The sequence below is a fragment of the Excalfactoria chinensis genome, chromosome 2 (genome assembly GCF_039878825.1).
Source record: "Excalfactoria chinensis isolate bCotChi1 chromosome 2, bCotChi1.hap2, whole genome shotgun sequence".
NCBI lineage: Eukaryota > Metazoa > Chordata > Aves > Galliformes > Phasianidae > Excalfactoria > Excalfactoria chinensis.
Window position 1 is genome coordinate 104,410,829 of NC_092826.1, and position 72,089 is coordinate 104,482,917.

Consider the following 72,089-nt stretch of genomic DNA (forward strand, 5'->3'; position numbering starts at 1 on the left):
CATCCCTTCATGACATTGGACAGTTGCTCATCATTTCTTTCTCAAATGATGCTTCCAGATCAACAAATTTATCCTACTCTGGATAAGTCATTTCTCTCCAGTCATTTCCTAAGTCTTCCCTTTCAGAATGCAACCCATTTTCTGTCTGTTTTATGACAACCAGTAACACTCTGTGCTCCAGCTCTGCATTAATCTTCTGAGAATGTTATTTATTTTACAGTATTGGCACAGCAGGAGACTTTCCTCTCATTCTGACGAGGGCCCCTGGAGACAGCTAAAACACTGCAAGGAAAGTGCCAAAATAGTATTGTTGGATGCTCAGTCTAAATTAGCAGAAAACACTAAGATAATGCAATTCCTTTTTCTTCCAATACTTATAAGACTGATATGTTACAAAGATCAAGATAAACATTTTATTCTCCTGTTCAGATCCCTTACCCATAACCTTCTGTTTTACCATTAGGCCTCGCGTAGAGCTTCTGCTATTCCCCATCTTGGCCTTGCTGCACAGTGCTTTAAATCACACCACATAAATTGCACAGACAAACCAAGAACTTACTTTATTTGTCACTTAAACAATATTTTAGTACTGATCTCACAAATGGCCTCTTAACTGAACTAGTGGGCATACTATTCTCCTTTTAATTAGAGTGCAAAGGTTTTCCAAATATAAACTGTGTCAATGAAGAAGAAGGGAAAAAATATTTTGGATTAAATTTTCTACCTTAGAACAAACACTACTGATTTGCTGGTACTAAAAACTATTCACACAATAAACTGATTTTCTTTTTTATTTTCTCACAAAGAAAGGCATAAAAAAGTCTGCAGTCTCTCACTGGTGTTATTAATTGAAGAGACTTTATGCAAGTTGTCCAAGAAAGGGACAGCAACAATCAGTATGTATAGGAGTGGAGACCTTTGTCACTGAGAACCTTTTGTTGTTGTTGTTGTTGTTGTTGGTTTTTTTTATAAGAGACTTTGTAAGTGCTCCAGTGGCACAGCAGTATCAGAAAGTTATGATCTGAAGCAAAAACGTCTCAACTTACCAAGAACTTCCCTTAACCGAACACCAGTTCACCGAAGTTCCGAGCTCTTCAGATGAGAAATGTGGTGAAAAACCCCTACAGGAAAAGCAATACTCCACCGTGTGGCACTGCATGATAACTGAACAGAGCTCTCTTGGAAGCCAGACTTTTCAGTACTGCACTGATTTGACATATAAAGTGTAAACTCACAGTGGATCTGCGTAGATTTTTATGGAATTCTAACCTGACCAAACAAACAATCAAACAAATAAAAAGAATAAAATAAAATAAATCAGTCCGTGTCACCAGTATCTGAATTTGGAAGGAAAACGCCTTTTGGTTCCTTATCTAACACTCTAATCAAGATGCTTAGAATGGAACACAAATTTTCTACCTGAAATGACTCCTTGTAATCCTTAGCAGTTTTCTGTTAAATTTACCACATTACATCATTTTCCAAAGCATGGTCCAATTAAATAATAATAATAATAAAAATTCTAAACATAAATAACAGCATTTGTATAAAAAAAAGTCCGAAGCATCAGTCCCATCATTTTCTAACCACCCCCTCCCTGAGAGCTCTTGCTAGGCTTGCGGTAGGTTGCAGTTCTAAACACTCTTGGGTTGTAATGAAGCAAGGCACTTGAATGTCACTCTCAAGGGACTGCAGATATAAGCAGAGCTTCTTCGTATTATAAATATGACATGAAAAATTGGTGAAGGATTATTTCTCACAGTGTTTTTCTACTGAACACTTCTAATTGTGTAGCGAGAAAGTTAATCATAGTTAATCATATATTTTTATTTCCTGTAGAACTTTCAGTTTAGTGATGACCTACGTACGTATGACATTTTGCTTTGCATCCAGAGTTACTATTTGGTTAAAAATTATCAACCTTTTTCTTCTTTTCTCACAAAATATTCCTCTTTCTTTCATTGCTTTTATTTACATTTGAATTTAATGGAGTTGGTAAATACCTTTCAACTATCCTTGCTCTCGAGGATAATTCAGATATTTAAATGACTGTCTCGCAAATTTAGTAGTTATGCCTGTATTTCTAACACTTGTTCATAAAAAGAGAAAACAGTCTTTAGGGATTTTGTTTTGTTAAAGAAGAGGAGACATTTGATGTACTTAATTAACAGGAAGATAAAAAGTAATTTGCAACAGCTTGTCCTCACATTTGCCATCATAATGCTGTATAACCACAGATTTATTGAATACAAACCAGGAATGAATAAGATGATTCTGAGCTCTATTTTGGGATCATGTCTGACAATGTTTTTTCAAACTAGGCATTGATGTGTGATGTAAATAACCACAATACAAAATAGTACAGAACCAGTCTACTGACATCTGCATATTTTGGTAAGTACTTTATAAAGACTAGCTGGGTAAATGCACTTGAATCTTAGACACACACACACACAATTTTTGCTACTTTGGAAACCTTACAACTATTCGTAACATTCACTTTGCCTAAGGAAGACAGGAGTTGAGTTTAAATAATGCCTGTTCTAAATGAAAAGACCAATTGTGAAATTACACATATGAAACAGGAATCATCCTCTTTCCCCCAAACCTAGTAAAACATGAGATTTGGCAACAACACATCTACAAGTAATCATATTCTAAATTCAGTTTAATATAGAGAATATCATATTAAAACACGTTACCCGCATATCCTATTTATCAACAGTGCAGATGGCTCTGTGTATTTACTTTTTGTCGTCACGTATGGAACTTCTTTGAAAGGCAAAGGTCCTCATCTATTTTCCTTCTGCACAGAGAACACCAGAAGCAAACCCCCCAATTCACAAAGTCACTACATATCATTAACAGGCTTAATAAAGAAACAGTAAATGTCTACACAGTCTCTGTGCACTTCTGGTGATTTTTGTTTTGTTTCGTTTTTATTTTGCTCCCCTCCAACTCCCCTTTTTTTGCTTTCCCAGTAGGGAAATAAATGGTTGTTCTGAATACTTTCAGGAAAGTGTTTGAGTTCATAGAGAACTGGCCAAATCATTAGCAAAAAAAGATCCTTCAAGCACATAAACTGGCACTATTCTGAAAGATGATCAGATATCAGTGATTTTTACATCTGAAATAAAAAAAAGTAGCTGACAACAACGTAACAGTGTTCCAAAATCATGCCTGATTGCTACTAAAGGTGTTTGTAATTATTACAGATGCAGCATAAGTTTGGTCTGTCTTTTTAACCTGGCTTTTAAATGCAGGTTTGACAGATCCGTGGAGAATTTTTAATTTATCCACACATTCACACTTCAGTTTAGAAAAAACAAAAGCACAGGTTGTGTCTTTGTACAATAGCTTACAAGCCAAACCAGTTGACTTTCCCAAGACCCGTTGTAGTTCAAGCCTCTCTGGAAGCAAGGTGACTGTGACTTCAGCCATGAAATGGTAGGAGTTATTTTACAATAGTTTTGACAAAATATTTCAGTGAACTCCAAGATCATACTGGTACCATCTATCTTGCTTATGTTCCTGAGTCTTCGTGTGTGCTGTGCACATATATGTATCACAAAGAACTCATGCCCACTGCATGGCTCTGCAGACAGAACTGCGATAGTATTTCCAAATGCAATCTTATTTGCAACTCAAAGATCTGACAAATATTTGCTTCTTTTAGCATCCAAAATTCCAGTGGCCACACATGCCAAACAGGAGCTTCTAAACAACAGTCACTGAAAGCCTGCCTCCTGCAGAAATCCTAGCCTTGCATGAGACCAAGTTTCAGATGTAGTAAGACTATTCCTAGACAATTCCTCATCCACCAGTGAAAGAAAGCACAAAGAAAGAAACAGCAGGGGCGATAAGGGGGACGAAAACTTCCCTGCAACTGTTCCTCAAACACTTAAGACACTGTGCAGTCACCTCCACATGGACTACATGGCTTCAGAGAGCAAAGAGCACATCTTAGACCTCTAGTCATACAAAAGTCACTAAAATTACCCTTAGAAAAGGAAGGTATTGACAAAGAGACTTATACCAAAACTGTTACATCTATTCATAAGGTTTCTTGGCTGTGTACGAAGAACTGTTGCAGTTCAGTTCATTAACCACCTTGCAAAAAGTTAATTTTAGCCGTTTCTGTATATTGATTTCTCAAAAAAGTCTTTATAGGGTTGAACTGTGTCTTTGGCCAAACTAAAAGCATTTCTACAACAGCAGTTGTATCATTCTGGGAGATGGCAGGAGACCACCTATTCATTTAAGTCCTTCAAAAGACATGCAAAGTGGGTAAACTAGAGCTCATTGCTTCTTACCTATCTACACTCTTTATCTGGGACAGATGGCTTCAAGAAATCTTGAAGTCCCTGCCAGGCTGCAGTCATTCCCAATTACTTAACAACAGGGCAATTCAGTGGCTTCCTACTGGACTTGCAGTTAAAGTTAACCTAGCTCTAATGGAGTTATACATAAAGTCAAGATGAAAGACACAAAAATTATGACTCATGTCAATAAATAACTACTTACTGATGACATTGAGAGAACAAAGCTTGATTTTCTGAGTCTTATTTACCTAGAAGACAAAGCATCTTCTTGTAAACAGTCGACTGAATACTGAAGTCCTTCAGGCTTTATCAAAATTATAGAATTTCTGTAATCTAAATAGCAGAATAGAATCAACATTATGGAAAGAGAAATATGCCTTCAGGAGCTTAAGCATGAAATTATTCTGGTCCCTTCCTAGCCAAGACTAATCATCCTGAGAGCAACAGATCATACAACCTCTCTTTCCTTCAATATATGGAAAAAATACAACTCCAACAATTTGGTATGTAAAAAGCATGGGGGTTTCTACAGCAAAAGGTTGCATGTCTGAGGGCTGTCAAAGGCTGGGATGCTTCCAAAGGCAAACTGCTTATGCAGAGACAGATTTGATCAAGGCTCATGTTTTCCAAAAGGCAGCTAGCTTACTTTGGCCCTTTTCAAAATCCTTTCACAAGAGCTCCTCCACTCTGCTGTTTCTGCTGCATATTTTAAGAAAAAGAAAACCTAGCCTAGCCAAAAGCACAGAACTTGTTTCTAGGAGGGAAGAGGAGAAAAGCAAAAGTTAACAATGCAGTTCACTGAAAGCTTCAGAGAATACAAAGCAATTATTTTAAAGACTGCTAAAAATACTTTCTTCTATGAGTGTTTCCTCTTCTGTCCAACACACGCAATACACTGAGGAATCTTAAGTCTTCAGAATGAAATATTTGTAATAGTATGAAGAAGCATACCCAGCTTCAGAGATCTTTGTTATAGCAGGTTAAGTTGGAACTGCATTTTGCATAATACAGACAAAAGATGATCAACCACAGACAGAAGTGAATATTGGTTTCTATGCCAATTTACAAACAAAACATAGAAAAAAAAAAGGCGACACATACACCAATATTTCAGGTGATCTGGAGAAAAAGTAACTGCAAATAAGTGTCGTTACAGGACAAAATACAGTTTTGCCATCTAATCTTCTCCTTGATATGTGCCAGAAGTGAATTATATGAGAATGCACCCTGGGGAAAATAATAAAAAGTGAACAGAAGACCGTACAAACAACCACAAAGTCACCTGCCTGCACTGGAAACCTTGCAAATGTTTACTCGCTATAATAAAAAATTTTGGCTCAATTCAAAATTCATTATAACTCTTCACTCACCCTCCAGGGGAACACAGAAAGCTGAACATTTGTCATGATCAGACCTTAATGGAAAGTGTCTTAAATTTGGTTTCTTAATTTCAAGTATTGGAAAATCTTGCCTTTCTAACAGGAATAAAAAAAAAAATAAAATAAAAAAATAAAATAAAATAAAATAAAAAGACCTTTAATTCATGAAAAGAGTGACAATTCACTTCTGAAAATCCTTTTCTTGCCATATTTAGCTAAACTGAAACAGTGTCCACAGCAACATCAACAGCGCAGCTGCAAGGCTGCCAGTACTGGCTCCAACTGGGAAAAGCTTTTGTTATGTTTTCAAGTTGTTCTTTTTTTTTTTTTTTTCTTCCCTTTTTCTTTCCAAAGACAAAAGAGATCAATTGTTTCATGTAAGTGTCAGGAAAAAGAATCTACAATTTTCTTCCACTGCACAGTTATTATTTGCATACGAACCTAGCAAGAAATTAATGTGACCATTAGGATATGTGCAATACCAGAGCAACTTTTTCAACAATCATGAATTGTCAACTCCAGCACTTAATTTATTTGTCATTGTCCACTTCTACAGTAAGCCAAGAACGAAAAACAAAAAAAGTCGATACAAAAGAAAGCAGGTCCCACATACGTGACAAAAAATAAAATATTAAGAATTAATTTTAAAAAGATTGGCTTTAAATAAGGCCCCAAACTGAGACACATTATATTAGACTTTCAGAAAAGCTGCTTAATACACTCAAAAAAAAAACCAAACAAACCTCACTTTGCACAGTTTGTTAAACAACAGTAGGCAATTTTCTTTCACTAAGAGAATATTAAGACAGCAGTAGCGGATAATTCAAAATGCTGAAAGCATTTATATTATATCTGTTACTTGTTTCATTAGTTGCAATGTCTGCTCCTGCCCTGAACATCTTCCATCTGTTTGCACTGATGACAAGCTGGAACAAAGCAAGACAATCTCTTGGTGCTGCAAGATGCTTCTACAAACTGGCTTGGCTTGATTCATGCCTCACTTAACAACAGCTTGTCTAATGGAGATGCCTCCCTTCTCTAAAATGGAAAGTGAGCTGTAAGGATTATTAAGGACTAACAGATGAACTTGCATGTCTCTGTCTTTAATGCATTTGCAGTAGTAACTGCTTCCAACTTTCCTTTTCCTTCCCAGAGGCATTAGCAAATATTCCTCACTTGCCACTCTCCTCTCCTCCCTGATACAGACTCTATACCTACTTATATAACTTATCTAACAGATAGTAGCACCAAGGTAATCATCGCTTCCTACCTCAGCTAAAAAAAAACTAATGTCACATTGTAGCTCTCTCCAAAACTCCTCACAGGAGAAAAGAGCCGTAATGAAAAGTATCAATACTCAAAACGTTATAATGCATCTACACTAATGTACTTAATAGAAGTACATTAATGAGCATTTGACTGTCATTCTCAATTGTCACTGCTTTATTAAACAGTCTGGGAAATACTGATAATATGCACCTACTGATATAGGGATCAGCATTTTAAAGTTACAGCAGGTACAAAAGGTTAAAGCTGTCTTGTTTTTAATGAAAACTGTTGCAAGTTTAATGTATAAAGAACTTTCTCAGAACTTTCTCATGTCACATATGCAGCAGCTTTAATCAGCCTATATGTTGGTATTAGATTCTAACCAGTGGGCACATGCTATTTCACTACATCAGACTGCAACCATTTTCTCTATTCCCTGCTCACTCTTATTGAAGTTATCTGACTGTTGGTCTTTTTTGTATCTTTCTTTCCAAAACAGAGCACTGCAAAAGCTTTGTTCTGAAAGCACCAAGACAGTGGCAGTTTTGTTTTTTTAACCTTTCAGATAGGCCGCAGGTTTTCATTCAAAAGGTATTCATGGCCCATCACTACCCCCCTATCCTCCAACGATTAAAAGATAAAACACCTTTGCTCAGATCCCAGGAATTCAGCAATGTCTCCCAGAACACAGGCAGTAAGATTCCTCTCAAACAAAGCAAAGATCATAACTGGCTGCCTCTTACTGCACTGAACTGGGAAGCAAACGAAAGAAATGATACAAGCAATCCTGGCATTACATTCCACTGATCTTTGCCACTGATCTTGGCGCCACTTCCCGGTCAAAGAAATGCATGTACAGCCACCACTGTTTCTTGCAATGCTTTAAAAACTATTGGTGCACACAACACGCAAACACAATCCCACCTAACAGTACACACTGCTTAGCAAAAAATATACACGTATATTTTGAAAATAGGGTTTTATTGGAAGTTTATGAAAAAAGTCTGAAATCATCATTAAGAAAGGCACATCCGACTTCAGTTCTTTTTCTTTTTTGCTTTAGGTTCTTGCGACAGCTCTGGCACTTCACTTTCTTCAACTTCACAATGCTTTCTTTTCTTTTTCTTTGACTTTTTAAGGTCACTTTGGTAACCACTAGAGTCACTGGCAGGCAATACATGTTCCTGTTCTTCCTGCTTATGTTTTTTCTTTTTCTTCTTCTTCTTTTTATCATCACATATTTCATTCACAGCATCAGTACTTTGTTCTTCTGTTTCCCCCCTCACAATGTTATCTGCCTCACCTGGAGGATCTTCTGTGACATTACCTCCTCCAGAGTCATTTAAGCCATTTTTCTCATTATCACAGTCTTGAATTTGCTCTCCATTTGTGGCATCAGTCACTGCATCAGTAACCGTCTCAGACTGCTTGCGCTTCATACTGTAAGGAAACATAAGAGATAAGTCGAAGCAGAAACATCTAAAGACACAAAGTGAAATGTTAAAATTTGCTAAAACACAATATTTACAAGAAGATAAATATAAGCATTTTTTTATAAACTCTAGATACAGGAAAATATAAACCCAGCTTAATCTATACTGCCTGACTAGCTTCTTGCTTCCATGGAATCAATGTTCTCCCTCAAACCTTAGCCAAAATTTCTTCTCTAAAATCCCATACACACCATTAGGTATTGCATTTTCTCTTTCATTCCTTCATCCATAATTACCCACTGTGCAGTGGACCTTTTTAGGTTCATTAGTTATTTGCAAACGCGGTGTTCTGTTAAATAATACCAACCATTTGTCATACTGAAATCTGTACAGTTAAACAAAGATGATTCCAGAGGAACTGAAATAGAAGCAAACTCACAACAGTCCAACAAAAAACACACACAGTCAACCAATGAAAAAACTCACTAAAGATAAAAACCTAGTAGGTACCACACTGCAAATGTGGAGAAAACATCTAAGACAATTCATATTGAAAGAATGCAGTTAAAATTATGGAGGAGTAGATGGCACTAAGAATAGAGCAGTTAATTCTGAATGCATGAAAACAATCTGGAATACTCTTCCAGATTAAACAGGCCTCCAAAAACACTGTCATCAACAGTATCTACAGCATGCATTTTAAAATAAGTAATTAATCACATTGGTAGAAAAAAAATTGCTGAGCATTAAGAAAAAACACCTCTGAACACACTTTTTAAAAGATATCACCATTAAGACCTTTTAGCATGCTGCTGTGAAACTCTACAGAGGCACAAGGATGAACGCCACGCGTTTTCTCATGTCATCTTGAACTCAAGCTTATTGTTATGCTTCAGCAAGCATCTAAGTAATCTGCATTTTAATTATTTATGATTGTGTAACTGCTGGTAAGTGCAGGTGTGTGCAGAAATACCAGCAGAAACACTGTTCAGAAACTGGAATGTTTTTAATTGAAGAACCTGAATACATTCATAGAATCATAGAATCATAGAATTACTCAGGTTGGAAAAGACCTTGAAGATCATCACGTCCAACCGCAGCCTAACCAGTAGCCTATCTCTTAAAAAACAACCACGAAACAACACCGCAACAACAAACCTCTACTAAATCATATCCCTGAGTACCACATCCAAACGGCTATTAAATACATCCAGGGATGGCAATTCAACCACCTCCTTGGGGAGCCTATTCCAGTACCTAACCACCCTTTCTGTAAAGAAGTTCTTCCTAATATCCAACCTGAACTTGCCCTGGTGCAACTTGAGGCCATTTCCCCTCGTCCTGTCACATGTCACTAGTGAGAAGAGACCTGCCCCACTCTCACTGTAAGAACCTTTCAGGTACTGGAAGACGGCAATAAGGTCTCCCCTCAGCCTCCTCTTCCTCAGACTAAAAATCCACTCTAGATAGCTGGTATGTTATTTTGAACACGCACTATTTGCCCAACCAATAGTTCAAGAGTGAGAACACAAACTTTTTAAGCCCAAGAAAACTATTTTATTCACTATTTTAATAATTAATTTTATTAACTATTTCTATTAACACCAAAAAGGTTAGTTTGACTAACACAAATCATTTTTATACAAAGGTTTGTGTGAAAACAAGGAAGCTTAAGGAGTAAGATATTCAATCAAATGATTCACCTCCTAACTAATCCATTTAAAATGTAAAGAAAACCATTTTCTCCTATGGCACAGTACCTGGTTTTAGTCAGTTGTCCTCGAATGAAGAACACTCCTGCTGCATCAGAATCTAAGTGCACTGCTTGAAATTTCAGTTCATCTCCAATTTTAAATCCCAACTCTTGCCACTCTGCAGCTGACATGTGTTCAGGTTTAGGGATAGAAGCATTGAAGCACCCGTGTATCAGACAGCCAATATGACTGGGGGCCACTTTGTTAATTACACCCTAAAAAACAGAAGGAATGTCATATGGAATTCAATTAAAGACAAACTCTTTAAGTGCGGACAGAATGTATATTTAGTTTCTTATACTGACACTCTTGGACAAAACTTTGCATGCAAAGGTTACAAAGTCAGTTCATCTAGCAAATAAACAGACTATTCCATACTACAATAGAAACGACTTCTAAATACTTTTGATAAAGGTCTACCACAAATAGAATCGAAGCTGTATCTGCAAAAAAGGACAAAGTCAAAGCATGGAATGCATCAAATTGTTACTTTTCCTCACAGCACTGCCATCAACTGTGTTTTACAGCCACATTAAGCCCTATGGCACTTTTCTATCCAAGCTTTTATGCTGGCACAAAACCATTTTGCAGCTAAAGACAGATGACACACAAAAAAAGCTTCAAACACTCCATTCCATAGGTTTCTGACACACGTGCACTTCACCTCATCCACTTTTGCACTTCTTGGTGATGAATGAAAGACACAGTGCAGGTGCTTCTATCTCCTTTCTACTAAGGGAACATATTCACTTCTTAAAATGTATAGAGAGGCACAAACTATGCTGCAAAAGCGTGGCACAACAATGCACATAGGAAAACTGAACTGAGAGTTGGCAAACATGTACCAACAAAAAGGTTCCTTCTGTCATGTATTTTCTTTTACTGAAACACAGGTTTAAACTTGATGCACTGCCTTTGTACTTCATGAAAAGAAACTCATCAGTGCATCCTGACACGAGCATACAAATACATTCACTTAAGAATCATTTACTCTCTAGAAAGCTTTGCTATTTAGCAAATTTTGAGGCAGATGCATGAAAATGTAGAAAAATAATATAAATGCTGTGAAGAATTACTCATATAAACTAGAATACGATTCCACTCAAGCCCCAACAGGTTTTTGACAGCGATGAGCCAAGCTGTGTTAAGTTACTGCTGATGCATCTACATACCACCATCTTCTTCCCTTTCTTTGGACTGAAGACGACGAAGTCTGCCTCCACGTCCAGGTGGATGAAGCCCTGATCGTCGTGGATGTCCCCGAGCTCTCCCACCACCTTGACGTTGTCGTAGGCCAGCGGCACGCCCTGCAGGCTGGGGAGAAGCACAGTTAGCTGCGGGACTACCCCCACCACGACGAACCGAGGGCTGCCGGACCCGAGGGCCTCACCTCTCCGAGTAGCGCAGCAGCTCAGCATCCAGCTGAGCGCGGATGCCCGTCCGCTTGCGGCCCAGGAAGCGCGGCGGCAGCGCGACGTGCCTGCGGTGCGGCGCCACCACCAGACACGAGTAGCGCCGCCACACCAGCGCGCAGGCCGCGGCGAAGGACGGCAGCTCGGCAACGGGCAGCGGGCGAACGGCGGCCGCCGGTAGCTCCCCCGCCACGGCCATGCTGCGGGACCACGCCGCGGCGCGGCAGAATCGCGTCACTCACCGCTGCGGAAAGTGACGGAGTTCCGGGTGTGATGCACCCGATCCACGAGGTGGACGGCTCTCCTGCTGCATGCAGTGGGAGGTGTGGCTCCTTGGTGAAAGCAAGTTCCGTCCGTAAAAGTTGTTCAGACTTTATAAAAGCACGGGGTTGCACAGTATTGTAGATGAAGACACTGTTATTTTTCACAGTTAAAACATATGGTACTTTACTTTGCTGCAAGTAAAGTTGGATTAGTGTGAACGAACTGACATAAAAATGGCTTTCAGATCACTGAAACTGCAGGACTGACAATATCTTGAATTACCATAATCTGTGTCCCCTTGTGGCTTTAATCCTTCGGAGCATTTAATGTAGATTAAAATCAATTGTAAGTTATGATCTCAGCTTTCTGGAGAAATATCTTTATGTCTTCCTATATTCAGGTCATGTTTAATCCTTGCAATGTGTTTTCAATCTCAGTAAAAGACCTTATATGATAATGGCATACACTTTTATTCCTAAATGAAATATACATTTTATAACTCGTGTTTATGAGAGCATTAACTTTGCAATGAGGAATATAACCCTGTAAGCTCTATACTTAGTTTTATCCCAGATAATAAAAAGTTAGCTCGGCTCAAGAAGTGAAAACTCTGAATAAGATGTGAAGACAACATGAATAAAAACTATGGTCCCTATAGGCCACTTGGACAAGTGGGTACCAGGAGGGCTCCCTCCTTCTCTGCATTCTGGAGGAAGCTGCAGGGTCCCTGTCCTCAGAAAACTTATTGTCACCGGCCATGCCCCAAGCATGAAGCACAGACCATTTCTGTCAGGCCTCAAAATATATTTTGCTGTATTTCATACATTGTAAACTGAAAACCTACAACAAAATAATGTCTTCAGGCCTATACATATTGTGTGGGGCCTACAGAGGGATAGGCTAAGCCTAAACAACACGGACAAGGCTTTTGAAGGGTTCTCTTTTAGCTGTGCAGTCACTTGATCTTCTCCCCAAGGCAGATGAACATAGCAGTGGTGGTGTGGCCAAGGAGAGGTATTTTAGTTCAGATCAGGTCTGCACTTTCTAATCAAAGCTCTATTTATAATTGCTAATGTGCTTTGGTTTAGATTGCAAAGTCCTTTGTAACTTCCAGAATTCCTTTCACTTTAAAGTAATCTGACACATTAAATCCTAACTGTCATTAAGTCTACAGTTGGCTAGTTCAGAATAGCCTCCTTTAAACTCTTGTAGTGTAGATATCTACTCCCAGCACCGTTTTACTCTTCGAGTCCACAGTCAAGTCACACTTCTTGCAACATAACCTATCTAGACCAAAAGCAGGGCCATTTTGCTGTCCTTTAGGGACTACGGAGTTATCACAGGACTTGGGTTTTCATTACTTGGTTCTGAAAGATGTCCTGACCAAATGGTAGACCATTTGGTAAGACCAAATCTTAGTGGTACTTCCATCTTCTCCAGTCACAGTTCAGTTCTGAAAACCACTGAGACAATAATGCGTTTTTATTCTTTTTTCTTCTCCTTCTTCTTTTTCTTCCATTGTTGTCTGTCTTCTTTTCACTCCTTAATGTTAGCTTTCAGTTTAAAAACAGAATATCTTAGCTAACCATTTTTGCTGCAGTGAGCCTGTGTCCAAAAAGGCAGCAAAAATAGATGTCTTAAACAGTGCAGTGCTGGTATATTTGCCAAGTCTCACAGTGGCTGCTAAAACTCTGCTGAACCTGTTTTTCTCTAGCAGTGAGGTTGCCAGTAACAATCAGGACCCAAACCAAAAGCTGTGTTTTCAATCACTGCTGTTCTTTTCCTTTCTTTTTTATCTGTGTTAGTCTAGTTTTCTTTCTATGGAAACATGGCTAGCCTCCAGCAAGAACATTAATTATCAACCGCATATCTAGCACCTCTCATCTGGCCTTTTCTTTTATTCCAAAATAGTATTGTTATCTTCAGTCCAGCATCATGATTAAAATCATGTGTTGGTTTGGAGGCTCTTATAACTGCCCATTCATGTTCTTTTGTGGCAACTGCAGCTCATTCATTTGGCAGACAGCCTTCATCCAGCACTGAAATCCTGGAAGTCTCATTTGTGACTGAATATACTGCATCTTGTGCAGAATGGAAGAATACCTGTGGCACTGTGCTGGAGAAGAACATATATTTCCTCTTAGGCCACACACTCAAAGGACCCTTTATGTTCTGAAACTAAATCCATCCCAGGTTCCTCTTCAAACAACTTGTGCTCTATAAAAAAGAGAAATGAAGAAATGATTTACAGTTATAAGGCCATAAAAATGTGGTAGAAAACTCATGCTCATAATTTATTTTCAAATATTTTAGCTGGTTTTGCATTTTTTCCTGTGGTATCACAAAAATGCATGCTATTTTTTGTGAGTTGTTACTTGGTATGTAATGGGCTGAAGAGTGTGTGTTCAAACTCACAGTTTTATTTGAAGTTGTATGGCAACAGATTTGTTTCAGAATCTTTGATCATCGTCCCCCGTAGAGACTGATTAGAGCAAGTCAGACACTGAAGGATGTGGTAGAGTGATGGGACTTGATAGGTTAGATTGATGGCTGAACTTGATGATGACAGAATCACAGAATTGTAAGGGTTGGAAGGGAGGTCTGGCGATCATTCTCCCTTCCCTCCTAGAACAAGTTCCCTACAAGTTGGATGCACAAGAAAGCATCCAGACAGGTTTTGAATATCTCAGGAGGAGAAGACTCCAGAACCTCTCTGGGCAGCTTGTTCCAGTGGTCTGCCACGTTTAATGTAAAGTTTTTTTTTTCTCACGTTCACGTGGAAACTCCTGTGTTCCAGTTTGTGCCCATTGCCTCTTGTCCTGTTTCTGGGCACCACCAAAAATAGCCTGGCCACAACCACTTGACACCCACCCTTCAGGTATTTGTAAGCATTTATTAGATTCCTTCTCAGTCTTCTCATCTTCAGGCATGATTGTGAAGATTTTTTACAACCTAATTGATTCTGATTCTATGATCCTATTCTATAATTGTATGTGTAGTCAGTGAGAATTAGGCATTTAAATGGCTTTGAGGGAGTCAATATTTGGAGCTGTCTTAGGCTGGTTCTCTGGACTCCTTTGTTGAGAGAGACACAATTTCTTTACATATCAAATTTATCAGTGTAAGAAGGTACAAAAACTCACAACTGGAAATGTGAGTAGAATTAAGCTTGGGAGAAAATGTCACCTCTACAGAAATAAAACAAAGAAGAAAAAAAAAAAAAAAAAAAAAAAAAAGAGTGTAGTTCTTCTATTATCCCATTTGTTCTTGAAAACATAATTTGAGCAAAATCCACCAGATGGCACACTAAAGCCTTGATACCAAAGACTTCAGTCATCCAGAAGAATTATAGCAACTGCACAGCAGGCTAAAAATTTAATCTGTAATACAATACGTAGACTGTGCTTTGTTTTGTCAGTGATTACTATGTCAAAATTTAATAGGAAAGAAATGACTTAGAGAAACATTAAGGAAAAGAAATGGGATAAGACAGCAATTATGTTAATTTATTTCAGTTAATAATTTGTCTTAATTTGTAATGATGTTTATGATGTCTGAGATGGACGTTTCCTAACAGCTGGGTCTGGCTAGATTTGCCTTTGGTTCTTGATTGTCCAGGCAGGGTGTTGTATGCCAGGAAATGGTTGATGTAGCTGGCCCTGAGTATTGCCTAAACTGCAAAAACATCTTGTCTCTAAGTATCTTGCTGAAAGATCTGTACCCAAGTACTTGCCTATCCTTTTATCTGTGGAAAGAAGAAAATCCACATTGGAAGAGGTGGTCACTGTGGTGCTCCTCTCCAGCTCTGCTGGTATTTGAAGGCAATGTTTTTCAGGGCATATTTTCAGTGATACAGTGACATTGTGATCTGTGGAGACCTAGCTGTTGATGTGATGCTGAATCTCTCTTCCATCTTTCTCCATCTTTCTCGGGCAGCATTTGCTACTTCAGGAACCCTTTGATGTCATTGATTTTCTTAGATGAGCTAAGAGCTTTTCTGCTTTTGACTATCAATAACAGCATTATATATCTTCAGACAAATAAAGGATAGGGGTCATTATTATGAATTAATGCTGGGGAGCTTCATGTAACCATTTTCATTTGAGCACAGTATCTTTAGGCACTGAAGCAAATGTACCTGCTGTAGTTTAAGCAATCTCCAATGCACTGTGGCTATTTCAGCTCTTATCTAGTGAATTATTTGAGTATTGCTGCCTCCGGGTGGTTCAGTGCGAGGTAGCAATTCATACCTGAATGATATCTCTGAGTGACAAGTAATAAGAACAGCATAAGTTTTAGGCAGTTGCCAGGTTGTCCTTAGTTTAATGGAAAAAAGACTGTTCTCCCTTAGCTTTCTGCAGAATTTGTGGTTTAGTTTGGCAGTGCACAGGGTTCTCACTGACCTGGCTCAGCCTTTTACCATCACATCCATCCACCCACATGAAAAAATCCCAAGATAATAGAAGTCATAGTTATAGTAAAAACAAAAACAAAACAATATATACATATACATGAAATTGCAACAACAGTAACAGAAAAACAGCAACCAAATCAAAACAAACAAGAGAAGCAGGCAAAAGTAGAAATGTTCTCTGGATTGGTGAAAGTATTAAAAAATATAAATACACTCTGGGCAAAATCTTGCTCTCATTATAGATTCTCTTTTATTTACCCAAACCCCTTAAGAGCACAAGTGCTGCTGAAGTGCAGCATTGTTCTTTATGTAGATTCAAATGTGATATTAATCACAAGAATCTCATCATTATTTGTACAATTACCCCCTTCTGGAAGAAAATAAGGTGCAACAGTCAAATCCTGAGGTGTTAGCCTTCAGTCCAGCAAAATTTCCAAGAAGCCAAAGGAGTTTGTTTCAATAAAGACAAACATAGCACTCAGTAAAGACAAACATTTGTCCCAAGAGAAGTTTACCCCAGTGTGGCCTTCAACATTGCATCTGCTCTCCAAGGGAAAGGTATCTGCTTGATATAAGTTTGGGCCTTGGCTGCCATCAGGACAATATATTGTCTCTGAGCTTTCACTCCTGTGGACATACAGTGGTGTGCCATGTATAGAATATAAACATAATGGCTATAAAATGAAGAAGCTGGGAGAGCTGGAGAAGGCCAACGGGAACTGCTTTGGCTGTCTTTGACAACCTGGTTATTAGCTGTGGGGAAAATGGATCCACGGTCTTCTAGAAAGAATGAGAGGCAACAGACAAAACTAGTAAGGAAAATTCTCACTTGATATAAGGACATAATTCTTTACTGTTAGGGTGATAAATGCTAGAATACATTGTCAGGAGAGGCAGTGGAATTACTATTCTTGGTGTAATAAAAAATGCTTTGGACCAGACAGCCTCCATACATCCCATCTATTTTAATTTCTTACAGTTCTAGATTAAGAAAAAGAAACACTTGGCAGTGATAAAGACAAAAGTAGTCTTTTAAATCCAAGTTCATACTAGTAAAACCTGAAGAATGCAAAGCAGTTGTGACTGTGCCCTCAATCTGTCCTTTGTTTTGAGAAGCTCTTTCTATACCTACATGGCAGCCATCAGCAGAAGCATTCTATATGCCCCAGGGAGCACTCAAAAAGTTCTCAGTGATTGCAAAACTGGGAACAAATACAGGACAAATACAGGCTTCACTGTGTCAATTTGTCATGGCCAAATGGTTCAGGGACCCCATTTTCTGCTTGCTGTGAGCCAAGTTGTGCACTCTTCAATTATGCCTCCTGCACAGCTGTTAACTTCTTGTACCTACAACCTTTTCTATGCACCTCACTTAGCCACAATCTGGACTAATGTGTAATCATTTATAATGTTTAATTTAATCCACATGAGGTTATTTTTTAGACTCAACAGTAATGCCGTCATTAACTTGCTCTTAGAAATAACCAACTTCCTTTCACCAAAAATTACAGCACTGTGGTTGCTGAGTTCTTCAGTGTTCATCTCCACCCAAATCAGGAAATAGATGTTCTAGATGTAACTGTGGTTTCTGTTGTTTCACGGATATCGTAATGTTTGCGGTAACTGCTGCTCAGCTGATATTTCAGATTGCGTAGTACGTGCTCAATGAGACAAAGCATAAAATGTTTACTCAGCACAACTGCGGTGTGTTGCGTCAGCAGGCTTTGAAAATTGAAATGGGCTACAACAAGAACGTGACTCCCCAATTGCAGCTGTCAGCACTACTCAGCTTGGTGACATTGCTGGTATTTTGCTACCAAACAAGATATGCTGGTGCTGAGGGAAATTCAGAGATGTCACACTTCCAGCCTCTAGTTAAAATATTAAATCCCAGCTCTTTAGTACTTAGGCTCATGCAAAGTTCTATGCTGAGGCCTTACTTGCTTCCAAAGGCAAGTGAGCATGTTGTTCTTCCAATGTCTTGCAGCCTTCCCACAACATGATTACTGTGGAGCATGAGGAGGAGTGTAGACTAGGACAGCAGAGTACAGAGCAATCATCTTAATAACATGTTGAACTTGCATATACTTCACATACAAGCTAGTACATATTCCGCTTGATATTCTTATCAGTATTGTAAGGCATGTGAATAAGAACTTATACTGAAAGCAGTACAACTTCCTGCCAGGTTTTTCTTCATTGCACACATTTCCTCAAGGATAAGGACTGCTTATATCAGCTATATGAGAGAAGTGAGAGATGAGTGAGAAGTTTACTTTATACAATGTTATATTTGGAGTTGAATGAGCTAATAATGAAATAATTTAAACAATACATGCATTTTAAGAAGAAATTTGAATCTACAAACAGCTTTATGGGTTTGTGCAATTCGAATAATTTGCATTTACCACACAGACCATATATTTTTATGTTGTAAATATATGTACTAGCATGCTTTGCACGGCTTTAAAAATATTTGGTTTTGTTTGTTTAATCAAATGAATTTCTTTAAAATATCATCAGCCATATGTGATAACTGCAAGTGTTTCTCTCAGTAAAGGAACTAACACAAAATGATCTGATTTCCTGAAATGCATTTGCTAAATATGTAGCTTAGCTGTCTGAATATTCTGTAAAATCAAATAGTCTCCTTCTTGGGTCTGTCTGCTGTTGTGGCACTGTGTTAGATCAGCAAGAGGTTCATGGTATGTGATTATTTTTATTGCTGCTGGTTAATGAGTAGCTAAAGGCCATAATAATCTATTGAACTGATGAGGTAAAGCACAGCTAAAGTTCTTACTGATAGTGATAAGAAGCTATATGTTACTGCTATTAAAGCTCTTTTACTGTTGCCATAAAAAAAGTTTCTCAGACACCTAGCAGTCTGAAAATAGATCAATTCAGTTGAAAATTATGAATATATCATTGCTATATAGCTTCTGTAAGCCTAGCCTTGCATTTATGTTTGCATGTGTCTTTAAGGTATGTTGCCTAAATGTAAAAGACAAAATTATACATTTGATTCTTGCAGTGCAGTTCAGGCGGGAGAGACTGCATTCAAAGTCCTACCGGGGATAGAGGTGGAACAGTTTCTTCTCAGAAAGAATCACAGTGCAAAGGAACAGGCTGCCCAGGGAGGTGGTGGAATCACTGTCCTTGCAGGTATTTGAGAACCATGTAGATGTAGCGTTGAGGGACATGGTTTAGTGGGCATGGTTGGATAAGGTGATCTTAGTAATCATTTATAACCTTAGTGATTCTTTGATTCTATGACTCTTTGAATCCTGAGTTGTTTCCATAAGCAACAGCTTTGTACAAAAGCTTCAGCTTAGTGATGGTGTAATCTCATCAGATTTATTGCAATAAATTATTGTAGTTCAGTCTTTTCTTTCATGTAATGTATTTCATCTGGTTTTTTTGCTTTGTTTTTATCACAGGTAGAAGAAACAACTATTTGTCATCTTTATAATAAATCAAAGAAAACGTGGTTTGCAGCACAGTGGAATCCCTCAGGAGGTCTGATCACTGCAGTAGGTTATCATCATTTATTTCCTATCTTCACAGAATCACAGAATTGCAGGGGTGGGAAGGATTCTCAAGAGATCATTGAGTATAACCCCTCTGCTAAAGCAGGTACCCCACATTAGGTCACACAGGTCAGCATGCAGACAGATCTTGAATGTCCCCATAGAAGGAGAATCCACACCCTCTCTGGGCAGCCTGTTCCAGTGCTCCATCACCCTTACTGTAAAGAATTTCTTTCTTCTATTTGTATGTTCAGGTTTTAGGCCATTGTTCAAATGTTAGGTCATCTTCCTCGGAAACAGTAGAAAGAAACAGTCTGAAAAACACTCTCACACAAGTTATTTCAGTTGCATTTTATGCATCTCAGTAGTTTATTTCATACACAAATTGTAGGTTTGGAGGGCTTTTAAAAGGTCTCCTTATTGGGCAGTCAGAATTGATTCTTCTGTCATGTCTCATTTTAGCCTTAGTTATTTAAATGGGGATAATTTCAACCAGTGTAGAAAAGAAGATAACAGGCATCAGTGGTTTAGTTTAGATTTTTGCTAGTTTAATCTGTAATGGAATTTTCAACTAAAATTTCAACTTTTTTTGTTTGTTTGTTTGTTTTGTTTTGTTTTATTTTTTAAATGGATTTCTTGTGGCAAAGACATATTCTACAGGTTCATGCCTGGATATACCACGATACCACGGTGAGAACTGTTGCTAGGCTGCACTGCAGTGATGAAACAAAGGTTTGAACTGTCTTATAGAGAAATAATCAGACCCTATGAAGATTTAAATGGCTAAAACTGGGCTGGAATGGGCTGCCAGTTCAGCAACCTTATGTCAATCACGAGACAAAAGTCCATCTGAGTTGTTCTCTGCTGCCTGACATGCACTATGATGCCCTGGACTGACCTGCCCTGTTTCAAAAGGCTCATTCAGCTCCATCCAGCACCTTGCTGGGATGCAGACTTTCAGCAGAACAGGTCTTAAGGGACCCTAATCTGTGATGTGTGATGAGAATACTTGTTGAGTACATGGATAGAATCAGCTGCTTGCCCTCCTGCCCCCCCACCCCTACATACCTGTAGTATTTTGAACATGCAGGTGGGTGACAAGCCCTTGTTTGATACAGGGACCAGGAGAGTGAGACAGGAAGTGGGGGGCGCTGCTTCACTTCCCCTCTCGGCAGAAGACGGCAAACCTGTAGCATCAGAGAGTGTGTAACAACCCAGCTGCGTGTCTGGGAGAGGGCAAAAAAAAAGGAGCAGGGCTGAAACAGCTGTCCTGAAGATGCGGGAGAGACTGAGCTAGTGCTGATTTGTCAGTAATCTGCTTCTGCTTTCAGGTTTGCTTCAGCAAACACCGAGCAAAAAAAAGGCAGCTCAACCACCAGCCCTGCACCCAGCGCTGACAAGGAACACTGCGGCAAGTGACGTCAGAGCAGCTGCGTGTCCTCATCTGCAGGGCACGGCCTTGCTGACGTGCGGCTCTCCTGTGCCGTCAGTCACGCGTGCTGCGTTCCGACAGGAGGGGGCCTCCCAGCTTCACCTTCAGCGAGGCGGGTCCTGAGACGTGGGGCTAGGTTTTGGTACTCCGAAAGTAATGCCTCCTGTCATTCTTTCTTTTGTTCTCCCCCCCCCCCATGGAAACTACAATAGATACAGAGAGCCCAAGAATGCTATTCGATAGAGGAAATTCTCAGTTACAAAACGCTATTTTTCAACATAAGTACTGCCATTAGCTATGTATTTTCGCCAGCAGTGAATGAGAGCCTTCATGCTGTGTTCATCACAATCTGCACCAGTGGAGGTGAGCCACTCTCACTGCCACCACTGCTGAAATGCACCACCTGCTGCCTCACTGTGCTCACATCCACTTTTCGATCTTCATAAATGTTCAGCAAGTATCAATGTATGTCAGTGGGCACCAAGGAATTCAGAGGCATCCCGTTGTATCATACGCACTTCCATGTCAGAAGCCGTTCTGTCAGGCCCCCCCTCTGCTGCCATCTGTCCCACAGCAACAACATGTAATGGAGTATTAGTGGGAAGATTCAGCAACTACTGCCATCCTGCCAACATCCAGCCCCATGTCATGGACCAACATAAACAAACAAACAAACAAACAAACAAAAAGGAGACGTTACTTTTGGAGCATCTATTGTAGTTCAAAATGCAGAACCAAGAGTTCCTCTCAAGGCTGCTGGGTTTTTAAGTGCCCAGCTGCTGAACAGATTCATGATTTAAGTGGCAGAATCTGAGCTCTGTATCCCAAGAGCAGGAAATATTTCCTCTGGAGAGGCAAAGCTTACCTGCTTCTTTCTGGCCAGTATAATACTTAGCACTTCACCTTCTACACAAAGCCAGATACCAAAACAGACTTTGAAGATTCCTTTTTGAGAGCTAGGTGTAGAAGACATCAGGCTTGCAAAGCCTCGCTTGTAGCTACCCAGAGCTTTTGTACCAGAAGCATAAGTGAGATTTAATTTAACATGGTCTGAAATTATGCTTAGTGTCAGTTGGAATCCGTGTTGTATTATTCTCATTAGAGAAAGAAAAGAAGAAACTCTGAGGCTGCTCTTGAGTTCACATTCAGCTGTACAGCTGAGATGAAGCCCAGCATGAGACCGAAGCAGTATGAGGACATGCTCCCCCAGCAATGTGAGGAGACCCCTTGCAATAAATACTATGCACCAGAACAAAACAGTATGAGGACACCCCATGTGTGAGCATTCTCCCAGCTTCTTCATGTCCAAATGAGTTGGAGTGTGAGGGTATGCAGCCCAGGCCACTCGCGGTGAGCCAAGGCTCAGATCTTCCAAAGCAATGTGGCTGCAGAAGCCAGGCTAATTTTAAACTAGGCAGAGAACAGTGGACACTTAAGAGGAAAACATCTCGTGACATTTCTCACTGCAACTGTGTTCCAATAAGTCTTCATAATATTCTAATAGACAATATTATTTTTTTTCTGGAAAGTTACAGTAGTTTCATACTTAGGTGGTATTTATTTATTTGCAATTCCTAAATGTGTATATTTCTAATTATGCCTGAGTTGATCCTTTATTTTGGATGAGCTGTCTTGCACTGATTTAGAGATAGTGAATAACTGAACTTTTTGACTGTCACACTCTTTGCTAGGAAATATTACACATGTTTATATGGAAAAGGATTTAAAGTTCTTATAATGTGAGATCAGCCTGCCAAGTTATGAAACTTTATTTGGAAATAAAGTTTTTCTTCAAGTGTTCTTTAGACAGTGGTATAAACATTGGAAATTTAAATGCCAAAGATATGAGTGTCACCAAAGGAGGTTTAAAATTAGGCTCTTCATTACACATAAATATGCTGTTCTGATAGAACATCTTCTCTTTGCCAGGAAGCTAGTGGGCATCTGTTATTCTTCCATTGCTTGACAAGCCCAGTGAATAGCCTGGAAGTTCCCAGAATCATTTCTTTGCAATCAAAAAGTAAATCCTTCACAGCAAACCTTCAGAGTTCAAGCATGAACCTTTTATTTGGGGTACAGTAAATTTGGAGGAGCCATTAAAAGGAGTCATCCTAAAGATTTACATATAATACACACTATAAATATAGGTGTTGCAAAGGATTGCACTATTTTGAAGTGTTCAGGGTGATGCAGGTTAGAGGCCTGATTCTCACATTTATATCACTGCAAAACAAGAGTAATTATCAAAGTCAGTAGACTCATCTCAGTATTAGATGGCCATTCAAGAAAGAATTTTTGTTTGAGATAGCTGTCTAGGTTTAACTTGAATTATAAGTCTTAGTTCAGTTGCTCCCAGTGGGTGCTTAAGCATTTCCTGAAGTACCTCTTTACACATAACCTTCAAAATGGACATTAATTTACAGTTTTAAAAGTTGGGTCCCAAGATACATGTTCTGGTTATCCTCTTTCCATAAAGTACAAACAAATAAATCAATCTATCTTTTTCATTACTTTGTATGTATGAGATTTTCAAAACACATATTGAATATAATAATACTCCACAGCGTGGTGGAGTCCCAACATATGAAATAAAAGAATAAACTGAACGCATAAGATATGAAAATTGAAGAATTTAAAAGCACATTGAGTAGGCCTATACTGTTTATCTTTTGATTTCGTTGTTGTTGTTGCCATTAAATACATGACCTGCCAATACTTTACTAGGCCTTTTTTTTTTTTTTTTTTTTTTTTTTTCCTCGGGCTTTTTATTTTTTCAGCTTTGCAATGGAGTATTGTTGAACCTATACAATCTCATCCTGGCAGTGTCAGAATCACTACTGAGTTAAGAATGTTACGTCGCTGACTTGAATGGTAAGTTGCTACAAATTAGTATCTATTCATCAGAGGAGCCCTTTCCTTGAATGTTCTTTCTGGCTGCATTACTTGCAAAGAGGCTCTTATAACTCAAGTCCCTAGCACAGACTCTGAAAAAGCTAATGTATATCATTGGAGTGGGGAAGAAGCGTTCCCTCTTGAGAACACCATTTAACATAAGGCAAGCATCTTTCTTTTGACAGATGGGAATGTAATCTCTATGTAGTCTTTCAGCTTTGTTTGACAGTTTGCTTTGAAAGCTGGAGAGAGCTGGGCTGTCTCTGTTCAGAGCTAAGCATGCGTCTGAAGCGCTAGGTATGTCTGTGCCACGCAATGCACTTTTAAGATCCTAGGTCTATAGGCATCAGTGTCAAAGCAAACTTATCAGCCTGAAACAAACTCAGATAAAAGATCAGTCCGATGGAAATCAGGGAGGGAGATGGATTCTAAAATATAAGGAATTTATTCTCCTCATTACCCCGAGTGATAAAATAAGCCAGTTGTCTGTAAAGAAATGGAGAGAATTGAGAGGGTATAAAATTTTATTCAGTTTCAAAATCTTTGCAGTATAGAGGTTAATTCCAGTCAGGGAAAGAGACAAGATGAGAACTCTTAGCCTGCTGGCTGCCAGTCCAGTGTAGCTTTGGTAAAGCAGGGATAAACTGGATAAGTAGTTGAAGATACTGTCATAATTTTAATTAAAAGAAGAATAATTTTTACATAGAAAAATTGGAAACGATTTAACAAAGAACTAAAAAAAAAAAAAAAAAAAAAAAAAAAAAAGAGAGAGAGAGAGAGAGAGAAAGAAAGAAAAATGTGATGTCTGGAAATCTGCCCCACAGTTAGGGAATTGTAGAAGCTCATCCAAGAAAAGGTTAAGGCATGACTTGACCCCAGTTTCTGCAAGGCTCCTTAATTTAGCAGACAATAGCATAATGAGAGCTGGTGCCTGGGAAATAAAGCCAAATAATTCTGCAGAGAAACACATCACTTTAAAATAGGAAAAACTCTGCTCATTGGAATAAGGGAGGTGATAGATTCCATCTTCTGAAGTCTTTAAATAAAGAGCAGATTTCATTCTAAAAATAACTGCTGCTCACACAGATGTTTTGTGATTGATATAAGGAATATCAGATGAAGTATTATTTCTTGGGCTATACAAAAGGAAAACCTAGTTAGTCATAAGGTGGCTTCCAGTCTTAAAATCTGTTCTGGTATTTCTTCATGTTTGAATGCTCTACTTTACAACGTTAACAGTGTTATTCATCTTTCATACACTATTTTTAGCAATTCTGAAATACAGTGCCTTCTGTGGGGTTTAGATCCAGAACTGGATCCTAGGGTATTTCAGGATCTTACTGCTACCACCACAGTATTGGTATCAATATTAGCTTACTGTCCTCTGTGTAAAGGTTACCAGCGGAACCCTGACAAGCATACTCTGCCAGAGCATTACTGAGCTAATAAAGAGTCCTCAGAAAAATGTTAGCTGCTAGCATTCCTGGAGTTTATGCCTAGATCTGTCACAGTAAGACAGCAATGGTATCAGTAAGTGTAGCAAACCACTGGAATTCAATATTGTTAGTCTAAGTGTTTGGGATTCATGGTTTACATATAGATTCACCTTGATCATTTCCTGTTAAATGAATGCAGTGATTTGTGTTTACTTTCTTTGGGTGGAGGAGGTAAGAATTTTTTCAGTACTAAACACTTGAAAGAATATAGCTGTATTTTAACAGAAGGGGAGAAATAAGATAGGGTACAAGGCGTGACCTCTTGCACAGGAATGAAATGGGAGAGAGAGAAGAAAGGGTTCACCTAACAAAGTGTGGGAGAAGCTACACAAGCTTGTGTTCTCAGTTACATCATTTGATGTTTCCCACACTAGCAACTAGTAATTGGATGCGAGCAGGAAATCTTTATGCTTCTTAGTTTATTTTAAATTCATATTTGCTTTCTTAGGTGTGCAAAGAGAGGTAGTGTTGACTCATGTACCTGTTTCTTATCAGCAGAATTACATGCAGCACTGCAGTGATGCTTTACAGTTCAGGGCTTTTCCAATGCATGCCATGTTCCCATTGTACATCATGCCAGTTTGTCAAAAAATGGGTCTTATGGATGCAGAGTAATTTTAAATTTGTATACAGTCAACCCATTCAGCGTACTATAAAAACTGAATGTATTTTTGGAAGGACTCACTGCAGTTTGTGGCAGGATTAAAACTGGATTTCAGGAAGAATATATGAAATTTAAAAACAAAACCAAAAGCCACAAAACAGAACAGAACAAAACAAAATGAAAAAAAAAAAACAAACAACAAAAAACAAAAGAAAACAAAAAAACTTGCTTACTTGATTACAAAGCAAAATTTCCCTGATGTGTAAGTCATAGCAACCTGCTGTGAGTCAGCAGTTAAAGGACATAAAAGATACCTTATAGCAAATCAGATTTAATGCACGGCAAAAAACAAACCAATTGCCAATTTAGTTCTGTGCTCAGGTCTCATGTGAGGGAATTACAAAGCAACTGGGAGGCTGCTCTACACAGCTTATACAGTTGGCAGAATATCTAGCCTGTGGCATAGGCATTTCTTTAGCTACTTCATTGAGCTATGACATGAGAGATCTTTGTGCAGCTCTCTAGATGTTTTGCTCCAAATCAAAGTTGCTCCCTTCTGAAGCAGAACTATGCTTCTACAGCGAAGCAAGTCTCTCTAGGCACATAGCTTTCTGCTGAAATTTCAGCTACTGATTCATGCCACCCAGTTCACTCTTTTCTGAGTGAAAACCAAACTATTTCTATGACTTCATTGTTAGAAAGAAAAAAGGCATTCCTGATCAAGATTCCCACATTCACTCAGAATTCCTCTTGCTAATAATATTAAACTAGGAAATCCCCTCTTAAATTCTTAACCTGTCTGGAGCCTTAAATGATTAAATATGGCTTAACTCATTTTAATCTCCTTTATGATCTATCTTCAAAATCACAATCTCAAGGAAAAAATATATATATATATAAATGTCACTACTTTAACTTATTAAAGACATAAAGTCATAAACATATTTAATTTGACCTGCCCCACTATTCTTTTTACTTCTTCAGACCATCCAAAGGGAAGTTCATATGTCCTAATACAACAAATAAATATAGTGCCAAAGAAGAATTTTTAACATATGCGTGTTGATATTCAACTTCCCTGTGCTACTACTGTCCCTACTATAGGGAACTTGCTTTAGCAGGGTGTTGGAGTCAAGGATCCCAGAAGTCCCTCCTAACACCTATGATTCAGTGATTCTGTGATATGCTTATTTTCTCTACAGTTTGGAATAAAATCAATTGACTGTTCTAAATTTAAAACATTTGTGTGCTTCTCATAATCTGAAGTTCTATGAAATGCCAAGCATAACCTAAAGTATAACCTAAGATACATGTTAAGAATTTACCGGGTAAGTCCTACACACAAAGTAACCTCCTTCAGGAAGAGTGTTAGGTTATTTGACCTGTTAAATGGCTGAGTATCTCTGAGATAATCTGGGCCAGTGTCTGTTTTCACAGCAGCATTAATCGAAGTAATTGCATCAAAGCCAACTCATGCTTCCTCTTATTTAGAATTAAATGAATTTTGATGCTCAACACTGAAATTGTTGTAAATTTGTTTGTTTGTCACATTCTGTAAACTAAAATCTTTGTTGTTCATACAGCTGGATAAGTGTCCTTTCAACTACACCAGTAATGAGCAAATTTAGAAGATGCTTCCATTATAGCTGAACAGAGCATACAGCTATAGCATTGAACTTCATTAAATTAAATGAAATATTAGAATTCCCGTATCACATTCATATAATATAGTAATTTACTTTGATTTTAAGAATTCCAATATTTTTATGTCCAAAGTAGGACAGGTCTTTTTTGTCATATTTGTTCACAGGTCTCTTGAATTCCAGTTTTGCATTTTCAAGGCTTTTGTTAATGTAGGGACCAGGTAGTTTTTCTGCATTCTACCAAGTATGCAGAAAAAGAAATAAAAAACAATAATAAAATGAAATTGAATCTTCTGTTCCCTGAGGCCCAGATTTCTTCTCTTTTATTCCACTCCTCACCCTGAAAAAAAGCAGAAGCGATACAGTTGTATTTCTTAAGCTACAGCGAGGCTTCAAACACTGTGGGCCTGTGTAATGTATCCTCTTTTCCTTTACAAAGTGTGAGAAAGTGGCTATTGCAGTGATGTCCTTTATATTGGATATAGAAAAATCAGCTATTCCCCTGCACCATCAAATACTCTCACTACTGTGCTGGGAAAATGACTTGTTTGTGGTAAGCAAACAGGAGATGTTGTGACACTTCATGTCACTCCTGAGTGGACTCCAAACTGAACTTCTTGCCCAATCTCTAGCTCTGAAGCTACTGTTCCTAGACTTAAGGTGCCACACAATAGCTCTGTATGAATTGTGATTATGCTGCTCTTTTATGGACCTAAAGATGAACCTCAAGCAGGAGTTCTGAAATGGATTTCTGAGTCATTTTAATTTACTCTCTCTCTTCCTTTGATAAGGGCCTTTTGCACTTATTACACTAATACAATGAAAAATGCAGTCCTGCAGAGCCATCTACTTTGGTTCTACACTTGTTGTGAATTTCTTTAATCTATATGAAACTCTACAGCCCATTTAGGCAGTAGTTCAGTCTTGATACATTGTGCCTGTAACTGCAGCAAAAATGCCTGTAAAAGTGGCAGGTGCTGGGGACAGATAAATCCCATGTTTCTTGCTGCTGAGGAAGAGGAGAATTAAGCTGAGGAGGAAAAATCATTTATAGAGAGCCCAATGTGAAATACAGAAAGGGAAATGGCCTAGAGGCTTGTAGGACCTTGGAAGGGGAGCACTTTCCTTGAGCAGAGATATCTTACCATCAAATTCTCTTACTATGACAGTGTTCTTTATGATCTTGAACAATCTCTGTAGCAATTAATGATATGTACTGATAAATATTAATGTATAGTGATAATGTGTTTAGTAATTATTGACATAATACTTACTACTATATCAGTAGTACATTACTACTATTAAATGGTAGATAAGTGCAGGAAAGTCTTATCAAATGGACAAGCTTTTGACTTGTTAATCAGGTAATTTCCATGAAGTGAGAACTTAAATCACAGTGAAAACCTTTCTTATCTTGTAATGGAATAAGAGACTCCCCTATAGATGTAGAATAAGGTAACTGAATCAAAGATTATTTTATACTATGTAAATTCACGAACATTTTCATATAATTTCTGTATGTTTTTATGGCAAGACTTCAAGACTTGAAGCCTGGTCAGCCTAGAGTAATATGGAAGTTTGTTTTACAAATAAAAATACCACTTGTATATTCCCTAATGTCTTTGTCTGGACAACATGGTATCCATCTACATAATACATAGACAGGTGGGAAGTAAAATACTATTCACACCTGCCTGGGTATGTCAGATGTTGCCAGTTAGCACTAATGGTTGCATCTCAAATAAATGATGAAGTTCTGGGCTTTACAGCACTGTAAATGATTTTATGATTACATGATGATATCACTTACAAATGATTATAAAAGAATATTTTATATTATTCTGCATATATTACTGATATTCTGTTACTGATGGCATCTTCCATTTTTTTGTGACTGTAAGAGATAGTAGGTCTCACAATAGAGTTTGATGTCAGCTAAAACTGCTGCTTTAACATACACATCAGTTTGACAGACTCCTAAGTTGCTTACAGGTGTTCAGAAATGCCAGTATGTCCTGCCCATGGTAATACCTTACTTCAACTTTTGTTTTTATCCATTCAGAGCTTGCTTTGTTTCTTTAAGAACCTTCCAGTGAGTTGTGCAATACTGAGACATGGTAAGCCCTTGCTGATCATTCTAGCAAGAAAAAAAAATCTCTAAATCAAATATTTTGGATTTCATTTTATTTGTCATCTTTTATGAACAAATTACGAAATATACTTCATTCACAAATTGGAAATATTTACAATTTCTTTACAACAAGGCATTGCTGAGGTTTTGATTTATGGCATTCTTAGATCATTCTGTCTTTCAAAACAAAGACATTGGTGTTACTTTCATCACACTGTTCATTTACACTCTGCATGTGAAATGGGAGCATTTTGGAAGAGTAATTTGCACTCTCTTTTTGATACAATCTACTGGGCAAAATGAGGCTGGATGCATTTGCAGTGTGAAAATGAGGCTTGTGCAGATGCGTTGCTGGTACCATGCCACGTGATCTGAAGCCACCATATTACACCAGATGCTGCTGACTGCAGAGGATGAGAAAATTCTCCTGAGCCATCCTTCCTCTGCCCTCTTCCGTTCTCTTCATGAATCGTGTGGTTGGGCTAGGTGTGGTACAGTTACATTATTTTTTCTGGTTTTTGAGTCTTCATAAGAAGAGTCTTGAGAAGTCTTTTGCAAATACTATCACGATTCTGAAAAGTTTTTCAGACAAAGAGTATCCAGGAAGTGAATAAATATTGTATATCCGCAAAATGTTTAGGAGATAAATTTTGAACATGTTTCTAAAAGGGAAATGCAACTGTGCTGTTCTGCGGTTGTGACACTTGAGCCATAACAGCTAATTCCATTTTCTCAATTTCTGGAAGTCATTTTTATTTTCCTGAAGAAAATTCTAAAGCCACTTCATTCCATGGAACTTTAAAAAATCTCTTAGTATACACTTCCATTATAAATCAGATGCGGGCCACCATTGCTTAGGTTGTCTGTCATTTCCTACAATAAGAAAAGAAAACATTGATACAAATTACAATTAGCTCATGGTGTTTAGGATTTAGTTAGCTAAGGTTGGAATAAATACTTAAATTCTGAATGCCAAACGTTCTGAAAAGATACATTTTTTATTTAGATTTGTAAATTTTACTGTAAAGGAAAAATAATCTTCATATGTAAACTAAATACATTGGAAAGCTTCTTGACCTATCGATACTGATTGAGTTGTACATTACTCTCAGATCATGTATAAAGCATTGGTGGCATCCCTGCAATTTTTGTGACTTTGTCCTTTGAAAGTGCATCAACTCAAACTTGTACAGTGATCTACAAAGGAATGAGACAGTAATCAAGTTTTCATGTTTTCATTTCCATTAAAACTTTTTTCCTGTGCTGACATACTACAAACAGATGCCATTTGATACCAGCTGGGATAGACATTTTGTCATGTAAATCTAGATCCGAAGAAGATCCAAGGGCTTTGATGCCTGAGTGGAGACTACTTATCTTGGGATAGGATAGATTTTGATTTTCCCTTAATTTGCCAGACTACAATTTTAGCAATTCAGCAGTTGCTGTTCAAGTGGCAGATGAGTCATCCCAAAGAAAGGTGACCTGCTCATGAGTCAGAATCCTAAGGCACCTAAACCAGGATTTGTTTGGAGTTAGATTTTCTAACTCTCAAATTGTGGTTCAAACCATACCTACTTAGCAGCTAAGACCCCAGATGACTACATATACTAAGCACTTCTTGACCACCAAGGATGCTAAACCTCATGGAATTTGTGCTCAAAAATGCCTATTTCACACCAAATCGAATTAGGATGCAGAAATAAAGTGATCTGATGCTTACATCCAATGACAGAACCCAGAGAACATCCAATAGTGCCAAGGAGTGCACATAAATATGCAGTTTGGACTATTTTTAAACTTAGACAGGTAAGGTAGAGATACCACTGTTTTGGTAGTTTTAAAATATTTGTGTGAGAACCAGTAGGTTTTCTCTGCATGAAAATATTAAAATTCACCTCTTCTACCTCCTAGATATAGTTGGAGGAAATGTTGAAGAAAATAGTTGTATTTTTTGCCCTTCCTGTAGAAGTTTCTGTCAAGAAAATAAGAATCACTGGATTAAAAAGAAGAGAAGGGGAAGGCTAGAAGGAAAAGGCCTGACCCTATATTATAGCAGCTGCTAAACTTGGTAAAGACAAGGGAGTTATGGGGCCTGGTCTTTATTCCCAGTTGTCCCCTTTCTCTTTCTCCTTTTAATTCACTTATTGCATGTATATATAGTATGGAATGCTCAGACCAGAACTCGAAGTTTCACATAAAGCTACAGTTTAAAGTAGATCACAAAACTTAATCATTCCCTTTATGTTTTCTGAAAGAAAAGACTTACTATTCTCTACAAAGTAAACATAGGGCCATGAAACAAAGTGAACAAACCAATCAATAGTTTGTAATCAAGCACAGGCTTCAAGTAAGAGAAGGTGTGCAAACTTGCTAAATTTTGAACATTTTATTTCACCCAGATCTCAGCTTGCATACTGATACTAGATGTTTTTACATGGCGCCTCATTCTCCTTAAAAGCTGAAGAGGAACATGCATACCTAATGTTGTTTCCTACATCCCTGTCTTGAGGCTACCTGCTTGGAAACAAGGCAGTACAACTGCCAGATTGTAGGTGCCTGAAACCTTTGATATAAACTGAAGTTATTGGTCAGCTGAGAAAAGGAACAAGAACACCAGTGTAATTTAACATTTAACTATCAGCCACAAGTAAAAAGTAATACTTTGTCAGAAGGCTACCCATGAGTGAGTGACAAAATGTATGTTTCCTTGTGTCAATTTTAACACTTGAATTCTCTGTAGACATTAACTATTCAGTTATCATCAGAACACCAGAAAAAAATTCAGAACAATTTATTTTCCCCAATATTTCTACCCTCAAAAATGAAAGTATTAATAAATTAAAAGATGTTTCTGAATTCAAGAAATGAAGGAGCATACAGATTAGAAGCAAAGTGAATCAATGGTGGCAACATCCAAATAAGAGCATTTGGATGTCTGTAACTAGGGTGAATATTTTAAATACTCATCTTACTTCCAGATTGCAGCATTCACCACTTAGAATTATGTCACCACCTGGAAGCACCATTCCTGTCCCAGAGTGACATCACAGCGTCAGCCAACTTTGATTAGCTAAAACTGTGATTTCCTCTTAGAGATGGCACTTCCTGAGGTGACATAACATCGTGGTAGCTCCCTAGTGGTCAGCGTACCTTGGAGGTAACTCTGGTGTCGGGGGAACCACCGGGCAGCTGGGCAGGTCGGTTATTTCAATACCCCTCAATCTCTAATATAAATATAACAATTATACAATAAATATAGCACGAACAAATACACATGCAGTACATGTCCACATTACTGTACATCAGTATAAATATGCAAAATAGTTTTATATATAAAATACTAAAACTATTTTTTTTAAATTAAAGCCTAATTTAATATAACTTTTTAGGTTGCCTTTATAATTTTTTAAGGGCATGCCTTAAGGTAATGTACTCAGACCTGCCAGCACCAGGCAGTCTGCAGTCCGTAGGTCTGAGAAGCCCCAGATCAGATCAACTACTCATGCATACTTGATTCTACACACATGCAGCAAGTCCGCCACTAGCGGAGCTCATCTCACATTCACTGAGCTTGTGCAATAAAGTTTCTCTGCTCATGCATCATAGCCATTCACCCAAGGTAAGTGGGCATCTGGCAGTCCTTACAGCTACTTGTCTAAAACCTCAGTAGATCAACAGGTAAGAAAATGGGAGAGTGAACTACTGCTATACATGGTCATCTCCAGCCCAATTTGGGTTAGCAGTTGCTTGATTTTTGAAAGACTTTTTGCCAAGCCATTTCTTTTGTCTATACCTTTCTATTTTTGTCTCAGGTGGGCTTCATCTTTGTCCTTATTGAGGTAAGAGCCTCCTTAAAAGGCAGGATCTAGCCTACCATTTGCAAGGCCATGATAATATTTGCCTGTGTAGCTTATCAGAATTATTTTTCATCTTAAAATGAGAAGGTGAAATGTATTTCTTCCCTAGATTTTATTGTCCTGTTTTATGTTGCTGTTGTAACCTATACTAAATAATTTAAATAAATTGTTTCAAACATTTCCTAAGGTGAATTAGTCTGAATTTCTGCTGGGATTCTCACTGTGGATTAAAAAAAGAAAAAAAAGAAAAAAAAAAAAAAGAAAAAAAGAAAAAAAAAAAAAACAACAGAAAAGTGACAAGTAATATTTACTCTATGGACAATTAGTTGCTATATTGTGACCAGGGAATCTGAAAACATTCTACAGTCTGAATTAATTAATTAATCCTCTCACAAATATTCAGAGATCTCTGTAGTTGAACTTAGTTGTAATGTGAACTGGCATGTGGCAGCTTAGATGGGCAGTCCACATGACGGCTATTCATTTCTCTAGTCATGTCTCAAATGAAAGTCATTGGATACTAACCCAAAACATAAAAAACAGGATGTCAGTAAGCATTTTACCCATTGAAAATGAAGACCTAATTTCAATTGCAATTTCAAGAATTACATTAAATTTATTGATTTTTGACCTTATATACTCAACTTTACACTGTGGTAAGCTTCCTTTTAGCAGAGAAAGGCAATAAATGCTTGGTGTTGCCGCAAATCAGACCAGTTTCATTTAGGAGTAAAAATATGCCCTTAGGTGCTTAGGTTCAGTCTTCTAGGTTTGCAAGCTCTGGTTTTGTGTTTAAATAACCTACATTATAAGCTGAGTACTTGGGAGAGGAAGAAATTTATTAAACCTGGAAGCATGCAATGATGTGGTTACAGAAAGCATTCCGTGCTTTTTCAAAGTGCAGTACATGATAATCCATATTAATTAGACTTCCGGTTATTTATGAAGTGCTATATTTAGCAGCTGAGCCCCTGGATAGCTATACAATGGAATTATGTTGAAAATGGATGTACTTCATTGAAATGGATGTACTGCAAGTATACAGTACCTAAAAATAACTCCATATAACACAACATAATAATGCATAGGCAGAATGACAGTGTTTCATTTCCCAGAAGCTCTGTCTCATATAAAACTGAAAATTGCATACACTTATTGCCAATCGTATACATTAACACATACAGTCGTTTTTTAAGGGAAGCAGAACAAATAAAGAAAAACACACAACTCACTTTTTCTGCCATTTCATGGGAGTGATGCAATGAATGTTCTCTCTCTGAGAACATTCGCCTTTGTTCATAGCTGGCTAGCCGACAAGTGAGCCATGAAGAAAGGGTGCAACCACCAATTCCAATGCATGCAAGAGACATGGAGGCAAGATGCAAAGAATAGAGAGCAGACGACTTCTTTGTGAGAGCACGAAGAAATTGAAAATTTAAAATTCCTCCGATTAGTCCACAGATGCAACAGGCAGAAAAAAGTATCATCTGTCAGGAAAGACGAGAGGTTATGTCACAGTAACGTTTCTCAGAGACAGGTTCATTCATATAAAAAATGAGACCAATTCAGACCCTTCACTAACATTCAGTTTGTAACTCCCACAACTCCCACAGAACTCCAAGTGAATACAGTACTTTCATGTACAACAGTTAAGACTGATGTTTCTCACCAGTCCTCATAAGTGAATACCTCATGTATTTGTGCAGTTCTCTCTTGTTTGTGTAACAACTGTCTGTGCTTCTTGTTTGATTCTAATTTGTTCAGTCTAATACCAATTTGCAGACTTCCTATGTTTTTTGTTTTTGTTTTTGTTTTTGTTTTTCCGTGGGGGCTCCAGGTGTGTTTAATGTGACTGTGCTGGACAAGAAAACAACAGATATTAAAAAACTGAGGCATCTCTACTGAGGTACAGAGCACACTACATTTTGTTTTTGTTTTTGTTTGTTTCTTTGTTTGTTTGTTTTTTATTTTATTTTTTGTTAATGTGATTAAAATGCTTTTGGGAAGTGAAACAGGCTGTAATTATTGAAACATATTTAAAGACCTCATTACTGTAATCACAAAGATGCCACCTCTGGTTCAGTATGTCTTTCAGCCACAAATCACTTGAGGTCAAAAGATCTTATTATGTGCCTATTGCTAAATGATTGCCTTATTCCCTTCCCCAGATATTGATATGACTTTTGATATGACCTTTGATATGAGTCATATCTCATAAAGAGTTTAATGGAGATTTACAGACTACTTTTTCTGCCTAACTGAGATGAGAATTTTGTCAGGGAGGTGGTAATCAGACTCTGTTCTGCAGTCCACTAGGAAGTGAGTACTGCTTGAGACCACCAGAACAGACAGCTTTTAGGAAATAAGTATGTTTTAAAAAAAAGGAAACTGTCATCGGAACAGACTTAGGAGTAATTAATTGGTATTCAAAAATAGTAAGAGAGAGAGAGGTTGATTCCCTTCACACTTGTTTTACAAGACTTCCATGTGTGCACAGCAGGACATCCAAACTGACTGAATTAAAGCCAGACATCATCACTTATAATAGGGCTGTGTCTTTAACATAAAGACAAAAGGTCTGCAGTGACAAAAGGCCTGTTTCAATCACACAACTTTGCTGCAGTCAGAAAAATGACTGTATTTCTGATTCTTAGTAGAAATAAAATATCATCTTAAAACTGGCTTTTTCACAATTCTGATAACAAAAAAAAAAAAAAAAAAAAAAAAAAAAAAAAAAAAAAGTTATTAAAACTACAAACAGCAAAAAATACCTAAAATTAAAATTTGTTACTTCATTGAAGTGATAGCACAGTCATACCTCACATCTCAAAAGTGATTTTTCATTCCAGTCCTATGCTGGGGAACTCTTTCTTGGTCTGTCATATGTTTCTGTCAAAAGTTTTTCCATCCACACAGGGAGAATTAGAATGTATAGCTTAAATAGGCATGAACTAAATAGGCCATTTCAGAATTGCCATGTATTGCTTGATGAACCCAAGGTACTGATTGCTTACTTTGGACTGCTGGTTTGCAATGTTTACTGAATTTTTTACCAGAAACACTTGGAAACAGTACATCTCAAGTGGAAAGTTCAACTTAGATAAATATGCCTTTCAAATACTTATGTGTTATATATGTACTGGAAAAACTTACGATAAGTCCAGACTTTTTTTTGGCACACAATATTCCACATATGCCACAAAGCAGAAACTGGAAAAAAAAATAATAAAAAAATCACAATTAATTCATCATTAAGGTCTCAAATTTAAATTTTTCTGTTTCTGTAGTAGTGACCACAACAGTAGGTTAGGCAATGATCATAATTATCAGCATTTTCATTATAAACCTTGTATTTCAGGAAGATGTAAGTCAGCTTTAAACACACTTATCCAAGCAGAAACTAGATTGATAAGGAAGACTGAGAATGATTAAACATAAAAATAGAAAATAAAAGGAAAAGAAAGTTTTGTAAGGTAGTAATTGGTGATCCAAATCCTACCTCATCTACTTTCAAGTCTACCTAATACCCTAATCCTGAAGTGTGAACTACTGAGGGATCATGTGTGGATTCTTGTCCTCAAGACAATGGAACTCTGGGCAAGAGTACAGGTTAGTCAACTTGGCAGGTGCAAATGTAAATACTGAGGACATCTGTTGATGTGGTCACAATGAATGTGCTGTAGAAACTGTTTCAGATTCTAGATAGTCCATGCTGCAGGAGATAGTATGAAAGTGTCTTTTTTCATGCAGTTTCCTTTTACAAACAGATCTGACAGTTACAACATCAAATATTAGGCAAAAATTGATGAACAAAACCAAAGACATCCCCACACCAGCTGATACAATATGAATAAATCCTAATATGTTTTAATGATCTTTGCCAAAGACCAGTAACATTCTCAAATGTCTTTTTTTCCCCCCATAGAAAAGTTTAAGAATAGTGCCTGAAGAAACGGTCATAGCAGAAACACCACTAGTTTGTATGAAAGCAACATGTTCTTCTCTAGTGTTTGTAATTCTGTCAAAAGATTCCTTCAATACCTCATAAACCCCATGGCTGAAAAGTCCGTACTACTTATTTTCAGTAAAACTAACCCTACATCCTTACTGGGAAGTAATTTTGTAGTTTTAAAACCGTATTTTTCCAAATCCTTTTTATGCTGAGGTTGCATTTCTAGCAAAAAGCTTCAGTTGACCTTGTCAACTGAACAGGCCTGGCTATTACATAAGCAGTTGTTAAAAAAACAAAACAAAACAAAAACAACAACAAAAAATTCCAGTAGTTTCTATACAGACATTCTAGAATATATTGCATATATATTTTATTTACCCTCCAAAATTTTGCAGCTTCAGTATCTCAGTCAAGGAGCTGCTTTAATGTATAGCTTATCTCCCTTTCAAATATGGTTGTTCATGCGTGATTGTAGGTATAAGCCTTGAGATGTATTTTTTCTCTGAGTTAGGCCCATTTAATTGGTTTCCCACAGTTAATATAGTTAAATGCTGCATGTTATTTACCAGTCTGCTACGAATGGGATGTATGGTACATGGACACAATACTGCTCATAGAGAGGGCTGGGTCACGTACACCATGGCTCTGGGTGGCTAAGGACACACACTCACAACCGATAATTGCTTAAGCTGGAATCATAATTAAAACAAAAGCAACAAAAAATTAATATGAACAGCTCTGTCTGTCATTTTCCCACAGGAAGAGGAGCTCTTAACTTGCACACCTGTAAGTTCTTACTCAAGGTTTCTGTAAGGTTTTAAAATTTCACTCCCAGTTCACTCCAAATCACCTTTACACACTGCTGTATAGTTATATTACCTAGAATATTTCCTTGTTGAAATCCAAAGAATATTGAAAACGGTGTAAGGATGTAAGATGCTGGCTTCCAAAAATGAGTGATTTTGTTATTCTATAGATGCTGAAGTATTCTAAGGGACTACCTGGAGTAAGTTTTTATTGTATCAGAGTCTTTATTTACTGTATGCATTTTCTTTCCCTGCACATCTACTACAAATATACAAATATACAAGTAAGAAATACAATAATATAAGAATATAATGTTCTGCAATGTAAAAAACGATTAGATTAGATGATCTTGTAAGTCCTTTCCAACCTTGTGATTCTATGATAACTCAGCAGAGAACTGAAAGGGATTGGCTATCCCTGGTTCTCCAGTATTCTTCTCTGTAAGCTTGTAAAAGTCATGCCTAAGTTTTAGAATTCATATGAATGTAAGACAAGAAAGTTGCAAAACTGAATGAACTAGTGATCATGAACGTACTAAAAACCACTGATGAAAAATATCTAGGGCATAGTGAAGGATAACTATTATCCGTTGTTGGTTTGTGGTTCTGTATTTTTTGTAGATAACAGTGGTCAAGCATAGAAACAGACTGTCTGAGAAAGTGGTGGAGTCAATATCACCGAAGGTTTTCAGGAAACATGTAGATGTGGCACTGATGGCTTTGTGGACATGAGTTGGCAGTTGATCTAGAAAATTTTAGTGATCTTTTCCAGTCTTAATAATTCTATGATTCTATGATTCCCAGAGAAAAGTTTTGTTCAAAAAACGTTCTTTACTTATAAAAATAGTCATTTTGCTGTTAAAACCAATGTATGAATTTGAATTACATCAGGCAATTAAACCTCATGCAAGACTTTGAAAATGCTTATCCCTCTCCCAGGAGGCTGTAGAGAATTCTGATCAATTAGAAAAAAAAAATGGAATCTTGATTTACAGAGAGAAAATTAGTGACATGTGGAGCACAAGAACACTGCTCAAACAGAGTTGCCTAAGCCAGGCTTCTCATTGTAAAGACCTTTAGAAAGGTTGGGAAGTCAGATGACATTTTGTGATTGATTGTGATAATTTCTTTTTGACAGACTAACTAGTAGCTCTGGAACTTTCTTCTTGGTGCTATAGTAATTTTCTGTAACATTTTTGAGGTCCTAGAGCTATAGTCAGCAGTAGTGAAAAGTAGATGGGAAAAACTATTGTGACTCTTTGTACCTCAAGAAGACTGAGTATACATCAGTTTCAAAAGGAATTTGCTGTGTTTGTTCTGGTTTATCTTTTAGTTTTGACTTCCTCTCTTTTATAATGCTGCCAGCTGGAATACAGCCATCAGGGGCTCTGCTGTATTTTCACTCCCTATCCTTGGTAATCTTGAAAAATTTCATCCTCATGTTGATATACCATAGCATTTAAACTTGACTTGTAACTGTTGAGCTACTCTTGACTGCGGTTTATGCATGCCTAACTAATACTGTCATGTTGAGGAATTGCTCCCTTCTACATGAGTATTGATTATATTCAGGCAATTTACCAACCTCTTGGACTCTTTAATGTAGTTACATTTTCTAACTATGTCAAACCTGAAGTAAGTTAAGGGAAACAGACTTGTGTTAAAATACGGTAAATCAGGAGTGGAAAAGAAATATATCAGTGAAGATAAACTCCTTATAAAGACTGATCCTGATCAATCATTCAAGTGTTCACAACTCAGACTGCAAATAAGGCTAAAATATTCCATGAAGAATGAGCCAAATGAATAAACACTCCAAGATGCCCTGGAAACTAGAGAGATATGTTGAAGTATGTTTCATAGTTGTACCTTGTTTTAAATTTTATTTCGCAATTATAATTCATCAGAAAATTCATAAGTGAAAAGTTTGAAACCTCACTTTAAAAAAAATGACATTTCACTATTTGCAAGCAATTTCCATTCCACAGGAATCTAGCAGAGTCAGAGTCCTCCTGTTAGCACAAATGTGATTGCAAGGTAATGTACTATGTGCTGGTGGAGACTTTGCCACTCACAACTGTGCCTGCTTCTGTTCAATATGCACATCTGAAAATCTCTTTTGGCCTGTTGAACCTTGGAATAAAGAAACAAAGACCACCCAGAAAAGAGAGTGTATATTTTAAGCTTGCTTTAATATATTTTATATTAAATTGGGCTTGAAACAGAAGCTCGTCTCCAAACACCCAGAAATTTTGGTAAGGAAGCTGAAATCTCAATTTAGATTCAAGTTTTGTGGCTTGGATCAAACCCTATTTCATATTCTCTGAAACAAAAGACTTGGCCTCATTCACTTTCTCCTGGAAAAAGCGGTTTTCTTACTTGCATTCTGGAAAAAAAAAAAAAAAAAAAAAAAAAAGATTCTGTTTTAGTTCTATTTGCAGAAAGCCAGATATTTGATTATTTCCATCATGCAGAAGAAAATGATCTGCTTTTACATTTCATGTTGAACCTAGGAAACTTCTCTTTTTCTTTTCTTTTTCATCAGAGGAGGAGGCAAAAGTAGTGGCAGATAAAATTCCTCTGAGAAAACAAGCTGTCCATGGAAACTTTCTGAAGAGATAAAAAAAAAGAGTTAAGAAAACCTGCTGAATGTAAGGACTGTTCGATCACCTTTCTCATGAGCAATAACTGATCAAGTTATTGCTCATGAGAAAGAAGCACAGACTATATCCACTGAGTGGAAAGCCCTCTGGCATTTTAGGTCATCCATGTGTATCTGATGAAATAGAGGAAATTATTTCAAATCTGTGTTGGATTAGTGATTCCTTTCATCTGGTTCTAGGCCTTTAGAGATGCTTTAAAATTGGGAAATGGTTTTTAGAAGAACTCGGGGAAATCTAGAAGTGAGTCTCTGAAGCTGAATGTCTGCCTGCTATCAGTGATTCACAAAATATCTCATTGTCTGGAAAAACACACAACTTCTCATCACAAAAGAATATTTATTTACCTGCTCCGAACTTTCTTTAAAATAACAAATATTAAATGATTTTTAATTATGTTGTTTTCTATCAAATGCTTAGAGTGTGAATGCTTTATTCTCAAAAAGGAATAAATTAAGAATTATTCCCTGCAGATTAATGAAAGCCTTAGCAAAAGATTTCAGCTTATACTTAAGTCAATCTATATTCAGCTGATACTCCTGAATACAAGCCAGGCAGTAGAAGTCTGCTTGAACAGATCATCTTGCAGATTGGTGCATGCTTCTGGGAGGTCTGAATGATAAAGAAAACTTGCTGAAAGACTCCTCAGCTGGAGTGAATTGTTCTGGTTCCTTGCAAGGCAAGAAGCTTCTACACTTGGTACATCCTCCCTCATCTACAGGTACAGACGTCTCTCCATTTCCACTGAGTTCACTGACAGTGCTGCAATTCATTTCATCAAGATAAGGAGCCAGCCAAAAATAGGGTCAGTTTGATGAAAATTCAATGCACATGTTGAAATAAAGTAGGACCACATCTGCATCTGGTCCACACGATAAACAATAATGTGATTTTTGTGTGTTCTTTAAGAAAAAAAAAAAAAAAATACTGGATGTTCTTTTCCAAGGAAAACTTGGCAACAGTAAAAGCTAAATTAAAAAATAAGTGTTTTAAAATTTTAGGCCACCACCATTATTTAATAGTCCAAAATGATATTCCTGCTCTGGGAGAATTCCCTACTGAGTGAAACTTTCTCTTTTCCTCCAAATCCTGGGTTTAAAAGTCATTGAGATGAGTGATTTAAGTGCCAACTTGGAGCAAATTTCTATAGTTAAACTGTAAACGCACATTTTTAATGGACAGGGAGAATCCTACATTTCTCCAATCAAGAATTATTGGAATATCTGCTGCTACAGACAAACATCCAGAGATTGCATATCAATTAAACACACTTAGGTATTTATAAGCAAAGAGCCTATCTCTCTGAGGAGTATAACCAGAAGTGAAATATCAAGTATTTCTCTTGTAAGTGAATATAGATGGCAGATTTGGATGACAATGTGGCTTTTGTCTCATTCTATCTCAGGGAGAGTCTTGTCTGTAGCAAGAATTTATTCTTCATTGCAGAATAAATGAGAATTAGAGCCATATACGTACATCTGTGTGAGTACATACATAGTGACTGTGATGCAACTACTATGTTCCAAATATAAATGGACAAGTGTATGACCATTTAAAAATATATATGAATATGTTTTGAACAATTATCTTCTTTTCTTTTTCTTCTGTTCATTTATTTAGTACAAAACCCTTTGCAATGGATACTGACATTCTTGCTGTATTACTGGTAGTGGCTCAGCATGCTCCTTGGATGGATCATTTCTATGGTACACTATATAACTGAATTGGAATGGTAGATTTCAGAACTGTGCCTCAGACTCTAGTTACAGAAATCTGGGAGACACTGAGTACAGCCTTTGGAGTCTGTGGAGTAGATTGTATCAAGCAATCATTAAACAAACAAACAAACAAACAAAACACCAGCAAGAACATCCAGAAATCAAGAACATGTCCATATTAAGAGACTTTGGACTGTATGTTATTTTGGTAGTTTATCACAGAATCATAGAATCATTGAATCATTGAATCATATAATGGCTTGGGCTGGAAGGAACCTCAATGATTATCAAGCCCCAACCCTCCTGCTGCCTGCAAGGCCACCAACCAAATTTAGCAACCATGGCCAATTTTTAAAAGAACAGATTGCATGTGATGTAAAAGAAATTAGATATTCATCTACACATGCTCTGGAGAATTTGCTTTAGCTGTTTTATTTTGGATACTTTTAAAACAACTCTTAGCATCTTAATCCTGCTCAACTTCAGTGAGAACAACAAATTTAGAATCTGTTTTCCCATTTCCATGCATTTTTGATGTAGACATTTTCTAGGCTTTCCATTTCTTCATTATTGTCTACTCCATTTTGTCAGGTTTCCTCATAAATAATGCAGAGCATGCAGTGATCAGAGCACTTCAGCCCAAGCTTAACTTCACTTGTATCTAATCCCATGGGTGGGATTCACATGTTTAAAGTTAGGTGTTAGTAAATTATCTGGCTGAATGAAGATGATAAACAAAAAGAACAGCTCTTAAGAAAAAAGCTATTGTATGTCAGATAAAAGACATCAGAGGGAGACAAGTATAACAGAATGTGTATGATTTTAAGATTCCCAAATTTTAGGAATGCAGGCTAAGGTTTCCATGGCAATGCTATCTTCATCTGTTTCTTTATGAACTCGGGCCTCTGCTGAGTTCCACCCACATCAGTAAAGAGCAGAACAGGGTCAAAAGTTTTCAGTATATTTTCAGGTGTATTACTAGAGTTCCACTTAACTCCAGTGTTGTTTTGCATCCTAACATATCAAAGTGTCAGTTTTTCCTTTAATGTCACTTTCTTTTCTCTCAATGTTCATTTCTTAGAGGAAAACCCTGATTCAAGAATGTTAATCAGAAAAAAAAGTAACATACTTTATGCAAGACATATTCTTTAATACAGCCAACATGTGCTCAGCGTAAGATCCAGTGAATGGAAAAGTGAGTTATGCCATTTCTGCAGCATCACAGTTCCAAGGACTGTGTAAACAGACCTTTTCTCCTGTTCTTTTGATTTGGACCTAAGCATCCCTGGACAGCAGTAGGTCTCTGGCTTTTTTCTTGTCCTATCTCAACTGCTAGTCCTCTAGTAAGGACATTTGAGCCACTGGAGTGATACCAAGAGGATGCAACAATGTGACAATTCAGACAGAGGTCTTGTTCAATGCAAAGTAAGTAAATCTTTATGATGTATAATCCCAATCTGCATACTGCTGATTTCTCATTTCCTTTATTACAGGCAACATAAGCTACTTGCTTTTGCTGTACAATTTCGTTGTGGCCTCTCCCTGTCTACCCATCCTGCTGATACTGGTCAAACAGTTGATGTCCGTTTCTACTGCCTCTGATTGTGGGCAACCTTCACCCACGTGATACATGTTCAAACAAGTCCCTTTGGTTTCCCTTCCATGACTCCACATTCACATAAGGACAGAATTTTCTATAATCACCTGGAAAATCACTTCACTGTCTTCTGTGTTGTCTCTCTTTAAATCTCTACTTACAGCTTGAAATCAGCCAGGCTGCTGATGTGCTAATGCAACCACCTGTTATACCAATCAATTTTGATTTGCTCTTTCTTTATGTCCTTTAATTCTACATCTGTCTCTTTCTTTGTTTGTAAGGTCCTTGGAGCCAACATCTGATACAACAGAATCTTAGCCTGTGACTAGTACGAACTGCAGGATAACAGAAACCATAAAAATGAATTAAGCAGTTGTGCAGGAAATGTGCATTGTCATGAAATGGTATCAGCTGTGACTGCATTGTCACAAAATGCAATCAGTGCATAAAATTCTGATCTTACTCACTGGTGAGAATTCTCAGAAGCCAGGATGTTACCTCATTAGATCCTCAGATAGACACATTTTTGAGTAATCTTTTTTTCTCCATCAACAGTGATGAAGAAAACCTTCGTTTTTGAACTGATTTTGATAATTCCATTACCTGCTGGCCAGTGTCCTACATCACCGTGTCTTCCTTTTCATATCTCACCTACCTGTTCTGCAGTGCAGAATTATGTGTTTATGTACTGCCATAGATATTTATGACTGCTGTCAATAATTAATAAGTATTGACAGTAAGAATATTACATGAAGCACTTTGTCAGAATTAATCTATAAATCACAGGAGGTTACACTGTTGAATAACTCAGAATTTGTTGCACTTAACATCTCACCTCAAGCAATACAGACAATGCTTTTAGAAATACTGTTGTTCAATCCAAGCTGGCAAAAGTAAACAGCTTTGGAGATCAAAAATGCCCACTCATGTTTAGTATGTTTTCAATATTACCTACTCTTTTCTCCCTAAAGATAGAGAACAATTTGGAGGAAAATACTTCCTAGAAACATGTTTATCTCAAACTGAAGAATTAAGAAAGGTTTTTGAGAAGTGAGAAATGCTCATTGTTATAGACATGCTTCTTCTCTCTTATGAACATGCTTCTACTATTAACCCACTATTGCTGCTTGATATTTATGGTCATTTTATGAGAAGCTCAGGGCGCCCAAATCATGAGAACTTCTTTTATTTTCCTTCCAATTTCTCTTTCCCTTCCAGAAGCTCAGAACTCACAACTTGACATTATTTTAAAACACTTTTTGACAGTCTTGCCATAAGGGACAGTGCTGTTCTTTTCCAAAAACAAAGCTCTTAATTTGAAGATTACAATCTATGGCCCAGGCTCCTTAATGCTGGAAGCTCTTGAGGCATCTCCCAAGTGTGAGAATGGGTTCACAGAAAGTTCAGCTGCTTACAGCAAAATAAAATAATAATAATAATAAAAGGAAAAAACAAAAAAACAAAACATAAAATAAAATAAAATAAAACGCCGAGAAAGAAATGTTCCCATGCCCCGACACAGACACATCTCCTCCCGCCGTGCAGTCCCGCCGCCCCGCGAGAATGCAGACTATACCCCATGCATATCGGAAATGGACCCGGCGCGGCTCCCGGCGCAGCATGCACACGCGGAAGGGAAGGGAAGGGAGGAGAGGGGACGGGGGGTGCCTTCGCACGGTCTGATCATCACCGTAAAGAGTTAAAGAGAGAGTGAAATGGCTAACGTACACACACCCCGCTCCATACCGGAGAAGAGTCTCCCAGTTGAGGTTTATGCTCTGTGAGGACCAGGCTGAAACTGACCGCCCCCACGGCCACGCTGGACACCCCTAACCCTATCTCCAGCACGGAGAGCACCAGGAGGCTCCCGATGATCTGGCTGCTGGTGCACATCCTCCCTCGGTCATCCTTCCTTCCCGATCAGCCGGGGAAATCGCGCCTCCTCCTTCTCCTCCGCGGCTCCCGCGGCCCTAAGTCGCCCCCAAACTTTTCTTCCTTCTCCGGCAGCCGGGGCGGAGCGGAGCATCCGCGACTGCCGGGCGCAGCCGAGGGGCGGCGGGGCGGCCCCGGTGCCGCCGGGCCCCGCGCAGAGCCGCGCAGCGCCGCGCAGCGCCCGACCGGTAGCGAGTGCGGCGGCGGCGGCGGCGCGGAGCTCTCCAAGGTGCCGGGCCGACGGCGGGGACAGGGCGCCGCTGGCGGCCGGCCGGGCAGCACGGCGGTATGCAGCACCACGCTCCTCAGGGGCTGCGCCTCCTCCGGAAAAGTCGACCTTGTCTGATCGCCTCCTGCGCTCACATTGAAATGACCTCACTGGGAATTTTTATTTATTTATTTATTTTTAAATTTCTCCCCCTCTTTCTCTTCTTGAGTTGGGGGTGGAGGGGAGAGGAGCGTGGCGAGCCTATCTCAGCTATATTTATGTATGAATCTAGATCCAATGCACGGGCGAGGAGCTTCGACAGCCCCGCCCCAGGGCCACAAGGCACAGCACCTTCCTCCCGTCCTCCCGCCGGCACCCGGTTCGCGCACGTCCTCCGCCGGCAATACTTGCACAAAAAGTGAACCCGTGGACGGAGTCCGTGCAGGCTTCTCTCGACCCATGGGCTTCTTTGAAAAGGCAGGAGGAAGTCCATCTTCCCTTTGCATGTAAAAGGGCTGGAGTCTATCATGTCTTACCACTGCAAAATTCTCAGATCTCTTCCATAGTGTTGCTGCCAAAATCATAAGGCAACTGCTGTAGACAGTCCTGTCACTCTGACAATGGCCAGAATTGTCTCAGACCTAAAGTAAGTGACCAGCAAAGCAAAATATAAGAAGAGATCAACAGCCACTTATTGAGCCATCTTGAGTTACTTGGTACTCTACTTCTGGTTCTATTTCTTTGCCACTCTTAACGCAGTTTTACAACCGAGATATACAGCGCAACATGGAGACATATAAATACTCAGTCTAGAACATCTGCTCTCATAAATATGGATAATCATCTTGTGAACTGTTCACCTTAATAGGGCAAAAAGACCACATGAACAATTCTGCCCCCATCATGCTTAAAAAAAAAAAATAATAATAATAATAAAAAAAAAAAAAAATCAGCATCCTGCAGGACATAGGTTTTTTTTTTTTTCTTTTTTTTTTTTTTCTATACGTATTATTTTATTATATTATTATTATTAACACAATACATATGGAGCTATTCTCTGTAGGAAAAAATGAAAAATTCTTAACCTGCTTGGAAACCCTGTATTCAGGCATCAGAATCCAGAAGAGTAGTCTAGATGTAGCCACCATTTTGATGGTACGGTTTGGAGGCTAGAGTATAAAAGCAGCAGGATCCTAATGTCTTTTGCCTCCAAAGTTTCTTTCTTGTTCTTTGAAAATACACCCAGTGAATCACTTTTATGAGTGGAGAATAAGCGGTATACCTACATTACACACACTTGAGAAGGTGAGATTCACCAGTGCAGTCACAGAATCACAGAATCACAGAATCACAGAATCACAGAATGACCTGTGTTGGAAGGGACCTCAAAGATCATGAAGCTACAACCCCCCTGCATGGCAAGGCCACCAAATTTCCATGTTTACTAGATCAGGTTGCCCAGGGCCCCATCCAACCTGTCTTTGAACACCTCCAAGGATGGGGCATCCACAGCCTCCCTGGGCAGCCTGTTCCAGGACCTCACCACTCTCCTAGTAAAGAACTTCCCCCTGACATCCAACCTCAATCTTCCCTTTTTCAACTTAAAACCATTTTCCCTTGTCCTACTATTATTGGCCTTTTCAAAGAGTTTACTCCCCTCCTGAGTATAGGTACCCTTCAGGTACTGAAAGACTGCAGTGAGGGTCCAGAGTTCAGTCTCATTTGTAGAAATATTGTATACTTAATTGATGTGAGAAAACTGGGCTGGCATTGGTCTGTCATCCTCAGTTGTTAATGTTCTATACGTACCCAAGGTGGAAAGAGAAGTCTCCTTTCATTAAGATCTCAATATTTTTCACTTTAAAACTTCAGCTTTTTTGTATTTTCTCACATTTTCCCCAGTTCACAGAAGCAAGGCAAGTGACTACATCTGTACCTGTATTATGGTTAAAGCTGGATTGTCCCCTTTTCATTTCTTGTGTTTTAAATGGTACCTGACATCTCCTATCATTAAAAAATCAAGGCACAGCATAAAAGTTCCTAAGCTACTATATTTATGTGGGAGGATGGAGAAAGCACAGATTTTCAAGTACCCACATGGGTGTAGGAAGGTGTTTCTGCAATGACAGTATCCTTATTATGTCAGATTGTTATAAACGTTGAAGTGTCCTAAGGTGCAACGGTTTTACTGCTCAGAGTATATTTTACCAGGACTATAAAAACCAGTGGTGATAAGAGAAGAATTGCATAATGATAGATATAATTAATATATTTAATACTTCCAGCCAGAGAGTACCAGGGTAAAACTGGTGACAAAAATAAGATTTCCATAAACAGCTTGTTTTATGTAACATTTCCACTTCAGACATAATAAGCTGTCAGAAAGATGGGGGAAAGAGACCTTGTGAAAAGTGTGTCCTAGATGGAGATCACTTCATGTGACAGTTGTTACAACAGGGATATAAAACTGGAGTCCAGTGACAGGAGAGGAAGAGCTCTGGGTGCCTGCTTTCTAATCTGCAGACTGCAGGGAGGTGAAGAGCTGAGCGAGACCTCAGTCAGAGTTAATAAGACTGGCCAGGAGGAGCTGTGTGAATTATCTCTATTCTGCACCTTTCAAACAAAGGCAGGAAGGAAATGTAATATTCTAATCATTATCTTTTTAAAATGAAAAGATTCAGTGTTTGTTCATGTAGTCATTTTAGTTTATTTGTACTATGGTGTTGCACTGTCATTATGTGCTGATCTGGGCAATTAACCGTACACATGGGACTATTCATGCATACATTTTAGCACATGCTTACATCTTTATGACATTAAGGAGTTCTTTTCCAGGGTTATTTAACAGCTTACTGTCTCAGCTGGCTCATTTCAAAACGTTTCCTGTATTTCTGTTTCCCATAACAAAATGGTTATGATGAAACAATAAAATAAAATAAATCATTCAGTATGCAGAGAAGTTTTTGTTACAGCCGCTGACAGTTAGACACTGAAATCTCATCTTCAAAGTTAAATTAACTATAGTCAGGAGGACTTTGATTTTTTTTTTTTATTTTTTTTTTATTTTTTTTTTCATTTCAACTGTTGGATTCAAGAACAAAAGTCATCAATCTTATTCTTCTTGACTTCTTTGAAGGAAAACTTTTTTTTCAGTTTTTTAACACTGGAAGTTTTAAAAATAGTTGATGACAAAAAAAAAAATCTAGTCACACAGTGGAATGAAGAGTAATTGGATGACAGAGTGTTGTAATGAAGAAGTAGAACTCAGAGCACGAAGTTTCAGCTTTTGTGGCTTTGATGACTGAAAGGTGGAAGGTTATGGGCTCTCCATTGCAGACAATTATTTTTTGAGCATGTGATAGATCTGCTTTGCATAGCTGAATATACTCTGTAGAAATGGTTAGTTTACTTACTCTGTTATTTCATGTGTCTCTAAAGCAAAGATCTTTACTGTGAATAAGAACAGGGTCCATGTCATTGAATCAGATTTCAGGCCATTAATCTAATCCAGCTTCAGTAAATTGACAATAAAATTATAACTCTATAGCCACCTCATGACTGTGTAGTGGGTATGGTTCCAAGAAGGTAGGTACTCACCTCCTAAACATAAGAGGCTAATACTTGGGTGCTATATAGGAAGACCGGATAAACAGACAGAAATGAGAGTGGCTTTAGAAGCTGTATTAGACTTTTAGCTTTTGGATATTCTTTTCTAGCCTGTTCTAAGAAATATAGGTTGAGCTATCTTGGAATAAATGACATTGACTAAATGACTGCTACCAAGATATCATTTACAAGATATAAAAATTCAGCCTGGGGGGTAACTTGCAAATTCTCTTCTTTAACAAACACTTTCTGCTTTCTCCTGACTTTGAAGATTTCATCTCTTTACACTGATTTGTTACCTGGATCCCTTCAATTAAGTTTTAAAGAAGCAAAAGTATTGGAAAGCTGTACTATAATAGTTTTCAAGTGTTTGGGGTGATATAGTGCCTTGGATTCTACAAAGAGATAGCCATTGATTTCATTCTAAGACTGGTTCTATAAATTGAATCCTATCCATAGAAATGTGTACAAAACAGCCTTTAGAACATTCCTTCTTGTTTTTGTGAGAAGTCAGCTCTTTATTTTTTACCTTAACTTGTTTATACTTAAGACAAGCATGGCTGATGTTCAAAAACAGGAAGCAAAATTCCATCAGAATCTTATACTGGGAAAGACAAGAAGGGACTGTCATTGATTTTGTCTGTTTAAAGTTTAATATTGAGATAAACTTTCTGCTGAATGGGTAGCTTTACCCCTGCAAAGCTAGGATCTTTGGTACTTAATGGCTTCTAAGACTGTTAGGTCACAATTGCTTTTTTTGGATCACAGACACACACACACACAAAATCTGATGACATATCCTAAAACTACATGTCACATCTATTCAGTCAAAAGAAATTAGAGGAACTGTGAGTCATTTATGTTAGATAAAAAAAATCACCTGTTTTCAGGTCTGGGTGGGATAGTGAAACTCGGATGGGCTCTCTAGTTCATTTCTAGTCCAAGTTAGAAGCAGGCATGAATTATTTTTTCCCCAACTTAGTCTTACCTGTGGTCTGCAATTAAGACAATGACTGTTTCCTGAAGGCACCTTTTGCTAGTTTGATTAGGAGGGAGAAGGGTCCTCCTTCAGCAGAAGAGATCAAAAATCTGTGCATGAATTTTAAGACTCCTGCAACTCCTTGAAGAAGTAATCAAGTGCATATGATATTATCTACACCCATGTTATGTGTCAGTATATGAATCACAGGATCTTTAAAGTGATATACCAAGCAGAATGCTTAAAGTCTGCAGCTGAACTGAGAAGGTCTCTTTCATACAACATCAATATCTTGTTAAATAGATGCCACATTAATATGGTTTCTGTGGAAACAGCAAGAAATTATGATAATCAGGACAGGCTACTGTTTTCCCAAGAACTGTGTTTTCCTGGCTCCACAGCAGATAATACTCTGCCAGTGAAGCCCCCTGGATGCATTGACAAGCAGCAAAACCATGTTCTCCCAAAATCTCTGATCATTAATATAATATACAGGACAGAGATGTCTGATTGAACAAGTACTGTGTCACTAACACAGACCTATTGTAAAACAAAGCCTATCAATTTCTTGGTGCAGCAGCACCAGGCTTTCATAAAGAACTGGGCAACATAAAGTAGATTAAATGATACTGGATAATGACATTGGTCTGAGCTTTACAGACCCTTCATTTCTGTTTCACTTAAGAAGATGTGACCAACTTTGGAATCTGGGGCAGAATGGAAGCCTAGTTGCCCTGGGAACTGTTTTGAATTGTGCAATTCAGCATTGTGTATATAAAGTTGCTAAGTATTTGTGAGGTAATTATTAATACATTTACAAAGGTCAAATAAACTTTTTAATAGGGGCGCGGGGGAGCCCAGCTGTACCCACTTTCCAGTGGCGGTCTCTTGGCATGGTTTCCTACTCTCTACATAGCAGGAGGAATTCATTTAACCATCTGGTAGGGGATTTTCTGCAGTTACTATCCATCTAGGATAGTACCTTACTGAATAACATCTGTATGTGTGGAAAAAATAGTCATGCTATATAATTTCCACGGGATTCAAAATTAAAGAAGAATGAAAAATAAATATTCTTTCAGCCATCTTGAGCTATATGCTTTTGGGGGGCAGAAGTAGAGAAGACTGAGGACTGACAAAACTGAAGGCAAACAACTTGAGCTGAACTGTTATTTTATGCTAATAACCAGAGAGGAAGAACATTCTAATGGAATGTCTTGTGTATTTTTCCCCGAGGAATAAGTGAAAACAGAGTCAATACTCATCCTCTTAATAATGTTGGCAGGCACTGCATTTCTCCACCCACTTTTGTCCTTATTTTGGGGATAACAAATGCAATTTTGTGATGATGACAACAAATCTTCTTGAAAAAGGGTGAGAAGAACACCAGAGAGGGATTTCCAGAAACTAACAAAGATGTGAAGCATCACCAGCGTTCATAGGGGTGGAGTGTAGGAAGAGTTGGTGTTTACTTTTGTTGGCTGGAGCTGTGGGAGAGAAAATGGGACAGTTCAGTAGAGCATGAAGGGAAAGTGAGAGTTTCTGGACAGTAATGCAGATTCTCCTTGTCTCTTGCTTATCTTTGCAAGCATGCACAGACTTTCTACAATGCCAAGCCCTTACACATTAATGTTTTTAATATGTGAAGAGAAGAAAAGGTGATACTGCTATTTCCACAGAAAGGGAAAAGAAGAAATAATATGGAATTAGAATGGAATGGAGAACTTAGAAACACTTTGATGAGGACTATACATTTTGATGTCAAAGGCTCACAAGTTAAAAAGCGTTGGGACAAATACTGTCTTGCACAGTCTTATCTGTGTATCAGCAGGAACAGAGATTCACGTTGATGCATTCCGTCCCTATTTCATCTGGCATATGTCTAACTAAGTAATCTACTCCTCTCAGCAGCAAGTTGATGACTTATACTATTACGTGTTCTGTTCATGAGAAATCAAGGCAGAAACAGGGTTTCATAGTGAAGGAGTGAGTCCTATTTGAATTCTCCATATTTTCTCTGTCTAACATGTATATTGCAATTACCATATATAAGGTTTCTTAGAAGGATAGGATGCTCTGAAAAAGTCAGGATGGGAGAAGAGGGTATTCATACCATCTCTGATCAACATAAGAGATCTCCTATCTAGGATCTTTGCCTAGGAAATTGCTTGGAAGATTATCTGGACTAAGAAATTAACTTAAGTACTTGAATTTCTTCTTCTCATATTGAACCATTTAAGAAGTTGTTCCTTAACTCTATAATACCTCACCACTACATTTCTGAAGATGCAAAACTACAGAAAGGTGTTATGGAAGCATGTAGAAACTCCACAAAGAAAGAAGCCATTGACATGCAGTGCCTTATACATTACCCATCAGTCATTAAATATGTTGATACAGTCTTGAAGTTATTGTACCCTATGTAATACAGTATTGTACTGAATATAAACTTTCAGAAGTTACCAGGTACAGCTCCTAGACAGGCTACAGGAATCTCACTGACATCTTCTGAACACATCTTGTATTCATCTCGTTGTCTCTGATAGAATGAACAGTTTTTAAATGACATTTGTGATGATTCTGATTGCTAAAACTCTCCACAGATTTGTTCTGTTGATTGGGATCAACACTAAGTGCACTGATCCAAAATAAAAATGGAACACAAGCCTTTATCCCAAATAATTAATTCCATGTAATGCCCAGGAAAAATCCTGACTTAGTAACCTTTTTTAAAAAAAATAAAAAAATAAAAAGAAAATACATTAACCTTAGGTGTTCAAAACAAAGCAGAAGTGAGATACCATCATTACTGTCTTGCTTTATAAACAGAATGTATAAACAGTCTCTGCAGGATAGTAAATTAAAGTGCTCTTTGAATTACATGACTTATATAACCCGTCTGACATTCTGCCATTTTTCAGTCACCGGCCTTCACTTTGTGGGGTAAGTTTCATGTCCCACAGAAGCCCATTAAAACAAGATTTAATTAAACTCTCCCGATCTGAATACAGTGAAGATATTTTCTTACAGTAATAAAGCATTCTCAAATCTAAAATGTCAAGAGTGTTGAACAAGAAGCTCAGTAAGGTATACAACTCCCATCATTTTTAGAATCTTGCAGTGCAGTCAAGTACCTTTATTAAGGTCAGAAAGTGTCTGATTAATATCAGCCCTAATTCAGTACAGTGCTCAAGTGTGTGTTCAGAATTCACCTTATGAATAACAGTTTCCTGAATGAGGATGTACCTAACACACGTACAACTAAATGTTCACTCAAGGGCTTTGCAGAATTAGTTTAAACAGCCTCCATCATGTAGATTCACAAAGCTCATATTTGCTGAAATGGGAGCATGTCCTGTATGAAGGCTAGAGCAAACTTGCACATGTTAAGTGTCCTAGTAGACTGTGCGGTAGGGGTTTATGCTGCTGCAGTAATTAGGGATAGTGCCAACCCAGAAAGTTGCACATCAGAATCTCAGGCCCAGTATCTGTTCCCATTTTTTGGTATCTGTTGGAGTGTAGAAATAATCAGAGTCCAGGCTCCAGTTTTTCACCTGCTCATACCCTTTGAATGAGTCATGAAGGAGATAACAGCTGGGAAGAACCTTGTTAAGAGCCCTAACCTGAAGCCTGTTAGGATGGTTTTGCAGATGAATAAGGAGAGTGGTTATTTCCCCTATGCCAACTCTCTTAATTAGATCAGAATATATATTCCGCTGAGTAATTTTTTTTTTCAACTGTTGATGCATTGTATTGAGCAAAGTCATTCAGCATGGGAGATCTAGACTGCTACTTGAGGAGAGATATTGAACTGGATTTTCTTTTGTTGCATTACCCTTTTGCTAAACAGTTGTAAAATTTTATGATCAGGGTGAAGTAAAGGAAAAAAAAAAAAAGTAAAAAATGCAAATTAAAATTGAAAGTGTTTAGTGACTAAAATCCAATTTGTTCAATTCTGGGCAAAAATAAGAATGAGTGGTTAACAAAAAAGTTTTCTTTCATCCGTACATGCCTAAAGAGGCCTCTTTTCTCTGCCAAACTGTAATGATAAGTTTTATAAGAAACACTGCATGGAGAAAGTGAGAAAAGTTGTCAAAAATGGTAATCTCAGGGGTCATTGAGTTGAAGGAGTGATTTGTCAACATGCCTGAAAACCAGTTTTTCTTGGACTACACCAAGTACATTGTTAGCTTCTGTGAAATCTGATTTTATTTAAGAGTGATAGATCTGATCCAATTTCTTGTCTAGTTGATAAAAATCTTCCTACTGGACAAAATACAAGTTGAATTAAGCATAAGTGTTTATTCTTATTTGATCAATATATGGAAATAACTTTTAAAGATGAAACAGAAAGTATCTTGCTAGATTAAAATCCCATTGAATCTGTCTGTAAAAGTAAGTCCATTTTGGTGAATAATTTCTCTATAATTATGACATTTTACCAGCAGCAAATATAGATAGAGTTTAGGTGCCACAATTTAAGAAGGACATAAAATTATTAGAGAGCTTGGAGGGCTAAAAATGTGGTGGAGAGTCTAGAGGGCAAGGTGTATGAGGAGCTGCTGAGGTCCCTGAGTTTGCCCAGCCCAGAGCAGAGGAGCTGAGGGGAGGCCCTATGGTGGCTGCAACTCCCACAGGGCGCAGAGGGAAAGCACTGAGCTCTGTTATCTGTGACAAGGACAGGACTCAAGGGAACTTCATGGAGCTGTGTCAGGGGAGGGGAATGTTGGATATCAGGAAAAGATTCTTCATCAAAGTGTGGTGGGCACAGAACAGGCTGCCCAGGGCTGTGGTCACATCCTCAGTTCTGACAGTTAAAGAAGCATTTAGACTCTTCTCAGACATAGGATTTGATTGGTGGCTCTGTGTGAAGTCAGTAGTTGGACTCCATGGTCCTTGTGGTTTCCTTCCAAATTGGGAAATTTTATGATTCTGTGGTGTCTGAGACACTCGTCACTAGAAATACAACTTGAATCCTCTGGACTGCTAGTTGGTTCTTCATGCATTTGTCTTCCATAGGTTTCAGTCAGATCAATACACTTATATCAGAGAAACCAGGTCTTACAATCAGAATCTCCCCTCACTTGGATACTGCTGTTCTTTGTGTGAGGAGAGCTCTGCTTACACAGGTAAGAGCTAAATCACAACCTGTACTTTAGTGGGAAAAGATTAATTTAGGTCTGCATCTGAGTTTGAATGATCTCTACAATTATACTACATTCTTAGTCAGCTCTCTGACTCTTTCTAATTAAACATTAAAAATAACCACACATCAACAAAGGAAGAGCAATATTCCTAAGCTAAATTCAATAGTTATTTTAGTAGCGTTTTAACCTGTGTGAGCAAGAAAAGAATGTGGCTCAGCAAGAAATGCCGAGCAACATCTTAATTGCAATTGTTTCGAGATAAAATACTGAGGGCACAGGAAGCATTACAAATAACGATTTTGAAATTACATCCATCTGGCAGCTATCAGTCTAGTTGAGAAATACGAACAGGCTCACCTTTTCAAATAGCAGAACAATGACTAGCAGCTACTAGTAAAGACTGGTTTTATAATGCAGCAATATTGTAAAACAGTCATATTAACAGTATTCACTTCTGCTTAATGTTTTATGTCTTGAAAAGGCAATCACAGATCTGCATTTTGGTTTCTGATTCAAAGCTCATTACTCAACACATGTTCCTGATGGGTTTTTTGACACTGTATTATTTCAGTGTGATAATTACATTAAACTATTTTAAAAACTGCATGTCAATGTATGAGTATTTTTGAGATATATATATATACATTTAATGTTATCATAAAATTACTTTGGTTGGAAGAGACTTTAAAGTCTGTCCAGTTACAACCTACCTGCCAGGAGCAGTGGCATCTTCCACTAGATCAGGTTGCCCCATCCAATGTGGTCATGAACACTTCCAGGAAGGGACATCAACAGCTTCTCTGATCAATTTGAGCAACCTCACCTCTGTCTGAGTAAAGAATTTCTTCCCAATTTCTAATCTAAATCTATCCTCTTTTAAAGTCCTATCACTATTAAAAAGTCTCTCTCCATCTTTCCTATAGGTCCCTTTTATGTCCTGGAAGGCCACTATAAAGTCTCTCTGGAGCTGCCTTTTCTCTAGACTAAAACTCAGCTCCCTTAGCCTGTCTTCATAGGAGTGGTTCTCTAGCCCTCAGATAATTCTAGTGACCCTCCTCTGGACTTGCTCCAACAGCTCCACTCTCTTTTGTGCTGGTGTTGATAGAGCTGGGAGCCTCAGAGCTTTTTGTGCAGAAAGAAAACCAAAATGTCTTAAAATACTACTCCAAGTAAGTTAGGAACCATGTCTTTAATGGGCTTCCATGAGTACTGCAGCCCCTGATAGAACAGAGCATGTTCCCTCATAGAAATGACATTTTTCTTTTAAAACTGTGACTGGGCTGCTCAGAAAGTGCTCTCATCAGGTTGGTTGGTTGCAAGAGCACTGCCTTGGACAAAATGCTCTCAGCCTTCTGTAGGAGAAAAAATTTCCATTAGCTTTTTACATTTCTTATTTCACTGGGCCTGAAAGGACAGTTTCTTAGAAAAGTGTGATTTTCCTCAGCATTGTTCTGAATGGTATCAGTTTAAACAATGCCCACAGAAGTCAATGATTGTGCTTTGCATCTTTTTACTGTGGAAACTATTTCTACAACATGCCTGCCATTTCAGGCTTTTTCCCTTTCAGCACATTAATTGCAAGCCTTTTGTAATAACCACAGATGAATCAGACATGGTTTCTAATAGAGTTCAAATGTAGATCTGTCTGAAATTTTAGTTCTTAATCTAAATGAAATAAACTAAATATACTCAAATCATATTTTCCTACTGAAAGTGAATTCTAAATGTACACAATATTAAAAATATTATTTAAACATATTTCTAAAACGAAATTAAAATATAATGCAAATAATATCATAGATACCTAATGAAAAAAAAGTTGATATTTTAGAAATATATAAATATATACTTTTAAAAAATGTTATTTTTTGTGCCTCTGTGTGTGAAAAGAAAAAAAAAAAAAAAAAAAGAAAAAAAGAGTAGGAGAAGAAGAAGAAGAAGAAGAAAGAGGCCACCTAAAAATATGTAACCTAAAATACTTTAATACTTTTTCTTCCTTGCCACGGTACCTCTCCCTTGATTAGCATTCTAGAAATAACTGCATAGATTTCTGATTATTCTTCCATGGTATTTGGAAATTGTAAAGAACAGACAATACATAGCTGAAATAAGTGTATTTTAATCTAATCTAATCTAGGTTGCTATCTAATGTCTTTAAATCAAATTCAATATAGATCAAACAAATATATTGCTGTCACGTACAGAATTAAGTAGACATAAAATTAAGCACTATTTTAAATCTGATGAGGCTGAACCAATGAATATTGCCCAAGAATTTAACCCATGGGAATAGATATGAATAAAAGCTTTCCATACCCATATTTTTAACTACAGAATAATTATGGTTTTTAACTTAACCTACCACATCACATAAACCTCTTTATTCCTCAACTGTTTCTCTGAGTTGTAGTATCTCAGGGAAGAACATCACTCCCATAAGATGATCATCATTCATTCTTCCTTCATGATTCTTCTTATGGTATGTGTAGATTACAAAGAGTGGTAAGGAATTTACATACTACAGAAGAAAACATGTTGTTATTTGCAGGAGGCTTTATTTTGTATTATATCTGCTTTACCATTGCTGTAAATTATATAATATTTCTGGCTACTGATTTAGAATAAGAGCACTGACAGAGAATGCTACTGCTTCGTTGAAAACCATATGCATCAACCAAATATATTTTAATTATTTAGAATTTAAACATCTAAAACCATCTTAGTATGCAAAGTCAGATAAGCTGTTTGGCTCTATATGCATAAAATTGATAATGAAGTAAACAGGGTATCAGAACTTGCAAACAAAACAAAGCAAACAACTCAGAAAACATTCACCAGAATAAAGCCTGCAAATCTACTGAAATACACAAGTTTGCTAAGCCAAAGTCACAATCACATTTAAAATTACATAAAGATTCATGTAGATGTACCCTGCATTCCCTTATATTACTATAAACAAGGTATATGCAACTGAATTTAGACTGACAACAGCAGATAGAAAAGAAGCAAAAGAAAGGAAACACTTCTGTGAAAAAGCAATTAATTTTTGTCTACTATAAGATCATATACAGTCCCTGTATTTCCAGAGCAGGATAAAGATTTCTTAGCACTCACACATAAGAATCAGAATTTTTGCTTTTTCATTATGTCATTGGGTCTATTAAAAAGAACCTCTTTTCCCAAAACATAAGAATTATTCCACCAATAGTATGAGCTCAGTGGCACAGGATAAAGGGTTTCCTGTGCCTTTGCATTGAGGACAAGGAATGGCAGGTTTGCTTTGCAGATTTAATTATGAGACAGAATTCCATAGTCCCAACACAACTGAAGTAGCAGGGACATCTGAAGGTCACTATGTCCAACACCAGCAGGGCCACCCAACATAGGTCAAGGACCACGTCCAGGTGAATTCTAGAGATCTCCAAGAAGAAGACATCACAACTCTGGGCAGCCTGTGCTAGTGCTCAGGCTCCCACACAGTACAGAAGCACTTCCTGATGGTCAGGGGAAACCTGTGTTCCAGTTTGTGCCCATTACCTCTTGTTCTGATACTGGCCACCGCAGGAAAATGAGCAAGTTATTTTCAGATTTCATTGCCCACTTGTAAAATCTAAGTAATCTTTGCTTTTCTTCTTGTCTGATTCAATTTAGAAAGCAAGCCCTTCTCAGAGGCTGGTTCTTGTTATGTGTCAGTACTGTGCCTACTCTAGTACTCTAGTGCAGTTTGCTGACACGGAAGCAGTGAATGTTGTTTCTCCAGATCTGAATCAGTGAGGGTGTGCCATGATGCCAATTCAAGGTATAATATTCTGTGTTTATGGACAGACGTGATGATGCTCCATCATGTCAGCAAGAGAGTATATCCTCCTTAAAAGGGAAGTCTCCAAGTGTTTATTGAAACTAAGCAAGGTTTCCTTGTGAGATGGTTCATGATATCCACCCTGTCCTTTGAGGACAGTGATTCTGATTTCCACTCTTATTCAAGACAGAATAAAACTCTGCTATTAACTGAAGAGTCACTACAAGAGCCTTACAGTGTCTGGAAGTAAATGAGTGGTTTTGGGTTTCAGCTTTTTTGCTTTCCATTTACAAATGTACATGAAAAAGGAGCTCACATTAACTACAGATATTATTATTATTATTTTAATCATTGCTGCTGGGCAGAGAAAATGCTGCATAATCTTAAGAATTCATAATATGCCTGCAGGCATACAATTTTCTTAATTTAAATAAAACAATTAGTAACTGGACCAAAAAAGAAGGCTGAAATTATTTCTTCACATTCCTTTTCCAAAACAACCAACTACTGTATTTAACTTCAGAACAGCATTTCTCCAAATTAAATTAATTCCAAGAGATTTCAGGAAAATGCCTCAGGATAAGGTAAATAAAGGATAATCTCTGACAAAAGCTGTTTTAATAGTTGTCACTGGCTTCAATCCTTTGTGGTGCCAAATAAGCACGAATCACAGTTTGGAATTATTTGAGCAGTAATACAGAAAGAAAGAAAGAAGAAACAGGACAAAAAGTATCTGTAAAAGGATTGGGTCAGAAAATATAAATTACATAGAAATGTCCTGATTTCAATAGCTTTTTTTAAATAAATAATGTGAAAGATTTGCTTCATATCCTCTTGGTCATTTTGTTTTACTTTTAAAATTATTTTTATTTTTATTTTCTTTTTTGTGAATTGGTGCTAAATTATTCTACATAGGATAATAACTGTTAACCTGAAGCTGACATCCCACGGCAAATGGAAACATTTGAACTTGACTTTGTTCTGATAGAACAGAAATCAATTTGGAAGTGTTTCTCATAAAAAGAGCAATCACTTTTCTGACCCCCTCTATGAATTGCAATCTTCACTATCTATAGATGTTAACTTACAGGTAAACTAGTTTATCTGCCCTGCATACAACTTGAAAACTAATCTGTTCTGTGTATAAAGAAATTCACTAGATGAAACTCCTGAGAATTTGGGAGCAAGGGCATTTCCTGCTCCATTGGTCAATCTACAAAAGAAAAAAATATTTATCTTTATACTCAGAATGTTGTTTCCTAGTCATGTCTCATCACCCTCTCTCACTGATCAGCAGATGAAAGAGAAATATCTCAGCTAACAGTGGTACTGTAGAAATGCTCAGGTCTGTAAATATTTCTCTTTTACTTTGTGTGCTTCAAAAGTATCATTTGTTTGAAAAAAATATTTTAAACTATCTGTACGTGTCTGCAAGTACTGCCTCAAGTATTGCAGAGTTAGTCCTGCTGTTTCTCAAGTCATTTGAAAAACTTTTGCAGAGATCAGGTACATTGGAATAGCAGCTGCAGTAAAATCATATACAAGACGGTAGAAATTAAGTGATAGCAATGTTATGGAGTATATTTGTTTTCTACTTGGTGGTAGCACATCCCACTGATTTCTTTGGAATTCTGATCTGTCAGTGTGGATAGAGTCACATATCTTATTACTATTCCAACAGACCACACACACACATAAAAACCTATTATATCAGCAGCATACAGCTAAAACAATTTTGGAAGAACAATCTGGACTTTCATCTGCTTCATGTATCAGCAGTGAAATTGCCAGCTAAACCCTGACTGTGGATTCTTTATGACAGGTAATAATAGAAGATGCAGCTCAGCATAGCCTTTATTTCAGCTACCATGCTGAGCTGAAAGATCTGGAAGCTTAACAAAAAAGGAAAAAAATTAAAAACAAACAAACAAAATGACAGTTTTTATTTGCAAACAAAGCACATTTTGTTCGGGTGTCACAACAAAAGGATACATGAGGAGTCATGCCATATGTGGAAGATGACCCAGCCTGTAAAAAGAACTGGGTCTTCATTCATTACCTATTTTCTCAATGTCCTGCATCTTTGCAGGCTTATAATGAAAACAAACAGTAACTGTAAAGAATGCAAACTTAGAAAGATTTATCTGCAGAGATATCTTTGTTTCTTTGTGAAATTCTCTGCCTTAAAAAACAGGTATCTAGCCCCTGCTGACTTTAGGAGAAGTGTGGCATATTCACGCAGTGAAAAATTCTACCCTTGAGCATGTTGCCCACTAATGACTTGGTACACGACCACTTGGACCCTCTGGGTAGAAGTCTTCTTCCTTCTAACTGTACACTGGTAAGAATTTAACATCAGATCCATAGTTAACCTAGATCTTGATAAATCTCCAACTAAACCTCTGATCCTAAATGAAATTAATTATTTTAAACGCATACAACTTCCAACTGACAGCAGATAGTTCTAAGTTAGCTTTTCTGTATTGCACAGGATACTTTGTTTTCATCAATACAGTGTAGCCCTCTACATAGCTAGTGCTGTAACTGGATCAGTTAATTTCCCATTTAGAAATAAACTGTAGTTGATGACTGAATTTGGAAATACACCGCAGGGCTTTTAAAATAAACCTCAGACAATTTTCCTGAAATGTGAAGCCTGCTCAAGTTAACACTTTTAAATATAGTCTGGATGGGAATGACTTTTGCTCTCACTGCCTTGTAGTTGTCAATTATTTAGACAGGCATGTGGCATTCCCGAAGCTGGTGTCTCTTGTAAAGTCTGATGCCTGGCAGCAGAGAAGAGGTATTTTATCTCATTCTTTAGTACTTTGTTCTCACCACGCTCATGCTCAGAGAAAGTGACTGTAAAATGACACCAGTTGGAATGAAGTCCTCTCACCTCAATAATGCATGCCACTGACAAACAAGCTGATTTGTTCGCTGTTCAAGTTTATATCCTGGGTAGCTTTTGAAAATGCTTCTTCATGTGTGTATAATCTATGAACAGTTTATGGTAAATACCTTGTAGTTTCTGTCAAATAATTTCAGTGATGGTTTTACTGCCAAAGGCAGATTCAGAATGCTTCCTAAAATCTTGCTTCTGGTGATAGACTTCAATTCAAATGTACTGAAACATTTCCTTAAAAATTCCTTTAAGAAAATTCCTTAAAAGTTCTTTCAGGTAAGGGCTTATAAATTCATTTACTTCTAAAATGCTTAGAAATGATAATTGAAATGGAAAAAAGAAAGAGAGATCGAGAGAAAACAAACTACTGCAGAATAAAGTATGCATTTATCCCAGCAAAACGGTGATTTTTTCTTTTCCTAAAGTATAACTCAATATTTAGTAGCTGAGAAAAAAATGTAAGGGTGCATATGAGATGCTTTTTTACCTCCTCTAGTTGTAGTAATTCTCCACTCTAGATTCCAGATCACCAGGTTCAAGAGTCACTCATGTAGCTGAAGCAGGGAAATATCCTCATCATGACAGCTCCTCACCACCCATACCTTATTTATGAGGAGAGAAGAGAAACATTTCAGTGTTTTGAGACACCAAAGTACTATACAAAAGCCAGATTTCCACTCATTGAAATAAATTATTTAGATCAATATCCTCAATTTTTTTTCTTCCGCCATCTTCCTCTTTAATATTTGTCCAAAGACTTCCATTATGCTGAAAACTGTTCTAAATTAAAAACTTCATTTCAGTCTGTGCAGAAATTGACACATATATGGATCCTGAGTTGGAAAGGACCTATAAGTATCATTGAATCAAACTCCCAGCTCCACACATGACTACAAAAATTGGATCTTATGTCAGAGAGCATTGTCCATGAACTGCAGCAAGACTGGGGCTGTGATCACTGCCCTGGAGAGCCTGTTCCATGCCCAACCACCCTCTGATTCCACCTGACCCTCTCCTTACACTGTTCCCTTGAGCCCTGTTGCTGTCACCAGAAAGAAGCTATCAATGTCTGCCCCAGTCTGCTCCCCATTTATCAGTAAGCCTCATTTATTAGTATTATCAGCATTGGCAGTGGGATTAGCATTATTATTAGCATTATATCCTTATATGTTAATTCTGCAAATTATTATTATTATTATTATTATTATTATTATTATTATTATTATTATTATTATTATTATTATTTTAAGGAGAAGTTTTAGGTAGATAACCCCTCAATCTAAAGCAAAGCAGAAGAATAATAAAGTTTTTTAAACAGAGATTCAGTATCAGCTACTTAAAAATATGTATTTGATGTAATTCAGCTTTTTACTCAATATTTTTAATGTCTTATTAATAAGCCTTTGTAAGGAAAATCTTTAAGACACATTTACTCTTTAATTTCACATTATTTATTGTTTGTTTGTTTGTTTTTGTGCCATCATAGGACTGCTTAATAGAGGGACATCTCTAGCTGGTGGTAGTTTCCTTTTTATCTGTTAGAATATAAAGCACCTTCTGGTCTCCGTCACATCCATGCAGGTAGGTGTGTCCTGTCTCTCTTGGCCCATGCAAATCTCACTTCAGTGACACTGCTGTTCCACACAGTGACTGTTGCTGAGACCTCAGCTCCACCAGAGGACTGAGTGTCTGGGATGGGTGAATGAAACAAAGACAGTAAAAAGTGAACAACCTACAAGTTCTTTCCTAATTATCATGTTCATGAAAATAATTTCCTTAAATTTACCTACTCTGAAGCTAATTATCCAGGGAGCTACATTGACTCATTGGATCTTTGAGGCTCGATTGAATCTGGCTGTGCCAGTTTGTCCTGTCTTTAACACTTCACTCTCTATCAATGACATAAGCATGGAATTTTGCAATCTTTAGATCAGTAGCATATTTAATGTTGCCAGACATTGTGTAACACTAGAGGGAAATAAAAGCCACTTACTGCTGGTGCAGTTGAGCCAGCTTTTGAGATCTGCAGAGCTTCTCATTTCTCCAGCTTCATTAACCAAACTCCTTTGCTCAAGCTCCGCTCTTCATGGTCTATAGGACCAATGCTTAAAATTAGTACTCTGCATAAGACCTTGTTAGATGCCAAACCAGCCAGTACTAACATTCTGGCAAGATGTGCCCTCTAAGTTATGTTTTATTTAATTATGAGTAAAACATATAATATCGTCATGCATTTTTTTGTAAGTCCACCAATAGTACCTGTGGTTCCTCTGAGCCAGTCAGAGGAGTCTGTGGTACCTCAGTGAAAATATATTTCAGAAATGGTGGTAAATGCCTTGAGAAAAGGAACAACAAGCCCAGAGCACCAGAAGGTGCCCTACTCTGGACCAGAGACACCAACAATGTCTGTGGACAGCAGAGGATGAAAAGGAAGAGGAGTAGGAAGCAACAGAAAGTAACTGCTCCTCTATTTAGATAATGGATATCTTAAAACACAAGGCCCTATATATATTTCAGAAAATGTCCCACATGAACAAGAACCCATAGAGATGAGCTGATGGTTGACAAATCCAAGAAAAGAGGGAAGATGATTCCCACTATAAAAATCTCATTTGGAAATAGTGATAGAGTTAAAAAGTATGGGAGAAAGGAGGTTCAGTGGTGGTAAGAAAGTGCTTTGGTTTACCTCCATAAAAAATAAACATGAAGTAGTGTAAACTTCTTGTTTGCTTTTCTTAATAACTAGTTCTTCCTTTCTACAATTTAATGTCTCAATACACATGAGCTTCAGTCACCTAATTATGATAATTAAAAATTGTTTTGCTGTATGTATAATGAAATATTCTACATTGGTATTTCTCATTGTTAGTTTTGGAAAACCTTAAATAAACTCTAAGTAAATTAGAAGCTGGGCACACTTCAGAAGGTTAAAAACATGTTTAATTACTCTAGTAATAATTTTCTCATCAGTGTTTTAGGGAAGGTTGGTTCAGTTTAAAGCATCCAACATGTGCACAGGAATTTATATTTGCTGCTTCTTCAGAGAGGGGTGCAACATGCTCATTCTTGACCCAGTCAAATATTAATGTGATAGCTGTGCAGAGGTACAAGAGCCTTCATGCTCTTTTCTTCACCAAAGCACAATCTCTGCTCTTCTCTGGGTATTTGCTTGGCCTTCAAATCAGCTTGACTACCTTCCTACAGTTTATTTTCGTGAAATTTCCAGATACCAGTTTCCCATTATCTGCTTACTTTTTCTAGAAAACTGATCTATACCAATGACAAAATTCATTTTTCTAGCAGGTGACAATATGAGAAGGAAACTGTATTTCCTCATGGTCAATTTTTAATTTAACTACAAGCCTATTTAAATAATCCCATTTATTATCATCCTTCTCAAGCAGTAGGTTTCTAGTTTGGAATTTTGCACAGAGCATTGTTCTATAAAACACGCATTAAAAATTAATTAAATCAGCATGAATTAACACAATAAGTCACTTATTTGTTTGTCTAGCCACAGACTTTTGTAGGCTTTTCCTCTGTTTACCTTAATACAAGAAGAAAAACTTCCACAATAGTAGTTCTAAAAGTCTGTAGGGGAAGGTGGTTTCTCTACAATTTAATGATGGAATTTTATTGCCAGTTCTTTGTTTAATAAAACTCATAAACAATAGAGCCTAACCACATTGTCAGAATATAAAAATAATGAAAACAATTGCAATTCATAATACAGTTTGTCAACCTAAGACAGGGTTTTTATACATAGTGAGTAAATTTTCTACTGCTGCAGCAGAAAAAAATGCTTTGAAACGAAGGCTTAGGGGGCAATTCTGATGGTACTAAGCCAATGCCCAAAATGGGAATGAAGTCTTTCAATCTTTACTTCATGGAAGTATTGTACAAATTGACACATTTTGGATGCTATTAGAATGCAAATACTAAAATGACAAAACTTGATAGCAACCTGCAGTATCTGCTGTTAAAGTCCAAAGTACGGAGATAGGTAACAAGATATCTGTTTGTTTTTTTTTAAGGAGCTCCTCCTTCCGAGGCTTAGTTTGATGTCATTGGCCTTAGTGGAAGGACTACTTGATCAATGCTGAGTGTTTTCACATCTCCACCTGAGGAAGCCATAAAGAGTTTTGAACAGTCTAACAGTGCAGAGGTTTAGCTGAATAGAGAAGATAGGTCATCTTCTAACTCAGAAGAAGAAATATCTGTCTGGATAGACAGACTGGTCCATACACCACACTAGTATATATTCTTGCCTGAGGAAAAAATCTGTCTAGATAATACTAGAGACAAGACAGTGAGATTAGTTACTTTACACCATCCTGAGAAAATAAATAAATAAATAAATAAATAAATCAGTTCTCTGTGATGATTTACAGAAATCTAGTCAAATATATTATGTAAATCTTTCCTTCTTCTGAAGCATTTAGCTCTCTTGAATGCTGGGAAAATAAAGCTACCTCATCAGAACTTCTTTACTAACTTCTTCCTGGTCTGTGGATCAGAGCAGTTATTTTTACCCTTGTATCGACTATGCAAATAAGAGGTGAAACTTAAACATAGTACAACAAAAAACTACTGTGAGGTATGCCACAAATCCTCAATGTGCTCAAAATCAATTGAAGGCCAAACTATTGTCCATCTGTTAGGAGCCCAAGTAGTACTGCAGTACTGAAACAATAATAGTTATGTAATCTCCAAAAACTTAGTATTAAATTCCTACTACAGTCCAATACTTTAGAAAATATTTTAACTTTCTTTCCTAATATCTTGCCACATAAATCCAGCTGGGTGATTTTACCCACTACAATAAACTTTCGAAAGCACAAGTTTTGAATGAACTTTTTAACAATGTCATTTATTGCTGAGGAAGTCAGAAAAAAATATGACTGCAGCCTTTCTTCAAATCCTGTCTCTCAAGCACCATCCTGGTGATCAAGACTCTGTACATGGCATGAACAAGGCCATAATGACCAAACTTAACAACACATCAGCCTGTTTTTAAAGCCCTTTTCTTGAAAAGTCTTACATTCTAGAATGGGAGAGGGAATGTACATTAGCAGCATAATCTCCCAAAGTGAAGAAGGAATATGTCTAAGAAGAAAAAAAATACATCACAAGTGGTGAGAAATTACTCAGTTTCAAGAGCAATAAATAAAAAATAGTTAACCTGCAGAAAAAAATGTCACCATCATTTTTACTTTATTTGATATCACAAAAGTATCAACAGATGATGATCTGCGCACTTCGTACTGGGTCTATCGCATAAGCTGTGCTATCTTTTTCAAACTATGAAACAATTGTTCAAGTGCAAAAACTTGTATCATTACACTGATCACCAAGGACATCCCTCAGCTCAGTAGATTTACTTTCTAGTTTTGTCAACAAAACTAGAAAGCACAAGGTTTTTCACTTTGAGGAAGAAAAATAAAGTGATGAAAGGTTTCTAGTTGGAAGAGAGGGAAAGAAAAGAAGAAGACTTTAGCCTCCACCAGAAGAATTCCTGGTAGCTTAATTTATTGATGAATTCAAAAACCTGAGTATGAGAACAAGTCTCTGAATAAGATACAATCTAATAAAATATCTAAATCTATCAATCCTGAGCTACAGTAGAGTGCACTTAAGAACTAATTGATAATAACATCTCTCCAAAGGTCACATCCCCAATCCATCACATACATTTTTGTATGGTCTTGTGTGCATAGCAACTTCATCTGAGGTAAGGATGAATTCCAGCTCAAGTGAGCTTTATAATATGGGCCATGTTCCTTTAGTGGCTGAAGTGACACTATTGCATACATGTCTTTGCACATACATGCATTTGTGCACAGGAAGTCTTTCATATTTAGCACACAATAACACTGATAAGGGATTATGGATTATATTTAAAACAATAAAACAAGTAAAGAAAACATGCATCAAATTCACTGCTAGCATAAATTCATTAGTGTCTGTGTAATCAATCCAGTTTGTGATACATATCTTAATTCATTTACAGCAGAGATTAGTGTAACCCAACATCTAATTGCTGAGAGCTTATGAGATAAATGGGCATCTTTAATGTGTATGTGTTTAATTAAAGCAGACTAAAAGAAAAAGATGCAACCAATATCCTCTTAATGTTTGTAATTAACAATGGACTGACAAATATTTTGAAGTCATGCTTCAGCTATCACAATGTCAATTTATACTACATGATGACCTGAATTTCAATAGTATTTCAACAGGTTTATTTCTAATTTGAATGTATATAACTGATTTTTCTCTAGTCTTTGTAAAATGCATGTCACAGAATTGAAATAAAATGTGTATTTTTGAGTAGATGGATATGCTTGGATTTTTGGATGAATGAAGAACACTGTATGTCTCTTACCTCAGCTTTAGAGAGGCTTTGGCACCATCTCATACAATATTCCTGTATCCAAGTTTGGAAACTACAATATAAATAAGTGAAAAGTGAGTGAAAGACTGAGTGGACAGCTGAGTTCAGAGACATAAATGCAGCTTCAAGGCTGTCCCAGCACTGATCATACAGCACAAAATTGGGAGGAGTGACTGACTCTCCAGAGGGCTGTGCAGTCATCCAGAGGAACTATGACAGGCTGGCAAGGTAGGCTGACAAGAATCTCATAAGTTCAACAATGAGAAGTGCAAAGCCTTTCAGCTGAGGAGGGAAAATCCCAGGCACTAGTACATGCTGGGGTTCACCCATCTGAGCAAGCAGCTCTGCAGAAAAGGAACTAGAAGTCCTGGTAGACACCAAGTTGAGCATGAGTTAGTGCTCTTGCCACTAAGAAGGCTGAGAGTATTGACTGTATGAGACAAAGTATTGCCAGCAGGAAGAGTAAAGAATTCTCCTCCTCTACTGAGGACTGATGAGGATATACCTGGTACTGGGTCTAGTTCTGGGTCCTCCAGTATTTGGGAGACTTGGTCATACTGGTAAAAGTCCATCAGAGGTCTTCTGAATTGATCAAGAACTTCTCTCCGAAGTGGAGAGGCTGGGAGAGCTGGAACTGTGTAATTTGGGGGAGTTTCAGGAGGGATCTTATTAATGTCTATAGATATCAGAAGAGTGAGTGGAAAGTAGGTTAAACCAGTCTTCTTCTTAGTGGTGTCCAACGAGAAGACGTGAAGCAATGGACAACTGGAGCACAAGAGATTCCATCTCAATATCAGGAAGCACTTCTTTTTCAGACTAGATATAACACATTAAAAAAAAAATAAAAATAAAAATAAAAAAAGGTTTACCAATTAAGCAGTAGAATGTAAAACTAAGAGTAAGAGAGTATGCACTGGAAGACTATGCAAAGACCTGGAAGAACATGATTTGATCTACAGGCTGACCCTACTTTGAGAAGGAGGCTGGACAAGAGACCTCCTGAGGTCTCTTTCCATTTGAATCACCATATGATTCTAGGGCAATGTTCTCTATCTATTCATAAAAACATGAGTAGGAAAATATTTCTCATTACAGATTCTTGGCTATCTTGGTCCCTAATCCATCCCTATTCTGAAAAATAGGTACTTTTCTAAGAAAAGTTTTTCCATGCAGGAAGTAAATCACACTAATCCAACCAACAAGCTCAAATATACAGGATGAGTTCCTAAAACTTCATTAGAAATGATTCACTTTGTTTTTTAAATAGACCTGAGTCAGTATTTTATATAAATATACCAATATTCACCATAATAATAACAAAACCAGAGGTGACTCAGCACAGAGTTCATATGCTATGATTCTGCTTCATTGCTGGATGAGTTTATTAATCATAATGAAGCATGGATATTTACTGTTATGAAGAATAAACTTCCCATTAAAAATATTTTGTAATTATTCATTGCAGGTCATTGTTCTGGTAAATTTAACAGAAATTGGATTCACTCATGAAAGTATTAGCACAAAAAGAGGCACAAATACAGTACAAACACTGCTGCTGAAAGTTTTAAAGTCATATTGTAGGCAAAATTTTCTGATTTCAGGAGGCTTAACTGTTATTCACTTACTGCTATTGTGTACACATGTAAATGTCAAGAGAACCAACTCATGGGTCATCTAGATTAAAAAATTGTAGTACACATAAGAGAGAGCTATGAAGACAAATTTAGTAGTAGTCAGCTTTTATTTACTTTATTATCAGTTGTATATACTTCGCCAGAAGAAAAAAATGAACACGAAACTCACTATGAATATATTAGTCTCTTAATTATCATAACCTTTAAAGAAATCCCTGAATAAGATTAGATTAAAATAATTTATGTAGAAAACCTATATCAGTATTAGCAATTCTTTTCAGGTTTCTTATATAGCCTTTCTTCCCTTTCTAATTATCCCAATCATTTTAAGCTATCAAGGGTATGTGCTTATGTAATTTTCCTACAATCATTTCCTCTTAAGGCTATTGAATATCTAGAAACTGTTACCACTGGGAGATAAAAGCATTACTAATTTCAAAGTAGCATAATTTAAGTACAGCTTGAAAATGTGAAGGGCTACTCAAGAGAATTTAATATGGAGGAGAGTAATCCATTGCAATGAATATTTTTTTTCCAAAGAGGAGATGTAAGGCTACAGTTATAAAAGATTCAGATATCATTTAAAAATCATTAGTTAGCCTAAACTACAAATGTCAAAGTCATTCTTTCTTAAATGTAATCCACAGCTGTGTAAATTCTGGTGTTTGGAGGTTTTCCTTTTGCCAGTAACAAATTTGCCATTACACTCATACCAGAGATGATTTGAAAAGACAAGGAACATGAAAACAGATGTTTCCACTTCAAAGTAAAAGGGGGAGGGGAGGAAAAAGAGAGAATTAAAATACATCAGAAGTAAAAACATAATGAATTAAACAAGTATAAATAAATGTACATAAGGATCAAATGAACAAACTGGTCAGGGACAGATCAGCATGATCGCTGCCAGAGTCCTCATCAGC

The 72,089-nt window shown here is 37.4% G+C and overlaps 2 protein-coding genes across 6 annotated transcripts; both read right to left on the bottom strand.

Annotated features, from left to right (window-relative positions):
- Nucleotides 1-7,244: 7,244 nt before the first annotated feature.
- Nucleotides 7,245-11,812, bottom strand: POLR1F (RNA polymerase I subunit F). Its single transcript, XM_072329497.1, has 4 exons — nucleotides 11,548-11,812; nucleotides 11,330-11,471; nucleotides 10,164-10,372; nucleotides 7,245-8,410 (listed from the first exon to the last, which is right to left on the bottom strand). Exons 1-4 carry the CDS (start codon nucleotides 11,766-11,768, stop codon nucleotides 8,008-8,010), a joined length of 975 nt encoding a protein of 324 aa, XP_072185598.1. The 5' UTR covers nucleotides 11,769-11,812; the 3' UTR covers nucleotides 7,245-8,007.
- Nucleotides 11,813-30,014: 18,202 nt separating this feature from the next.
- TMEM196 (transmembrane protein 196) lies at nucleotides 30,015-46,633 on the bottom strand. Of its 5 annotated transcripts, none has more exons than XM_072328591.1 (5): nucleotides 46,294-46,633; nucleotides 36,986-37,042; nucleotides 35,065-35,319; nucleotides 33,126-33,199; nucleotides 30,015-30,845 (listed from the first exon to the last, which is right to left on the bottom strand). In XM_072328591.1, exons 1-5 carry the CDS (start codon nucleotides 46,456-46,458, stop codon nucleotides 30,839-30,841), a joined length of 558 nt encoding a protein of 185 aa, XP_072184692.1. In that variant the 5' UTR covers nucleotides 46,459-46,633; the 3' UTR covers nucleotides 30,015-30,838. The 5 variants fall into 5 exon arrangements, with proteins under 5 accessions (XP_072184692.1, XP_072184694.1, XP_072184693.1 ...); XM_072328593.1 differs by having other exon boundaries at nucleotides 46,312-46,584; XM_072328592.1 differs by having other exon boundaries at nucleotides 46,300-46,584.
- Nucleotides 46,634-72,089: the final 25,456 nt, after the last annotated feature.

Bases quoted from the DNA above. Each gene is read 5' to 3' on its own strand.
- POLR1F (XM_072329497.1), bottom strand. From the start codon at position 11,768: ATGGCCGTGGCGGGGGAGCTACCGGCGGCCGCCGTTCGCCCGCTGCCC. The intron at 10,373-11,329 runs GTATGTAGATGC...TCTGTTTTTTAG, and splicing joins AGAAAGGGAAGAAGATGGTG to GGTGTAATTAACAAAGTGGC. The intron at 8,411-10,163 runs GTACTGTGCCAT...GTTTCCTTACAG, and splicing joins GGACAACTGACTAAAACCAG to TATGAAGCGCAAGCAGTCTG.
- TMEM196 (XM_072328591.1), bottom strand. From the start codon at position 46,458: ATGTGCACCAGCAGCCAGATCATCGGGAGCCTCCTGGTGCTCTCCGTG. The intron at 37,043-46,293 runs GTACGTTAGCCA...TTTTTTTTCCAG, and splicing joins CGGTATGGAGCGGGGTGTGT to TTTCTGCTTTGTGGCATATG. The intron at 33,200-35,064 runs GTGAGTTGTGTG...TATTTATATTAG, and splicing joins CCCATGAAATGGCAGAAAAA to AGATTGAGGGGTATTGAAAT.